We start from the raw sequence: 72,089 nt of genomic DNA on the forward strand, positions 1-72,089 counted from the left end.
ACAGACTTTCCCAGAATCTCACTTAGAATTTGGTACTTGTGAGAAAGTTGACTCTTAGCACCCTAGGGCTTAACCGGGATGTTTGAGTTGGAGAACCGATGACACATTTCTTCAATGGTCATCGGGGAGTAAGTGAGGTCGGTTACCCCTTCAGTGGGTAAACCGCAATATTCAGCGAAATCCGTCTCGCTGAATATGAATGATTGACCATAGACTCGTGCCACGATAATATCTCGGTGCACCTCTTTTGTTGTTTCGAAGAACTCATCGACTACCAAGTAGTCGATGATAAATCTGTTCTCCAAGAACTTCCTTAACCCGCTTCTTTCAATGGCTAAGAACATTTCTTTGATATCATGATCTTCGTATTGATATATGGAGTTGAAATCGGCCAACAAGATCTTTTTTGGCGAGTGGGTCAGAGTTCATGTTCTTGTGATGGGTTTAGTTCAAGAGATTTGTGAATAGTGAATTTGTGAAATGTTTTGAAGGATTAAGGGTTGTTTATATAGCCAGGGGTTCGGCTAGGTTAGTAGGTTAAGCATGCTTAGTGATGTCATCGGTTAATTAATAGGAGTTAACTTGTTGAAGTGTAGAATTTTTATTTCCAATGCAAAAATAATCATAATAAAGATTTTCATGATAACAATAAATCTATTGACAAAATGTTAGTCTTCCTCTCTTGATGATGGACACGTGTCGTCATCTCGATTGAGGTATACTATTTTATGATTTATAGGCTTCATTTCTCAAGTGGTGCATGAAAACGCGGTTAGCCGTCCCAAGTTAACTGGAAAAATTCAATTTACTGAAACCATGATGCATTTTTACTAGTTGGTTTTCCGTGACCGGTTTTATTTAGATATCTTATTCCGTTGTGAAGAAATATTGATTTATATCAACATTTGTTCAGCTTTCGACTAAGATTATCCGTTTTACCAAGTCATTTGAACCGCTTAGTATGTATACATGTGATTTGATATTATGAAGTTATCAGGCATAACCGGAGACTTCCTCCCAGTTAGCATCCTTGAATATTTAATGTCATATTATGATAAGGTTTGAGAAGCGAGAGCTTCTCCCTGAACACATACCCTGGTTTTTCATGATAATGTATGTTGAAAGCATGCATAGATGATTATGGCATAAGTTGCTTGCTATCAGTAAGTCCTAAAATATTTCTGAAATGAGAGAACTTAGCTTCCTGTAGCGGTTTGATGAAGATGTCAGTTACTTGATGTTCGGTTGAGACGTATTCCAGCCGGATGTGTTTCTGTTGAACATGCTCCCGGATGAAATGGTGTCTTATGTCAATGTGTTTTGTTTTTGAGTGCAACACCGGATTATACGTGATCGCTATTGCACATGTGTTGTCATAGAATATTGGCGACTCTTCAACAATTACGCCAAAATCTCTTAGTTGTTGTTGGATCCAGAGGAGTTGTGCACAGAAGCTTCCGACTGCTAGGTACTCTGTCTCTGCGGTTGATGTTGCAACTAAAGTTTGCTTCTTGCTGTTCCATGAGACAAGTCGGTCTCCCAGAAACTGGCATGTCCCACTTGTACTCTTTCGATCGATTTTGCAGCATGCATAGTCTGCATCTAAGTAACTTATGAGATTGAAGCTTGAATCTTTTGGGTACCAAAGTCCCACATCTTGAGTCCCTTTCAAATACTTTAAGATCCTTTTAGTCGCGGTATAGTGAGATTGTTTAGGATTGGCTTGAAATCTCCCGCATACTCTAACCGCAAACAGGATGTTCGGTCGGCTGGTTGTTAGGTAAAGTAATGACCCAATAATTCCTCGATATGCCGTGATGTCGACGACTTGACCGTCTTCATCTTTGTCTAGTTTAACGGAAGAGCTCATTGGTGTGTCCGCCTCAACACATGTGTCCATTCCAAATTTCTTCAGTAGTTCGGCTGTGTATTTTGGCTGGCTTATGAATGTTATGGTTTCGATCTGCTTAACCTAAAGCCCTAGGAAGAAGCTCAATTCTCCCATCATACTCATTTGAAATTTGTCAGTCATCATTTTTGAGAATTTATCACATAATTTTGGATCGGTTGATCCGAAAATAATATCATCAACATAGATTTGAACAAGTAGTATGTGTTCCTTTTTCTCAAATTTGAAAAGAGTTTTATCGACTGAGCCTATTGTAAACTTGTGATCAAATAAAAATTGTGTTAATGTATCGTACCAGGCTCTCGGAGCCTGTTTCAAACCGTAAAGAGCTTTGTTTAGCCGCTAAACATGATTTTCGTGTTTTGGATTTTTGAAACCTGGAGGTTGATTAACATACACCTCTTCATTTATTTTACCGTTTAGAAAAGCGCTTTTAACATCCATTTGAAAAACTTTGAAATTTTTGAAAGCTGCAAATGTTAGAAATATTCTAATGGCTTCAAGTCTGGCTATAGGAGCAAATGATTCTTCAAAATCAATGCCTTCTTCCTGTTTATACCCTTGAGTCACTAGCCGGGCCTTGTTCCTCGTAACTAAACCGTCTTCATTGAGTTTATTTCTGAATACCCATTGTGTTCCTATAACCGGTTTGTTTTTCGGTCTAAGGACTAAGTACCAGAATTTATTTCTCTCAAACTCGTTTAGTTCCTCTTGCATTGCTAAGATCCAATCAGGATCTGACAACGCTTCATCCACCTTTTTCGGCTCAATTTGTGATATGAAAGCTGAGTTTTCATAGTGTTCCAAATTTTTTTGCCTAGTTCGGACGGGTGATGAGATGTTACATATTACTAGTTCAAGAGGATGATTCTTATTCCTTCTGAGGTTTATCCGAGACGTGTTTTCTAAGCGTTCGGTTGGCTGATCAAGATTAGACTGATCGGTAGGCTGAACAGAGTCAGACCGACCGATTTCTTCAGTTGAAACTGAAGAGTCAATTTTCTACGATAAAGCAGCTTGATCAGGCTGAGGTTCAGCATCAACCGCTTGATCATTGACAAATCGTCTATAAACTGGAACCTCATCTTCATCATCAGAATAGATATTGAAAATTTTCATTCTGTTGTGCAGTATTTCGTTCAACCGATTCACCAAAAACAACGTGAGATGTTTCTTCAACTGTTAAAGTTCTAGTGTTATAAATTCTATACGCTTTACTTACAGCTGAATATCCCAACATTATTCCTTCATCGGATTTAGCATCAAATGCGGTCAAATAATTTTTGCCGTTGATGTGAACATAGCATTTACTACCAAAAATTCTAAAATACCGTATGTTTGAAATTATATCATAGTATATCTCAAAAGGGGTTTTAGAAAATCGTTTAGTGACTAAAGACCGGTTTTGAGTATAACATGCGATATTGATAGTCTCAGCCCAAAACTTTTGAGCAACACCCGAATCGGTTATCATTGACCGTGCGGCTTCCTTGAGAGTTCGGTTTCTTCTCTCAGCCAAGCCGTTGTATTGAGGAGTTCTGGCACTAGACAACCCGTGTCTAATACCGGAATCATCAAGAAAAGTAGTTAAATTGCTGTTTATAAATTCGGTTCCTCTATCACTTCTGATTTTGTTTACACGAATAGATTTTTCATTTTGTATTCTCAAAATCAGTTTAATCAGGTTTGGTGTTGCTTGATTTTTGGAAGCTAAAAATATTACCCAAGTAAATTTAGAATAATCATCAACAACTACCATAGTATATTGCATGACTCCTATGCTTGTTACCCTAACCGGACCAAATAGATCCATATGCAGGAGTTCTAAACATCGTTCAGATTGATGATTTCCTTTACTTTTAAAAGAAGACTTTATTTGTTTACCCATTTGACATGCAGCACATATTTTGTCTTTTGAAAACTTGACATTTGGAAAACCGTAAACTAATTCCCTAGAACAGATGAAGTTTATTGTTTTGAAGTTCAAATGATTTAGCCGTTTGTGCCAGAGCCAGTTTGGATCATTTCCAGCTATCATGCATACATGATTTTCAATCTTAGTTTTCCAATCAACTTTGTAAATGTTCCCTATCCGGTTTCCGGTTAGTAAAATGTCATTTTGATGATCTTTAACTAAGCATGCATTTTTATGAAACTCAACCTTGTATCCTACATCGCACATTTGACTAATGCTTAACAAATTGAAATGCAAGTTTTCTACTAATAATACATTATTTATAGATAGGTTACCATGGACAATCTTACCCTTGCCCACAGTTCTACCTTTTGAGTTGTCACCAAATGTTATTACTGCTCCGGTTTCATAGGTAATGTCAGCTAGTAGTCCACTGTTGTCGGTCATGTGTCTTGAACATCCACGGTCCAAATACCATTCCGAGTTCCTTAGCTGATTGTTTCTCCTAACCTGCAAAAAAGAAATATTTACACCTTTTTGGTACCCACATTTAGTTGGGTTCGTGGTTGATTAGTCCCTTTGGGATCCAGGCTTTGATAAGTCGAATCACTTTCCCGGTAATGGTTCTAATGGTATTTGGCTTAACCTCTTGCTTTTTGTCCAAGAGTGCCTTGTGTTGTGGTGGTGAATAGTTTTGACTAGTTTGAGTTTGAGGTATACGTGTTTTGTTTCGTTTATCTCCTGACCGGTTGACTTTCCTTCTCTGATGATGTAGCCATTTTTCCGAATCGGTTGGACTTACATATTTTAGTTCCGGTTCTATGACAGTTTCTGCCTCATTGTTGGTTGAAGAGCTCTTGACAAATCTTACGAAAGGAAGATTGTCTTTTGTGAGTTTCATCCCGTTAGAGTGATTTGATTTGTTTGATTTGTTTTGTTTGTATCCAATACCAAATTTACATTTAGGGTGCCTCTTATACTTGCACATCTGATTTACGGCTTCACGGGATCTTTCCCAAGCAACCGTAATATATTGTGTTCGTTCATTTTCTTCGGTTACCGGTTGAACTATCTCCTCATTTTCTAAGGATAGTTTAACTGGTTCATATACCGTGGTTTCGCATGGGTCACTAGCGGTACCACTTAATTCTCCGGTTTCATGTTTTAACCTAGTCGGTATATATGCAGATATGTTTCTGAACTCAGCGACCATTTCGTTGAGTGCAGAAATCAGATCTTCATTAGTAAATTCATCAGAAGAGAAATCAAATACCTCTTCGTCGTTTGCCATGAAGCATGTTACTCTCTCTTCATCATTCTCATTGTCGGAGTATGCCCAGTCGCTTCCACCGTCTGATGCGATAAGTTCCTTTTGTATTTCTTTTCCTTCATCGGCTTGCTGGTTATCGTTCCTTCGGTAATCGTTCCTTTAGTTGTCATTCCTTCGGTAATCATTCCCTTGATAGTTGTTACCCTAGTACCGGTTACCTTAATAGTTGTTGCCTTGGTAGTTGTTTTCCGGTTTTCGATCGTCTCTTCTTGGTTTCCTACACTCTGACCTGAAATGTCCAAAACCATCACAGTTATAATATCTTTTATTAGATTTATAAACATAATTATAATTAAAGTTGTTGTTGGATGGTGGTTGATTCTTCTTCATAAATCTCCCGAATTTTTGTGCTAGCATCGCCATCACATCTTCACTGATCTGATCAACGTTTTTGACGGGAGCCGGAGCGGTTGATACATGGACCGCCGGTTCCACCGATGTAACTAGAGCTCTGGTTGCGGTTGATGTGGATGCCTCATCTTCGATCCGAGACTTTATCTCGAACTCATATGCTTTTAGATCTTCAAACACATCATGCAACTTAATCTGCCCGAGGTTGCTTGACTCCCTCATCACCATAGTCTTGATATCCCATGTGCTCGGTAGTGATCTCAATGCTTTGATAATTATTTCCCAGTTATCGTATCTTTTTCCGAGTGTTTGCAGCTCGTTGACCACGCTAGTGAACCGGTTGCTGAACTCCTTCATATTTTCTCCCGGTTTCATCCTGATGTTCTCATATTTTTGGGTAGCCACCAAGATTTTTTTTTTCTTTTGTCCTTTCATTTCCTTCATGGATCTGAATGAACGTTTCCCAGGCTTCCTTTGCATTTTCACAATCTGATATTTTGTTCAGTGTGTTATCGTCTATGGCCTTGTAGATGTGTCTCATGCAATGGTTGTCCAGGTTACTTATTCTCCGATCTTCAGTTGGCCATGCGTCTATCTCCTTGTTGATCTTTATCGGTCCTTCCTTCAGAACCATGCTCATCTCATCATCCAGCGTAATCAGATGAAGATACATTTGTTTCTTCCAGCTGCTAAATGCTTCACTATTTAGCATCGGTGACTTGTCGTTGTGGGTCATGCTTCCCATCTTCTTCGGTTGCTTGAGTATTAAGAACATCGCTCTGATACCACTTGTTAGGATCGGGATCGCCCTTGGAGGACCGGGGTTCCGGTTTTGGAAGGGTTGACCGCTTACTCAACAACACACACTTTGATTGGTGATAGTCCGGTTAGAGACTACAACCATTCTCAACACTACGCAAACTGTCACAGACTCTTGAACCGGGTTCAAGGGCGGAAATGTCTATTTCAGTTTGAAACAACACACAACGGTTTGGATGATGTTTATAAGGAGTCGGTTAAGGAGGATAGATAGACCAGTTTTGGTTAAGAATTATGTTTCGGTTAGTAATAGTTCGGTTTTAGAGTAGGTAAGCAGGAAATAAGTAAAAGGCACAAGACAAGATTTTTTATGGATGTTCGGAGCAAACCCTCCTACGTCACCCCTTCTTCTCAATTTATGAGAAAGATCTCCACTAACTTTGAACGTTACAACACTCACAATGTCGGTCGAGCCTAACTCGCTACTCGCCGGTTACACCACTTCTCTCTTGATGTAATACAAATAACTCAATATGATAACAATGCTTTCGATAAATGTAATTCGCTATCTAGGTTCGCGCGTGAGATTTATTTCTCTCTCTTAATATTTCTCAGAACGTAATAAATGAAGACCCTTCGTCTTCCTTTTATAGTAAATGATATCCCGACGGTCATCTTCTTCTCTCACCGTAGGATTGGTTAGTTTGAAACCACGCCGGTTCAGAGATGATGTTGCGTGCACGTTTCATCTTTCTGACATTTGGCAAGCATGCATATACCGGTCAGGTATTGATGACGTAACCGGCTTGCAGCTTTGGACACGTGTCAAACATGCACCTTCCGGTGTCTGATTCGGATCTTTGGATAAGCAGATCATCATTGTTTTTATTGCACGCTTCTGATCCGGATCTTATCTTCTTGCATTTTCCCAAGAAGCATTTATTTCGTCATATTACGTCACCTTGTATTTCGAAGTTTTCGGTTGATCTTCTCGTAATATGGTCCGGCTAGTATTAAGAGCCTTCTTGTTAGCCGGTCTGGTTGAGATGTTGAAGTCGGTTCCTCTTGATCATCTGGAGCCGGATTACTTTGGTATATTCTACAGCCGGTTTATGCAGTCTCCAGCCGATTTATACGACTTGGTCTGTTCCTGCACATGAAAGTTAAGATTAATTTAGTTCTCTGGCCGTTTAAAATTAACTTACTTAATTTTTCTAACAATTTCTCCCTTTTTGATTATTTAGAATAAATATTCAAAAATTGTAATGTGTGGCCGGTTTAAAAATTAACTTAATTTTTTTAACAATCGCTAAATGCATGAACATCCTGAATAGATGTTAAGATAAAATCTTATTTTCCGCAACATACATCTAATGAATTTCAACAAGTTTCTACAACTTCTCTCATCAATAGTCATATTATCATATCCATCACCTTCAACTACAAGTAATTGATATGTTTTTGACAAATTAATTCCAGCTTCGTCGTTTAAATTCAATCTTCTCTTCGTACTTGGATCTAGAACCTTGTGAGATATAAGATGTTTAGACTTTCTAGGACTCAAGATATGGTTATGGTCATGAAAGACACTAGTTATCTTAACAGAACCTTCATTTTGAACTACAACATTTATCATAGTCTTACAGTTCGTGGAGCCCTCCTCAATCTCGTAAAAAGACCAAGGAAGGTCTGCATTGTAAACAAATTTTCCTCTTTGTAGAATATGCACCACTTTGGGAAAAAGCAATGGAGAACCACTTTTGTTTGTCATCTAGGTCATTCCTTGCTCCTAACTTAGAAATGCTCAAACCTTTTTATTGGGCATATGCGATGTAAAACTCGTGAAGTTCCTTTTCAGAAGGAAAAGTCATTCCAATACTAGGGATTTGAACATCGTGTATTTCAACTTTGGGGTCCATAAAGCTAAAGAATAAGAGATAAACTATATTAACAAAAATAATAATGAACATTCCATCTTGGCATCCGAAATGGTCCAAAATGTGACCATGTTTGGGACCAATTGTTCCCGAACATGACCATATTTGGGACCAATTGTTCCGGGACATGGCCATATTCAGGAGCAATTATTCCAAGACATGGCCATGTTCAGGAACAATTGATCCCAAAAATGGCAATTTCCTAAAAATGGATCAATATTACCAAACTGACCAATATTACCAAACAGACCAATATTACAAATATCACTTCGGTTTATTAGACATTACACTATAGTTTTAAAAAATAACATTAAAGTTTAGACATTACACTTCATTCACCTTAAAAGAACATTTCAGTTTATACATTACAATTTAGGTTAAAAATAACATTACAGTTAAGCTCGGTGGTCGTCCTCTTCGCGATTTTCTTGTTCGCGGTAGTTGTCTTCTTCTTAGTGAACATGACGGTGGTCTTCTTCTCGGTGGGTTTCTTCGCGGTAGTCGATTACTTCGAAATGGATTTTTCATTGAGAGAGAAATCTAAATCTCGTACTTTTGAGCTATTTTCAATAGGAAGCTATAATGTTATCATAGTATGACTATGATTTGATCAAAACTAAAGAAGATCAAGCCTTTTTATTTATCGAAAAATATAATAATTTTATTATTATGTGATTAAAAAAAAAAGTAAATGTTGAAAAAATTAAAAAATTAATAGTAAAGATGGAAGATGAAGATTGATGAGAAAAATAAATAATCTCTTCATTATTGATCTCGAACCCTACCTTCACTGTTGTATATCTCCAATTCCGACCCCAAACCCGATATAAAATATGAATCTGACCAATCAATTATCTATATATATTTTGGACATATGTGTACATATATATTCTAATCAGAATATTTATTACCATAACATTAAATTAACTTGACTATTTTATTTTATTAATGATAAATAAAACTGTTACATTTATTAAATATAATCTAAAATATACATAATAAAATAAAAAATAAGAATTTTTTATTTTTTATTTTTTTAGTTTATTATCCAATACATATGCCTCCTTAGTAGTTAATAGTAGTTCGTATGATAAATTATACTCATGATGAACTTGCTCAAAACAAAAATTCTTTATTTACCTCATTATTCAAACCAATAAAAACATATTTTAAATCTTTTTTCTTTTTAACATTTTAATTTATTTTTTTCTAGTTTTTTTTTTATCTTACCTATCTTACAACTAATCACATCTTATAACCTTATCTATCTTACGACTAATCACGTTATTTAAAATATGATGTCGAAAATAGATAAATGTTCTAAGATACTATAAATGGTCTTTATCATAACATAATTTTCATTAATAATTTCTTTCTTCTCATCAATTTTCATAATCTCAAATCCGCTATCTTTAAATTAAAATGTTACGACTCTTGACATAAAAAAAAATGCACAACAAAATTCGAGTGAAAATATTAATAGCTATTTTTAGTGTACAATATTTTAAAATCGCTATGTGTTGATCAGATAAAAGTTTCAGTTATTCTAACATTTTTTCATTATCATATACATTAACAAAATAAAAATATAATTACAATCTAGTATAAGGTTGATTTTGGTAATTGTCATTATGTTTTATTGATATTGGGAAGTGATTTACATATGCAATGATTTATATGCACCTGCCTTGATGCCACTACACCAGGTTGCCAAGTATGTCACTCTTTCAATATATCTACATCAATTGGTTCACAAGTGCTTTTTTCATAAGTGCGTTTTCTTTTCTATATGGTCATTTTAGGGATTAAATTGAACTAGTGATTTTTTTTTGTGGTAAGTCTTTCTTATTTAATAACTAGCAACTCATGATCCTGAAATTGATCTTCAGGCTTAAACTTAATATGTAAAAAGGAATGACTAAAGACTAGCTCATTGCACCTACTACACTTGCACAATATACTGGTGAGTAATGTTCCTTCTTAGACAACATGGTTGCTTCATGAATTCGAGGTCTTTTGCCTTTATGGTGCTGACATTTCATATCCATTTCATAAAACATACATTATCCTTCTTCCTTTGCTGAAAGGTCTCTCTTCTCTCTCACTCACACAATCTATTTATTTTTTCACAAATTTTATGTTGTCTTGAATAAAGTCTATGCTTTTGAAGCTGTTCCTGAACTTTTGATGTAAAAAACTGTTCTAAGCTGCGGTTCTTCACATCATTAAGATCCATATAGTAGTATTCATGTGGACTCGAATGTTCTTGCCTTAGTCCTTTATTCTAGTTACTATAACACTTGACATGAAAGCCTAGTGAAGGGAACTGAAAACCACTTGATGAATGTTCTTGCCTTAGTCCTTTATATTTTTTTTAACGTATGATTTGAAAAGAAATGGGTGATAAATTTTCAATTATTTACTTTTCAAAATTTAAAGATTATTAATGTTATATAGACCTTCCTCATTTTCCCCCTCCAAACTATTTTATTATTCTTAAGCAACCTAAATTAAAATTAAGCCACATATATAAATTTTGTATTTTAGGAAGGTAAAATCAAACCATATATTTAATAAAGGTAAAATAAAAAAATTTATAAATAAAAAAAGAAAATGCAAAATATTAAACTCTTGAGATGGGAAAATAAAAAGTGATAATATTATTCAAATATAACTTATGATTTATATGAAAAATGTGAGAGATATAAAAGAAATTGAGTGTAAAAAAATAGAGACTCACAAGTAATGTACAAAATATAAACAAAACAATATATTGAGGGCAAATAAATAGCACCAAAGAAGATGGAGATATAATTTTATCACAAATAAAAAAAATAGCTAGTAAATTTGGTGCAAAATAAAGTGGAATATTATTCAATCATTTGATAACAAATGAAAAACAAAATAGTTTTCAACTTTAATGAGAGTAAATATACTATTTAGCAACTACATCTCATTATTTTACCCTTTCAATAATGGTTCATCTTTGCAGTTGCAGTCTCGCAGCATTCAACTTTCTGCATAATCAAAATAATAAAGATAACTTAGTGTAAACGAAAAACATTACAAATAAACAGACTAATTTTAAGTAGCTTAACAGTAACAAAAAACTATCAATGAATCAAGATAGATTTTAGGTGTGTCAAACAAATCAACCTTCATGGGCAAAGAATAGTACAAAACAAACAAATCTTATATATGAGCTCTTTTGGGTTTTCATGAGCTCAACTCAACTTTTATATTCACAAGGAAAAGAATAGTACAAAAACAAAGTCACTTTGCCATATACCGGTATTCAAATAGGCTATTATCATCGGTTGGCGAGAACGTAAGTAATTAGTATATAACTTTGATATTGGTGTTCATATAAGAGGGAAAATATTTTCTCATCGAAAAAACAGATAAGTACATAAAAATTATTTGAAAAGTGGGCTGTTAAATAGATGAAATGAGTCGATGTAAAACAAATCCCCTGTAAATGTAGATATGAGCTTTGATGAACCATTGTCAAGTATTTATGCATCATGTCAAAAGAGCCAATTTGAATAGTACGTGAGGGTAAACTTAGAAGCAGTAGCATCATCATCAGTAATAAGTTGTCAAATAGCTGAAAATGCAGAACAGTGAAAACCAACCAAGCTAGCATGTTCTCATATTTGTAGTAATGGAAAGTTCCTGTAATCATGTTTGTAGTTCTATGATTACTATTTGGAAGAAAAAGAATTTGAAAAGTTAAGCTTAAAGAATAGTACATTTGAATTTGTATGAATCTATGGCTGAAGAATCAACTAATGTATATATGAATGGAGTTTATTCAGCGGACTCCTCTAAACTATGAGAATTCTCTTGGATATGCCGTTCCTACAATATGTCTCATTTTCATCACAAAAGTACATACCCTAAATCCTTCAAAGATAGAGATGGTTTATGGTTGTTTTATGATGCAGTTTCTAAGATCCACTTGATTAAGTTCCCTTCCATAGAATATTTTTAAATTAACACTCCGAGCAACAAGATCAAAATGCAAGACAAGGGGATATTTAGAAAGGAAAAAAAATCAGGGTCAAATTTTATGCATAGAGTCTATGAAAACTTTGGAAGCATGTTTAGATGTCCTTATTTTTATAAGATGTAGTCATCTAAACTTGGCAGCAAAAAAGAGTAATCTAAACTGACATTTCATGCTTCAAATCATATAAATCCAAATCATTTTGTCAGTAAAGGATCAAAATAAAATACTTTTACCATTTCACCATCAATTACCTCTCTATGTTGCATCATTCAGGATAAGGCGAGACTAGGCTCTCAATATAAGTGTATGCTTCAAGGTGGTATACTTGAAGGCAATCTTGAATGTTGGTAGGCTTAAACGTACGGTTGTCCATATTATACAACACCAATTGCGATCCTACCACCAAAAGCACTTCATTTTTCCTAAATGAAATACACAAGGGGACAGAATACGAATCCGGGAAAACCTCTAGCTGATTATGATACGGTATTGAAAACAACTTAGACCAAGACTCTACTTTTCCATACTCCTTCATCACCCATACATCGAATCGTTTATAACGAACGCATAGCAGACAGAGGTTGTCAGATAAAACTCCTAGCTTTGAATCCAAAGCACCCTTCCCATAGCGGGGTTGTGAGAATTCAGAATACGTTTCTTTTGACAAATCGAAAGAAATGATAGGTGTCCGAACACTCCAAGAATAGTTGAACTCACTCGCAGCCCAATGAAGTGATCCACCCACAAAGGTGCCCGGAGCATCCATGGGAATGCCTTTAGGGAAATTTTCAACCCTCCTCCATGAATCACTCTTGTACCCATAAATCTTTACTTCAGTCTTGAAAGGGGCTTCACCAAATAATTCAGATTTAGTAACAATCACCTTATAATCAGAACTAGCTTCATCATAGCCAAACCCATATCCAATGCATCCGCCTGATCGCTTTTTAAAGCCACAATTGGGCAGTCTCTTTGATTTCCTAGTAGATGGGTTCCATAAAAATACAGAACCTTTGTCTATAGCGATACATACCAATCCATTCACAGAACCAACTATCAAAACAACGCGTTGCGGGTGCTTCAATGGATAATAGTGATCATGTGTACTAGGACATTCTTCATTCAAAACAGATGAGAGAGAACATGATTTTACCTCAAAACTACGACAACCGGCGCTCATAATAAGTCTATGGTGTGCATAACCCTTGTCTTGGGTGGAAGCTCTCAGATGCTTCTCAACGAACATGGGATCAGATATCAAAGCGAGCCAGGATCTGCATACGCACCTCAATTTGACGAGGGTTTTGACGGGAAGTCTGATTAGGACTTTTGTAATAATTTCTGTTGGCAGGTAGGGAATGACATGGACGGAATCGCAGTCGGAGACGGTCTTGAGACGCTTTCTCTCTCCATCCGCAGTAGGATCACTCTTGATGTGCATTGCGATACAGAGATTTTGGAGACAGAGTTATGCTTGACTTATTTAAATTTATTTCATCATGTCCATGAACTTCAAAGCTTCCTTCCTAGCTAGAGACTGTGGGGGTCCATTCCTAGCTAATCAAGTTAATTCCACCCATTAAGAAAAACAATACATATAAAATTTAGAAATGTTTTCATAGTATATACTCAAAATTAATCCAAAACAAATAGTGGGTTCATAATATAAACTAACTTAAAGAGAATATGAATATATATTGCAACTGAATCATTAATCAAGACAAAAAAAAGTGATTTGAAAACATACAGGCTATATGGTTGAATTTCTTCTTTCCGTCAGACTCACCGCCATCAGCTCAGCTCACTCCATTGAAACACCACATTCAAACTTGCTACACTACAAACTGAAAACATCAACACAGCTAGGTTGGTGTTCCTTTTCGACAAGTTTCCAATTTAAGAGTTGTTTGTTCCCTGAAACAAACATAATCAAAGACAACAAAATCAGAACAACACTCTCTCTTTATTATTATACTAAACTACTCAAATATTCCAAAAAATCACAGTAAATTAAGCAAATGTTCCTTATTCATATCCCAGCTCCAACCCTGCAACACCAACATTAATAATGTTTAGGCCCTAGTAAGGAAGAACAAAACCAAGACAATGGATGTATTTGTTTTTTCATCTGCACACAAACCAACTATACCCACTATTTATTACTGGGAACCTGTACATCAGGAAACACAATTCGTCGTCAAGAATTCCCATTTTGAAACAAAATACAAGGAAAATGATTAGATATGATATGAGGCTGCTGCACAGAGGAATCCTGTAGTTAGTACTATGTTGAGCAGAAACCGGAACAAATCCGGAATATTTAACAAATGTCAAAGTCAGGGTAATAGTTATAGATGAGAATGAGGAGATAAGAAAGTAAGTTCATCCCACATATAGAGGATGGATTTAAGTTCAAAGTAGTACTGACATATTCAGTTTAGCTAAGCATATACTACTACTACTAGAGACTCAACGGGAGAGTTCAAACAGAAAATAGGGAATATAATAGTAAAGTTGATGCTGATCAGTTTTCTTCAGCTCTATTAATGGTCTAGTTCATCATGTCCACATCTCCAACTTGACTAATACTAATTGGACCAACAACAGCAGTGAAGGACCTCCCGAAAGGAGAGGGATTGAACTGAGAATCAATCCTACTACGTTTAAAAGCACAAGTATTATCACTCTCAGCATCGAGCTTCCTGCGTACACCTTTAACCGCCTGCTGCTCATCAGGTGTTAGAGGGAAAATCTGCTTGCTCACTCTGCAAAGGGAGCTGTAATTATCATACACAATTCTCTGGTTACAGTTTTTGTCACAGACGTGAGTCAGCCCTGTTAGCCTGCACCTATACACGTTTCCACAAACGTGTTCGTTTTCACACTTGAAATCACATTTGTGAACATTGTTTGGCCCATCTTGGCCAAGAATACTGGACAGATAAATAACATTTGTAGGCACATCTACCATACATTTTCCAAATACCTCCATTGGTAGTTAAAGAAATATTGAAGGGTGCTCCCAAACTCTCTGCAGATCCGACCACCAACAACGTAAGAGAATGCATGCATACATACATACGAAAATCATCAATTCTAGGGCTTCTATAATTTGTTTATATACATAAACAAGGCAGATCTACCAAAGGTTAATAATAAATCACTCGAGCACAGATATCCCCCGATTAAATAGCTAACAACCCTAAATTAAGGCTCGCGATTACAACATCAAGTACAGAATCAAAAGAATTATGAAGTAAAGGAGAAAAGAATGAGCGACTTACCAGACACAAACAAAGAAACGATGTGAAAAGCCAAGCTCCGTCTCTTTATGTATGACTATAGTAAAGTTGGTGGGAGAAGCTAAAAGAGGCGAGAAAGTAGGGGATGCTTATTTATAGAAGGAAGACAATGGTGATCCGATTCATGCGAGTGAATTTGCCCTATATCGATCAACCAGACAGACCTTTGAACGAGTAAACGTCTCCTTCTTCCTTCCGTGAAGGGATGATTTTTGGCATTCCAATTCTATCAACCCAAACCAAAACTTATGAAGATTATTGAATATGATTCGTGTATCCATTTAAATACTTACAATTTTTACAATTGTATGAGTTTATAAATTAAAAAAATATATTATTTATTCAAATAAATAAATTAATACAATTAATTTTATAAATATAGGGATGGCAAACACAGGTACCCTACACGACACGACGGGTTGTGAAGTATTCATTCTCGAACATGATTTTTATTATATTACTTCTTTGAACTCGACGAATATCTCTATTTTTATCTCATTTTTAATTCGTTGGGTACCCATTACCCGATTTAAGAACTTACAAGATTATAGAGGTAGAAGAAAATGAAACATAATAATTTTAAAATTTGTAATATCGAAACATTAAAAAAATAAATCAAAACATTACCTACTTACATAATAATTTTTGTAGATCTTGAAGAAAATTTTGTTGTTGTAGAGTGAAGAAAAATTTGAATGGAGCTTGAAAAAAAATTAAATATTAAATATGAACACGATGAGTGTGAAAGTTGAAGGAGAAGATAAATGTAGAGAAATATTTTTTGGAAATATAAAAAATTTAAAGTTGAAGTGAAGATAAAATCAAATTAAATGATGTATTTATGATGACATTTGTAATGAATAGGCATTTCAAAAGTCACATTAAGTTTTAATAAAAAAAAATATTTTATTTTCATATTAATATAGTCGGGTATAGGATGACAATGGGTATCCGTATACCCAATACCCGTGGGTACCCGATGATCGAGTTTGGGTATTTTAAATCGGGGTCGGGGATGGGGAGTGAATGGTACCCGATCGGGTTCGGGGTCGGGATGGGAGTGTTGGAAACTCAAACCCGATACTCAATACCCAAATATATTAAATATTAATATATATTAATAAAATTTAAGTGACTTGACAAATTTCAACTAATAACTAATTAACTATCATTAAATAAATATATTAATTATTTTATCATTACTCTTAAAATCATTTCTTACCTACATCATACACTCATACACGCTTAACATAATTTCATTAATTTGTGTTTCTCTTCTCTATCATATATCTCTGTTCAACCTTTTCTTCAACATAAGTTACATAGCTATGCAATATGCAAGTAGTAAATAATGTTTTTAGTTCTTCAACTTTTACATTAGTTCAATATATTAGTTTAAAAATAAAAGATATTTTTTAAAATATTATGTTTAACTATATATTAGTTCAATTTTTACCCTAATTAGTTACATCCATCCAAAATTATATTTCTTCATCTCTTATTCCTCTACATTTGTCATCTCTTATTCTCTATCTTCTTCCTTTTCATCTTCAAATCTTTTTTCTTTACATTTTGTCATCTCTTATTCTCTCTATCTTCTTTCTTTTCCATCTTCAAATCTTTTTCATTTACATTCTGTCATCTCTTATTCTCTCTTCTTTCTCTCTTCTTAATTTATTATTTAATATAATATTTCAATTTTCTTATACTAAATCTAACTTTTCTAGCCCATGCCAAATAAAATTGATAGATATCTTCTTTACTTTCTCTACTTTCAAATTTATGACATATACATGGTACAAAGTCTTCTATTATAAGTGCTTTAGTATTCTCATCTTTTTCATAATTTAACCCTGTAAAATCAATCAACAATATACACAAATCTAATCTAACAATGCTACAATATTATAAAAATAATTTAATATAATATAAATTTCAATCTCAATATTTTAACCTTCATTTGCTTCAAAATTCAATTGATGACATCTGGTAAATTTACCCTCTATGATTTTACCACTTTGATCATTTTATTTTTATTAAATCTGAAAAAAAAAAAAAAGGTTTTAATTTATAAAGATAGATAGAATAGAGTTGACATGAAAATTAAGAAATATAGGTCATTAAAAAAACTAAGGGAGCTACAAATTATTATATATAACAATTATTCCTTCCTTTTTTTCACCACCTAACAAGAAAGAAGAGATCAATAATTCAAACTATTATATATCTTTTATTAATTTACTGTATGACCTAATTAAGTTAAACCAATGCAAATTCAAGCCTTTTATCATAAAATGAACCTAAAAAAATACAATTTTATTGTAAAATTAACCTAAAAAATACAATAGTTGGTTTTGAACAAAATAATAAGTGATTTTGTGTCACCAAAATAGCATAGTATATTTATACAAATAAAATTAAATATAATTTCATGCACAATATTCTTATTAAATATTTTACATAAAATATCATTAAATAATAATAATATCAATTTCAACATCATGCATAATATTAAAATTAAATATTGTACATGATATATCAATAAATAATAATAATAATAATAAATTCTAATATCATGCACAATATTCTTATTTAATATTATGCATGATATATAATTAAATATTCTTATTAAATATTGTGCATGATATATCATTAAGTATAATAATAATAAATATAAATATAAATATAATAATAATAAATAATAAATATAATAATAAATACTATAATAATATTATTAATACTAATAAATATAATAATAATAATAATAAATATGATAATAATAATAATGATAATAATAAATAATGTTCCAAAATCATGCACAATAATAATATTAAATAGTGTGCATGATATATCATTAAATAATAATAATTATAATTATAATTTCAACATTCAAAATATTCTTATTTAATATTGTTATATATAACTTGAAATAAAATAAAATATATTTTATCATCCTTATAAATATAAAATCCTAAACTAGAGAGTAGAGAAAAAGATAAAAGAATTGATACAAGAGATAGAAGAATCAATATGGTCTTTGAGTATTAAGCTGTTTTACTATTAAATTCATTTTTTTAAATTCATCTGTGTATTAGTAATGGCCGCTGATCAGGTTTTTATTTTATTTTTTCTTACTAAATTTTTTCAGCATTTCGGAAAAAACTATTTTAAAGACGAGGTCATTCGTCATATCTTACCATTTTTATTAGATAATTCTTTCGCCATACAACAAGATCCACATTTTTTCTTCTCTAAAATTCGAAACCTTAAACCAGACTCAGTCATTCAAATTGATAGAGTTTAATGATATTTCATGCAAAATAGTTAATAAGAATATTGTGCATGAAATTATATTATTATTATTATATTTATTGATATTTCATTAAGAGTATTATGCATGAAATTATATTTAATAAAAATATTTATTATTTAGTATTGAATGAGTTTGATTTAAGGGTTTCGAATTTTGTGGGAGAAAAAATATGGTTTTTTGTTCAATGATGAAACTCATGTCATTCAATTTATTCATGATGAGCGCTTTTGTTTGGCAAAAGAATTATCGAATAAAAATTATAAGATAGGATCACCGAATGACTTAATCTTTAAAATAGGTTTTTCCGGAATGATGAAAAAATTTCATAAGAAAATTAAATAAAAAAACTTGATTATTCGGCGTTATTAATACAAAGATGAATTTAATAGTAAGATAAATTAATATTCCCCACCAAATTAATAAATAGATGAACATTTTCTTCAAAGCCACTTAGTTTAGGATTTTGTATTTATAAGCATGTTGAAATATATTTTATTTTATTTCAAATTATATATAATAATATTAAATAAGAATATAATGAATGTTGAATTTATTATTATTATTATTATTATTATTTAATGATATATCATGCACAATATTTAATATTATTATTGTGCATAATTTTGGAACATTATTTATTATTATTATCATATTTATTAATATATTATTATTTTATTTATTATTTATATTTATTATTATTATTATTATATTTAATGATATATCATACACAATATTTAATTATATATCATGCATAATATTGAATAAGAATATTGTGAATGATGTTGGAATTTATTATTATTTTTTTTAATAAAATATCATGCATATAATACTTTATTTTTAAATATTATGCATGATGTTAAAATTGTTATTAATATTATTTAATGATATTTCATGCAAAATATTTAATAAAAATATTGGGCATGAAATTATATTTATTATTATTATTATTATATATAATGAAAATATTTATTAATCATTACTATTATTATTATAAATTATGTCAAATGAGAGATTATATGAAAATAATCCTCAGGTTATTCAAATAACCCCATATCAAATAAGACCCAAGGTTACCAATGTCGCTGGATGCACAGCAAGCAGCTTCGTCTGAGGTAATGGTTAGGTTGGGATGCAGGCTACGAAAAAGTTGATCCGCTCCTTGTTCTTAATTTCAACCTCATTTTTAGATCTTATATTTCTTAATTTCTCAATATTGAATCATTTTCATATCTAAACATGAACAATTACCCAAATTTAATTAGTAAAAAAATATACATGTATTTTTTTTTTAGTTAACTAGAAGAATATTTCTTATATACCTTGGGAAGCATTATTGTTCCAAATCAGAAAGTTTCACCTTCAATTTCATGTTGCCAGCTTGAACCAATACTTCTCCTTTCGATAGTTCCACTTTTATAACCGTTGCTTCCTTTCTTAAAGAAGAAATAACTACTTTATCACCAATCTCCAGTTGTTTAGCATGTTTCGCTACAAGATTAGAGAAGAAAACAAAAGTTAGAATATGATTGTAGTGAAAATTTGTCGTGTGTTATTTTATGTTCCTAAGGCCATGGGCTACTTTGATGCAATTATTTATATGCTTTGGATTTGCACTATTAAGGATTGAGTATAAATAGGTAGAAATTAGGGTGAGGAAAAGGTATGAATGAATGAATACGAAGAGTGTAAAACTCAAGTCAAGTCTCTCATTTAAAGGCTTTAGGCCATTCCTTTCTCCATCTCTTCTTGCATTCTATTATCTCGTCATTTTCTAACTGTTACAAAATTACCTGGTTTTGATGTCAACTTTGAATCCTCACTTGATGCAATGAGTTGTTCATTGTTACTTGCCACAGTTTGTTGTTTGTTTCCTTCAGAGTTATGTTGGTTTTTACTTGTGGAAGTTTGTTGGTTTTTGGTTCCTAGTGTATGCTGAAGATGTTGACTAGCTGTTGCACGAGCCTCTCTTACTTTCTTGTGAAGAAGTGGACGCGCCATTGCTGAAATATGAGATATTTCTTGCATCTTTTTGTATCTTAGCTCCAAGATGTGATCCACAACCTTCCTTTTTGTCACTAGTAGCTTTTCATGAAGATCTTTTGACAGCCTACAGAACAACACCAAACAATTTCAGGCTGAGTACTTTTCCTAGCTCTTATGACACAAGTTTATTCTAATCCACTTCATAATTGTAACTGTTTTCGGTCTAGTTCTGCTTGGAACAATGTATATGAACTTGATATGATTCTTACATAAGATGATGTTGTGCTTCACTGACATGATTATGAAAATTTTGCTTGTGTTTCTCCATATCCATTATGACCTGCATTAAATCAGCAAAAACATTTAACTCGTAAATTGAGATGACCTAGAGCTTATTAGATCTAGGTGTTGATGAAACAATGAATTATTTAGGGTTAAATGACTAAAATATCATTTGTATTTAATATTTTTAAATGTTATAAAAAATAAAGTAAGGGTATTTTAGTTGATGATTTGATTGAGATGATGGGATAAGGGGTTAGTTTGATTAACCCTTCATCAAACAAGGCTCTAGATTCTAATAGCTCACAAAAAAATCTCAGTCGCTAAATTCAGATGCTTCCAAAAGCTTGAGTTGTAAAAATGTAACTAACTGTACACTTACCCCATTAATTTCTGCATTAGATGCCCCATACAACCCTCGGGCATTATCTATGATGATCTGTGGAAGCCCTAATCTTTCTGATATGCTGATTGCATTTGAACGTCCTGTGACATAAATTATTATCAAAATTAATGTGCTTATAGGAAAAGCAAATAGAAGATCCTTGTGAAAAATCTAACCTGGCACACCCCAAAGGATCCTATAAGTTGGCTTCAGGTTAATTTCATCAAACTCCAAGCAGGCATTCTCAAAGGCATCATTACTATCATATTTAAAATATAATATAAGTGGTTTGTCAATGATACAAATATTTGCTTCTTTCTTCTTCTTCTTTTTTGCATTTGATAGAACTTGACTTCAAGTGAATTTGATTGACTACCTATACTTTAGAGTTTTGAGTTCACCATGGTGTGTTGTAGCTATCGTCAAGAAAGCACCACTTTCAGCAAATGATTCTAACAGCGACATGCCTAATGCAGCTCCTTCAATGGGATTAGTCCCAGAACCAACCTAGGGAATACAGCAGGAATATTATTATATCACATTATCTTTATTATAGATACTTATATAAACTATAAAGTATTAAACTCAAGGTGACAAGGTAAACTTTGTTTTTTTGTATAAAAGTAGATTCACTTCAGATTTCTTAATGAATTGTGTACATACTTCATCTAATAGAACTAATGATCTCCGCGTCGAATGCCTTTGAATGTTCTGCAAGATAGGATGGACAATCATGGATTCATATAAAATTGATTATTATGCTAATTAATACACATTAGATAAACAAGTATAGGACATTTACTGGCATATCAAATTAAAATTTTAGGGAATTGGTGGAATATAAAAGTAAAAAAACAAACTCAAATAGCCACTTGAACTTGTACAAAAGTCTTGACTTTGTCCACTGAATATGCATAATGGTCACAATATCCAATTTTTCATGATGCTGTTAAAATTTTATTAACAGCCATTACCATTTGAAGTGTCCTCCCAAACAAATCCTAACACCCTACCCGAACCCACTGTCCAACCCATTTTCTCTCTTCATCTATCTATCATTTTGCCATAGCCATCTAGCAAGGTAGCTGCTTTCCTGGTAGTTGATGTCTATCAAGTGTACTACAAAAACTAGTACAAAATATGAAGCTGGTAGTTTAACCAACTTACACTAATTTGTTTCAAGTGGCCAGAGAAGGTAGACAACGATTGTGACAAGGATTGTTCATCACCAATATCAGCAAATATAGAATCAAACCAAGGGATTTTAACAGGTTCTGCTGATAACACATGAAGACCTGAAATAGTAAATCAATCGAACCAATTAATATGCTAAAACACAAGATTCCATGCAAGAATATAAGCAGATAAAATCGCCCAGAAATAAAGGATGTATTCAAAGTACCGGATTTTGCCATCATAGCAGCCAGCCCTACTGTTTTTAAGCAAATGGTTTTCCCTCCAGTATTAGGGCCAGTCATGACCAGAACCCTCGTTTTCTTATCCACAAAAATATCAACAGGAACTGGACGAGCTTCTTTCAACTTGGTAACCTGAACCCAGATGTTACAAAATACTAGTCAAACACTGAAGCTGCACGTCAGATGTTTTATTATTTTGGTAAAGTAATATTGGATATTACAGAAAGCTATCTCTGAAACACGGTAACCTTTATTTGTAAGGATGGCAAATCTATGTCAGTTAAATTTTTTCCAGTCATAACTCCACCTTGTTTTCTCCTCCTATTTTCCTGAAATGGGACAATAGGTCAAGAACATGACTAAATTATAGAGATTCTCACAGCATTTAGTGGAAATGAATAACAAATTTTACAGCACTTTTGTCTAAATAAAAACTCTACAGCCTTTCTCTCCAAATAAAACTTCTACGGCATTTTGCTCCAAATAAATATTCTACCATTTTTTAAGATTTTTGTGTTGTTGTAAATGTTCCGGGTGTGAAGACTCGAACTCATGACCTTGAGGACATGAATTTCTGCACTCTACAACAGAGCGATGAGTCTCCACAAAATGTATCAGAATTTCGATGCATTCAATCCATGCATTACTTACTGCAGTGGCATCACTGACATCCTTCATGGCCTTCTTTAACTGTTGATAGTGATTTTGAAGTAGCAAAGGATGATAAGCCTTTGGAAGATACAACATCCATTTCCACTCAGAAGGATGTGATGTTACTGAACTTTTGTTTTCATTTGTGCTGTGCGCAAGAAAATCTCCATCCTTAGCTATTGGTAGAAAAAGATCAGGACTTACACCTCCAAATGAAATACTGTGCTTTGCTCTGGCATTGATCTGCACTTTCACTTTTGGGAAAATGGTAAGTATATAAACATGGGAATTCATTACAATGGAAAGGCAACAAAGCTGCAAGATCAAGGACAAAAGATTGCCCCCAAAAAATTAAAGAGATCAACCTGATACAGAATTCCATTTAAGGAGGCAGAAGAGAAGAACCCTTAGAAAGAAGAAGAAATCCCAAAGAAGAGAAACAATTCTAATTCAATTCAACATATAATATTATTACAAACTACTTTTTATACTAATTAATAATCAAAATAACTACCAAATGATAAATAACTGCTAATAACTACTACAGTACTACTAATTTAACTAAATACTAACTGCATATAACTTCCTATACAATAATAATTATATTATAATAATCCTACCTACTAGCCTATTAGACATATCATTTTAATACCATACACAACCTCAAACTATACCCATTCCCACTAAAGACAAAAAGTCATCTGCATCTGTAAAAAAGCTAAGCATCACTAAATTGCATCATTTGCAAAGTCAGGTAGCATGTTTTCAGGATATATTTTTAAAAAGCATGGATAAGCTTATGAGAACACATAATTCATGTAGGGATACCATTTAGCCTTCTTTTGCCAACAGAGGCTAAAAGTGTTTCTTCTGTCCAGAAAAGAAAGCAGAAAAATGCAGAAAATTCCAATTTTTTACAACTGACTCAAGAAAAAACAGCCCCATCTCAAAAACACAAACTAGAATTAATATAAAATTATAGATTGAGACCTACCACATCCAGTTTAACTACACTGTTCAGCAAGTTTTCCATGTGAATAAGATCCTCTTGCATCTGCACCCCAAAATAAATTTGTTTATCACAATTTAGAATCACATGCATTTTCCTGAGGAGAAGAGAACCCTTGCAAACCTTCATTGTTATCTTTAGAAGAACCTCCTCTTCTGCCAAAGCTACCGATGCTTTTGCTTGCTGCAATTCATCATTTAATGGAACAGCAGACAGTGGCTCAACAATACTTCCGGTACCTGAACCACTACAAAAGAGTATTATTGCTCAGGAATTCTATTTAACCATCAGATCACCACATGAAGACCGAGGAACAAAAGAAGATAGATTTAGAGGACTTCTTTCTCTGAATCTTTATAAACATTGATATCCAAGGGTGGTACATTAATTTAATGGTTATAAGATAAAGGAAGAAACCACCAAATCATTGCAATTATTTTGCAGATGAATGGAGTCATGCATAAACATGACAGGGTCAATTAACATGTACATAACAATTGCTGAGTGTACAATGAAACCCATAGAAAATATCAGAACACAGATGGTTTTAATTTCAGCTATTTCCGTGCCCTCTAATCTACATTACACTGATGATTCAGAAATCACAAGGATGTACATCTTTCAATCAACTGACAACAAGAATGGATAAAAATTTCCTCTTCAATTTAATTAGACTACAAAACAAATGAAAAAGAAAAAGGGGAAACTATATGTATAATACAAACTAAATGATTAATACAGTATCATACAAGAAATGAACAACATAACATGGCATCCGCAATGATAATTAAGGCAGGTCAAGTATTTAGAGCACCTGGTCAACAATAACCCCTGAACACTTGCACGTGGATCAGCCCCCTCCAATTTCAGGCACCATCTTCCGCCAACATTACACAATTCCTGATCAGATTACACAGTGTCATGAAGAAGCATGGGAAATTGATTACTCAAACAAGGAGTACATCTTACGTGAGAATATGCTTCTGTCATCTTGTTCCTGACTAGGCTGTCCAACAACTGGTTTAACTGATTGAAGGAGGAAAATCCAGGCAAGTTAGAAAGGTGTAATATACACACTAAACAAACAAAATCACATGGCTTCTTTTTCACAAACCACCAGAATGTGTTTGCCCAACAAGCATTGAACCTACACAAATGGAGAATTGATATCTATCTACAATGGCTTCTACATATCCACTCCAGTACCAATTAACTTGCCAAAAGTAAGCCAAGAAAACCCCTCCTTATCTTTCTATAAATGGAGAATAAAATGCACACATCCAAACTGCTTCTTTTGGAGGATGTAACTTATTAAAGACAAAGATTATGATTTACCTTCATTTCAAGTGCCCTTACTCTATCACGAGATCTCTTCAAGTCAGAACTCTGAAAACCAAGAAAAACAGCATTGATCCATATAAAATTGTACAAGTAGGCAATCAAATTATGGAGGTATCCTTACTGCAGTATCCTTCACAGAACCATCTTCATCTATCAATCGTTGAATAAATTTCATTAATGACTGGATTATAACCATATCTGATATCTGCAAGAGGAATTTAAAGGATCAAGGCTATGAAAGCAAGAAAACATATGCGAACATTGAAGTATGTGAAGACAATATCCATTTGATTACCATGTCTGCAATAGGCATGAAGCGTTGGTACCAATCAGGATCTACCTTGATGGCAGCCTTAAGATTGAGTTGAAGTGTTTCAGCCAATTGTAGCAGGGTCAAAATAGACAAGGCTTCAATTCCCTCAACGGGAAGGCTCCTGCGGGCATGTTGAATTGCAGATTTTACCTAAGAGTATTATAAGCAAATGTTACACCAATCAGTAAGGTGACACCATGGTCAACCAAAGTTATACATTTTTATTTCGACAATATGGAAAAAAAAATACAACTAGCAATACGAGCCATATCAGATTGAAAAAGAAACTGAGTTAAACCCAACTAGCAAGACGTTAAACTGGAACTCTAATTTCAAAATTATATCTTTGCAACAAGAAGGAAATGGTTGGACCCTGGACCCTAGGCTCTCATACTTACCTTAGTTAATGTGAGTTGTTTTTTCTTCATAACTTCGACCTTTCATGACTTATTGCATGCACGGAAATGAAAAAATAAATAATTGAAGTGACTGAAAACACAAGTTGTGAAGTGCCTGATCATTGAGATCTTTGTATTTCTGATATATTATTTACAGGCTAGACGTAGGTTTATGTACACTCACATAGCTAGATATGTAATGGGAGACGATAATGAAAATCAATTAATCAAACGATAATGAAAATCAAATCAATCAAATGATTTGAAATAAACTAGAGATCTTCAAGTGCTCTTCAAGTGCTCCTTGATTTTCTCCATTGCGGATATTCTTCGCTATCGAATAGAAACTCCTATTCCATGTTCTTTTATTTACAGAATAAATATTGATACATCTCCAAACTCTCCGCAAATGCAAACCTTAAAGTTTTACTACAGCTAATCTCCTTATGAGGTTATTTCCAATATGAACGAATCTTCACAACTTCTACAGTCTCAATATTTTCCCTCAAATAGACAGAAATAAGTTGTGAAAAGGCACTAATATACTCACCAATGCAATATCAATGCTACTGAAGTCCAAAACAATGTCACCATGCTTGTGCATTTCCACTGCCGCATTTGTCTCGCCTAGAAGTCTCGTACTGTCTTCATAAGTATGATTCAGTTGCCAAAGCTGCGCCTAAGAGAAACAAACACACCACCAACCAATAACAAATTTCTAAATATTTGCTTACGTAGAGACACCTAAGATAACAGTGGAAAGTTGGAACAACTCACCTTAGATGCTTCTCGGCCTAAGGAAGTGCCAGCAAATGAAGAGACGGACTCACAAAGCTTATCCCATTCGAGGAGATTAAGACTTGAGGTGAGAACGGAGGATTTATCAACATGTTTTTGGAGCGGAGGCAGATGTTTTCCAACAAATGCTCGAACCTCGAATCGGACCAGTCGATTACGGCGGCAGCCGCTAGAAGAGGCGACAGTAATTAAGCCGAAGGAACTATACGTTGTTACAGATACAGTCGAAAGAATCATCGCCGGAAGACAACAGTTCTTCAGTTTCTTATGCCGTGAAGCGTGAATCCGGCCGGGAGTTGGAACGGACGGACGGCGTATCTCGCCGGAATTCGAAGTCTGTGTTATCCAAGCACTGTGGCCAATGAATTTTGGTTATCAGCCAATTAAATTATCCTTTGAAAAATGAACGAACAAAAATAAATAAGTACTATAATTTTTTAAATAAAACTAATTTAGTTATTTGAGATTTTTGTAAAATTTTGTTTTTATTTTGTCAGGATTAAAATTATTATTTATTGCCTTTAAAGATTATTTTAAGATTTCATTAGTTGGATATGTAGCTTAGACTTGGTTTTGAATTTTTTTTATTAAATATCTTATATTGAATATTAATTTAGATTATAGGATGTTTTAAATTATATTTTAATTATATATATATATTAACAAATTTAATAATATTTTTATTTTAATTATCATTAAATTTAAATAATTGAATTATCAAATTGAAGCTTATTATTAGAGATTAATTAAAATTTTAGACAACAATTTCAGACATCTGTTAATATATTATTTGCATGATATTTATAAATAAATAAATAAAATATTTATATTATTTACTTCATTATCTGAGTTTTGACTTCGATTCTCTAAAATTTGAAAGTTGAAAAAACATTTTTCATTAATATTCGATAGTGATATTAATATTTTATTCATTTATTTATAAATATCACATAAATAATAAATATATTGTGTTTCTATTAAAATATATATATCATTTTATATAATTTTAATAATAAATAGTCATAAATTATAAAATTTTAAAAAATTATATTCTAAATTTTAATTTTAACCGTCTCAATCTACCTAATTTGGCCAAATTTAAATTAAGCTCAATTTAGTTGGGTTTTTTTTATTTCTAAGTAGTCTAGTAAAATAAATCAAACACTGATACACCTACTATAACCACTAGGATCCAATAATATTTTGGCAATATTCAAACCTATAAAAAGATAATTTATTAAATATGTATTTTTTTTTTATCTTGATATGATTTTACTATTAATATAAATTTATATTCCATAATTACATTAATTTTTTATACTATTTAATTTTTAATTTCTTATTACACTCTTTATTAATATTACTATAACTAACTTTTATATAATATATTAAAATTTAAACTGTATTTAGTTTTAATATGATTCATAGCAATATAGAGAATATCGCGGAATGACTCGAGATTTGATGCATTTCAACATTGGTTTGCGTGCTAGACTTTTTTTAAGAAAAAACATTAGTTTAAAATATTTTTAAAATAATACCTAGGGCTTTGGAATTAATCATGTAAAAATAAATAATTTTATTCAAATTTTAATAATATAGGGGTTAAATAACAATTTGGATGAACCCGGTTTAAATTAATCAAACATAACTAATTTAAAAAATTATTTATTTGAAATCAGAATCGTCAAATGATTTTTAGGAAAAATCAATAAAATGATACGTGTATAAACGTATTTATACCGGAATTTTTGTAAGGAGTTCATATTTTTGGCTATGCTCGGAAAAGGGTTTTCGCACTATGTCATTCGCGCCCGTCAAATGACAATTTTAAAATTTTAAAATAAACAAAGTCAGAGCATTTAAGATTTATTTATAACATTTATTTTCTTCAATTAATAGTTTGGGTCCTAAACAATGATAGATTTAGATTGAATAAATAATTGTACAAAATTATTTAAAAGAGCGTACATGCAATTGCGTTGATATAATATTGAGTAAAAACCCTAAAAAATATTTAAAAAATGTTAGAATTTAAAAATAAATTCTAAATAGGGCCTTAGCCAAAATATTTGTTTAGGAAATATCTCGAAAATATTTAAATATCATTTTCTAACCTTTCGGGATTATTTAAAAATAGATTCGGGTTCCAAAATTACAAAAATAATTTTGGATTTTGAAAAGTGGAACCAAATAGGCCTTAGAACCAGAGTCCTAGAGTCTGGGGTTCGATTTTGATGATACGGGCTTGGTCTAGACAAGAGTGGTCTAGACCAGGGCTCGGGATCATGGTTCAAAGGACCGGAAGGCTCGGTCATGAGTTCAAGAGGCTCGGTCTCGAACTCGAACTACTCGATCGAGGGATCGGAGGGATTGATCCTAGGGTTCAGGAGGCTCGGTCCTAGACTTAGGCTGCTCGGTCATAGGTCTAGGTTTCTTCGGTTGTGGACTTGGGAGGCTCGGTCCCAAGTTAGACTTCTCGGTCTGAGGTTAAAAAAACCTCGATAGATTCATCGGTCCTTACTCAAGAACATCGGTCTTGAGTATCGATCCTAACTCAAGAACACCGGTATTGAGTCTCAGTCCTAACTCAAGAACACCGATCATCGATCTCGGTCCTTACTTAAGAGCATCGATTCTTGGTCCCGGTCCTACAGGACTCAGTCCTAGGACCGAGTGTTCTTCATTTGGTATATAGAAATTACAAGTCTCATAACTTTTGATTTAGATCATAGAATTTGTAAGTTGTAGATGATTCATATGATTATGAAGAACAAAAGTCCTAACCCTAACCCTAATTACAATCATTCGTTCGATCTTTACAAAGATCAATTTTTAAAAACCATTTTTAGGTCAAAATTTTAGATCTTTCAAATTATACAATTTCAATGTCTGATTTTTGTTCCATTAGCTTTAAAATGATGAATATAGTTGAACACCAAAACAAGAACATCATAACATCATTACAATGATTTTTGAAGATGAAATCCAAATTCAAAATTTTTCAAAAATATAATTGGATCAAACATGATAAAATGATGTTAGAGTGTAAACATGTTTAGAAGCTATTTGAATAAAAAAAATCAAGATTAAAACTCAAGAACATGAATTTTCAAAATTCAAAATTTCAATTCAAATTTTCATTTTTGAAATTTTAGTTTGATTTGATCGAATCTCTTTCAATAGAAAGCTCATACAACATCTAGGGAATGCTTCTAAACAAAGAAATCACATAATTAAACCCTAGAGCAGATTAACCCGATCAAACTTGGAAAAATCCAATTTTCAATCATAAATTGAATTACATAGGTTCTGGATTCATACCAACAGTTGGAGAACACTCTTAGGAACTGTTGGAAGCTTTCCAAAAGCCTAGATCGGAATTGTGGTGTCCGGAGAAGATTTTCACAAAAATTAGTTCTTGGCCAAAATTCAAATCCTTGATTTTGATTGTGATATGAGTTGATTGTTTGATGAATTGATAGAGAAACACCTAAGGACTATTTATAGTAGCTTTAGGTCGGTTGAGGTAGGAGAATTCAAGTTCAATTTCGTCATTTGAAATCCTATCCCTATTCTTATATTCGATTGTGGTAGCCTAGTTCTAGGGTAATGTTTCTATCATAGGTATAGGGTTAATGATCACGAAGATAAGACGAGCAAGTGAGTGGAAAAATCAAAGGATAAGGTAGACTAACGAAGAAGCTAAAGCTTCTGGAAGATCGTCAAAGATCAACGCGGGTTGCAGGTTTTTGCGAAGAAGACGATCAAACCGACGTTGTTTTGATCTATCCAAATCGCGTCGTTGGCAATCTGTCAAAGTTCTATTGTCGTTTGAGCGACTGGACTAACATGCGTAATGTCCTGTTAGTTGCTCCTATGTTGACCGAGCGTGCACGTGCTTCGTTATAGCGGGCATGCGTGGCTGATTGTTGGGCGCTGATAAAAATCCAGCGTTGATCCAATGGCTGAGGATCTGGCTGTATCAATTAAAAATAATTTCGGCTGCACCCGATTATTAGTTTTATTTTTAATAAAAGAGTTATTTGAAATCGATTTTAATCCCTTTCTTGCGTTTTTCTTCACAAAAAATTGCACAAAAAATATTTTTGGAAACATAATAAAAATTATGTCCATTATTTATATTTTTGGGTATTTTGAGGTATTTATTTAATTGTTTTAAGTCATAAATTATGCATAATTTATGTTTATAATCATAATTAAATAATTTCAACCCCTTCTTGAGTTTAATTTGGATAAAATAAACATAATATTTTAACCTCAAATTATTTTTGGGTTTTTATTTATTTTTGTTAATTAAGGTTTAATTATCACAATAATTATCTCTAATTTAATCTTTAATCTATTTTTGAGTTATTTAAATTTAAAAATTCAAAATATTATTTTAATATTATTAAAAATAATAATATTATTTATAAAATAAGGTACATGCTTTCAATACTTATATATAATTAAGTTTTAATTTCTATTTTAAAAATTAAATTCGCACATTCATTATGAACTTTTAAGCAAAATTGAACGGATCAATGATTCAACCATCTTTGTAAAATTTATTTTATTTTCTAAAAAAAGTTAGACTCAATTCTAAAAATTTTTTTTTTCTCTTTATTTTTTAAACAAATTTAATGTTAATTTAATTATAAAATTCTAATTTTTAAAAATCAAATTAAAATATAATTAAACTTTAATATTATTGGTATAATAATATAACATCGATACGTACTGAAATTGTTTTCATTACGGTATTAATAAAATACCGTACCACGATGAAATGATGCGAAGGCTAAGGAACATAACTGCGCAAACTACGTAAGCTAGAGGAAAGCCAACTAGCCCGGCGGAGCAGAAGAAGCAAACCAATCAACTTCTCGGGGAGGGATGAACTTATGAGAATCATTCCTAAGGAGACTGGAATAAGCTCGCCATAAAAGATATTTTTCCCGACTAAGGATCCCAATCCATAAACTTAAAATTCATAACCCCAATTGTTAAAGAAATACCATTTAATTGTCCTATGCCTCTTTGAACAACCTCATCTTTTTATGATAAAAAATAAAAAGAAAAAAGAGAAATAAAGTTGTAAACCCTATAATCTCTTTTTTTTTTTTTTTTTTTTTTTTTTTTTTTTTTTTAGATAAAAAATATGATAAAGATAAATTCTAAAAAAAAAAAAATCATTAATGATCCACCCTAACTAACCCAATATAAATCATAAAATAAATCAAATTATTAAATATAAACAAATAATGATTAACAAACTAATACTAATCTTAATAATTTTTATTTATTTTTCTCAAAAATCAAAACAAATAAATAAAGTACAACTAGCTAAGGGAGTTTTATCTTCTTAGCTAAGTTTCGGTCAAAATCCAAACGTGACCTATATCTATATCTCGCTGCTACTTTAATTACCATTTTACCATCGCTTCAATCTGGTCATATGTTCGGCTTTCCTTCGTCCCTAAGAATTGATTAAAGTTTCCTTTTATACCCTCAATTCAATAACGTAATTACCAACGCCATCACACTTAACGGTTAGAAAACGCGTTTAACGTTTCAATCCCGCGGTTTCCCTCTTCTCTCTCCTCCTTCCACTTTCGTCGATGCTTCCATCTTCTTTCAAACCCTTTCACTGAACAATATTGCCTTATATCTTAATGCATATCTAGGGTTCTTGTTCTTAATAACTTATAATCTCTTTTTTACTTTTCATCAATTCTGTGTTTCCACCTTTTGTTTCTCTCTTTTCACTAAATCAAGTCAGAATTGATCGGATCCTCTATGGCTGTCCTTCCGATTCGAACACTTCCAGTTGGTTATCGATTCCGTCCGACTGACGTCGAGCTCATCAATCACTACCTGCGGTTCAAAATCAATGGAAATGATAAAGAAGTCGGTGTTATTCGTGAAATCGATGTCTGTAAATGGGAACCATGGGACTTACCTGGTGAGTTTTCTTCATTTTCTCCATTAAATTATGTGGGTCTTCATGATCTTACTTTGCTTTTTGATTGCAGATTTATCTGTGGTACAGTCGGCTGACGATGAATGGTTCTTCTTCTGCCCGAAGGATCGGAAGTATCAGAATGGGCAGCGGTTGAACAGAGCTACGACTGCCGGATACTGGAAAGCAACTGGAAAAGATAGAACGATCAAGACGGTTAAAGGGTTGAATGTGATCGGTATGAAGAAAACTCTTGTCTTTTACACTGGGCGTGCACCGAAAGGTCAACGTACTTGTTGGGTTATGCATGAGTATCGTGCTACCTCTAAGGATCTTGATGGCACACAACCTGGGCAGGTTCAAAATTTTGTCTTTATGTATTATAAGAAAGTATAGTTTGATTTGCTGTGTTTCATTTTCTCATTTGCTACTGGTTTATATACAGGGTTCTTTTGTTCTCTGTCGTCTGTTCAAGAAACATGACGAAACTCTGGAAGGAAAGCATGATGAGAATGGTGACAGTTCAGTATGTGATGAAGTTCAGGAGAATACCTCTTCCCCTCTCTCGATTAAACCATCTGCTGAGGAATTGAAGTTAGAGCCAATAACACCTTTGTCGAATGTTCAGACTGAAAAGCAATCCTCCAGTATTGAAAGCAGTCTTGCTGAAAATTCCAACCAAGCAGCAACTCCTGAAGCTTCTTTAGCTGTAAATTGGCCAAACAATGACTTGGTTGATTATGAAGTTGATAACTGGCTTATCGATGTATGTCTGCTAATGTTGTTTTTGTAATCTTTTGGGGGTAATTTAAGTAATCATGTTTTTTGATTGTTGCAGCCTGATCCTGAGCTCAGACAAATATTGAAAGACTTTTATGAGCCTCCTCCTGTTCCTGCATCTTCCAGTCATAATGAAAACGTATTATCTCCATTGCACTCACTAAATCAGGTTGAGCATGGATTCCCATTTAATATGGACTACGATTACACCAACACAAACAAACCAGATATTGATGACTTCTTGGACTCAGTCCTGCTGAATTCTGACCTTAATTCGGGTGAGGAATTTGAAAGTCAGATAAACTCAGCCCTCAAAGACAGTGGATCATTTCCCGAATACAATGACTCGGATGTTTACCAGGCACAGGTGTAGTGTTGTTGTAACTGGAACTTCTTGTCTATACTGTTTCTTTATGACTAACTAAACTTATTATGTTACTTTCAAATAACCAGGATTCTATGATGATGACTTCGAATGCATACATCAGTAACCATTTCAGCAACAATGATCCTTTCTCTAACTTGTGGGGGTTTGCACAGGATGAGTTGGTAGTTGGCAGCCAACCCAACTTGAACATGTTCGGTAGAAATGAATGTGAATCCACTAATAATACCCATGCAGTAGTTGGTACTGGCGATGTGTTTGGAACTGGTACTATTAAGATGAGATCTCGTCAAGCTCGAGTGGAACCTATCTTTGAGCAAAACCAAGGAACTGCACCCAGAAGAATCAGACTGCAACAGAGGCTTCAAATTGGACCAGTGTCTTGCAGGATTTTAGAACCTGAAAGACATCAAGTAAACTACACTGTCACGGAGGTGAGCTTTTTGTTGTCCTGATATGGTTTATCATTCAAATGTGAAGGGATTCCTGATATGGTTTATCATTATATAGCATTTACAGAATAAGGAGGAGGAGGAATCCAAACCAGCTGAAGAGAAGCATATTGAATCTGCTAAAGTGGAAATATTGAAGTCCAAGAAAGACAAGATGATGACTAGTTCTGGGTTCTTTTATATACTTAGTGCAGTGCTGATTCTTGTAGTTTCAGTTGTCTTGGTGGCGATATTTAGATGCATATGAAATAGTGTTTGGATTTGGTTAATGGATGTCATGAGTTTTCTAAAATATTTAGTAGGCAGTGAGTGTGAACTGATAAGGTATTATTACTATTATCATTATTATTGCAACAACAAACAGCCCCTTGTTTGGGTCCAGGATTGAGGATTACATAGGGTAGGGTAGGGAGGTTAGCTTAGTAGTTGGTGTTTGTTTATAGTTTGTCCTTTCTTGCTAACTTTCTCTGCTTCATTTTTATTTAGCAGTATAATTGACATTGTAATCATATGATATATATAAAAATAAAACAATGGGTTTTTAAATATGCATTATTATGGTCTTTAAACATTGTATATAAGTTATAATAAGAGTGCATATTTCTCCATTGTACATTTTCATAGTTATAATTTCTTGTTTTGTTGGAACCCAATTGAAGTGGTAAGTTATTGTACTTGGTGAGTATGGTTTGGACAAGTATGGTTTAATGTTTTCAACTTGAATTCCCCTTTCTAGACTACTCAATTATGCTTAATGAGGTACCAATTTGAAATTGTTTGGTATTTGAATCAGGTAATTTTGGAACTAGTATTTTGTAACAAATTTTTATAAATGGTCAAAGTGGAAGTGATTTGTTTTTATTTGGTATGGAAGATTTAGTTAAATTAGATGATTTTTATATAAAAATAATGTAATTTTTGATAATTTTTGTTAACTTTTTTATAATAAACATGACGGTTCTGGTTAAGCTAACTTAGGCGAATCGTCACAGCTTAATGTCGGTGGTTAGGGACATGAACGAATCTATATAAGGGTTCGGTGGACTTGAGTCCACCCCCCAAAAAATAAAAAATTTCTAACCCGATTTTTTTTAGGGTAAAAATGTGACATTATACCATAATTTCTTACAAAATTTTAATATAATTCACTATTTGTTTATCTTATTATTAAAAAATGGTAAAACTTATTTTTATCAATTCGTTTTATCCAAAATTTTCTCGTTATTTTGTTAAGTCTATCACAATTTTTTTTCAAACCCACCCAACCTCGAATCCTAGGGGATGATTATAAAAAATTAGTAAAGAGTTCTCCGTTATAGATTAGTAACGAATTCTCCATTATTCTTTCCCTGTAACAATTTCTTCTCTAGTATATATTTATAGGATTTGATACTTCTTGATGGTGATTGAGAATAGATGAATTGTGTAGTTTTTTTTAGGGTTGAATTAGTTGTTGATAATAAATAATATTTACTTAATAAAAGAAAAATAGACTATTTAGAAATAAGGAATTTTAGTAGTGTTATGATTGATCCAACAAATATTATTAAATTTGTTAATATATAATAATTAAAATATATTTTAAAATATAATTTTATCTAAATTAATATTTTAATAAAATATTTAAAAATAAAAACATTTTATTTTATTTTTTTTTTCAAAAGGATACTTATTTATTTTCCCTCATATTTACAAAAATGTTAAATTAATGTATATTTATCATAATAAATCTAATAATTAAAATATTGTTATTGTTATAATAATATAAATATTAAAGTATTGACTATTTATTAATAATTTTTTTAAGCATGAATAATATTATTTGGACCAAAAAATAAAAAGATAAATGGCAGGAAAAGGAGGAAATGAGAAGCATATACGACGTCGTATAACCCTGGCGTAACTATTTTTAGTGTTGGTACAAAAGGTTGGGTCGAGTCGTCTCTCCCATAGCCGAATAGTAGAAAAGCCCTAGAAGGAGGAGAAAGGTTAACCAAACCATTCACCGACGACGACAACGACGACAAAGATGTTGAGAGTTGTGGGAAGGAGGTTCTCTTCTCTCTCTTGCCGATCTGCTCAATCCTCATCGGCTTTTCTTTCCAAGGATCCTCCTGTTAACGATGCTCGCAGATCTACCTACTCCTCCCCGCCTCCGCCGCTTACCACCGCTTCTTCTATGCTACTCAATCAATTTAGAGGTAAGAAAGCCCTGAAATTGGTGTTTTAATACGTATATAGCTTTATTATTTTGATCTGAATCGAACTGGGAATAAGATTATGATTAGGGTAAATGAAAAGACGCCTCTTTTTATTTTCTTTTGTTGTCTGGTTGATATGATTGATAGAGAATAAGAAGTCTGAATCTAGGATTCTGATTTATGATAATTGGTCCCTTTTGTATGTATGCTCGTTAAGAGCAAAATTACTCTGATTTACCTTCGGACCGTTTGTTTTCCAATCTTTTTACACTTTCTTGAATAATTGTATCTTCTTTCATGTATTTTTCTTCAAGGGTTTGCTCTGAAATTGGTGTTTGAATACATATAGCTCTATTATTTTTGATCTGATTCAAACTGGCAATAGATTGATTAGGGTAAATGAAATGACGCCTGTTTGCTTTTATTTGTTGGATGATATGATAGAACAAGGAGCCTGAATCTTGGATTCCTGATATGATAATTGGTCCCTTTTGTATGTTACTCTGATTTACCCACGACCATTTGTTTTCCAATATTTTTACACTTTCTTGAATAATTGTATCTTCTTTGATGTATTCTTCTTCTTATTCAAGGGTTTGCTTCCAATTCTGTTCCTGCTACTCACGGCATGGGTGGAATAATATCTGATATCCCACCAACTGTAGCAGCAATTCAAAACCCAACCTCTCAAATCACCTACGATGAACACAATCACGAGCGTTATCCACCGGGTGACCCGAGCAAGAAGGCATTCACGTACTTCGTCTTATCTGGTGGTAGATTCGTCTACGCTTCCTTAATCCGTCTTCTGATCCTTAAATTCGTGGTCAGCATGTCAGCCAGTAAGGATGTTCTTGCCCTTGCCTCCCTTGAAGTTGACCTTTCCAGCATCGAACCTGGAACCACTGTAACTGTCAAGTGGCGTGGTAAGCCAGTTTTCATAAGGCGTAGAACAGAGGATGACATCAAGTTGGCTAACAGCGTCGATATCTCGTCACTTCGCGACCCACAGGATGATTCTTCTAGGGTGAAGAATCCGGAGTGGCTTGTGGTTGTTGGGGTGTGTACTCACCTGGGTTGTATCCCTTTGCCTAATGCGGGAGATTATGGTGGCTGGTTTTGCCCTTGCCATGGTTCTCACTACGATATATCTGGAAGAATCAGGAAAGGTCCGGCTCCTTATAATCTGGAGGTGCCTACTTACTCATTCCTGGAGGAGCACAAACTTCTTGTTGGGTAAATGAATTATAATAAGTAGGTGTTTTGTTTTTTTTAATGAAGTTATTTGCGATTTTAACAATGAGCAAATTTGTTTGTTGTTCTGGTTTTACCTGCTTGCTATTATACTGCTTGATGCTTTAGGCAGATGCAAGCAAAACTATATAATTATTGTATTGATTGCCAGTTTCGGACAAGAATGAATAATTGAACCTCAACTAGTGTGGCTTGATTCATAAACTAACTGGCTTATATCGATGAATCAATGCCATTTGGTTTGAATGTTTTTTGATTTCACATTTACATTTAAGTAATTTCTTGTTCCAAGGGATGAGACTATTTTTAATTCTCTGATGCAAGTAATTTCTTGTTTTCAATATATGGTTTTGGTGATGTAAAACCAACACCAACTCACTGCTGGTTTTTGCAGATACAGACTTAAGGCTAGGTCTCATCTAGGTTATGACCCAACCCGTTTGATAAATTCTAACCCGGTTTTCATTTTACTAATTTTGACCTTGTTTATGTTCCGACCCAAGACATATTTTGACCAGCTTTTAGGATCTGACCCCATTCCATGTTGATAGAAGCCTATATTTTACTTAGAAATTGGCTGTCATCTAATGAATAGAATACAAACTGCAAATATTGCTTTGGTCCTCAACATAAAAATCTCACTTCTGTTCCTTCTAATCTTGGAGATGGTCTTCTTCAGGGGCCTCTTTTAGTAATTTAGTCTTTCTTCATAGTAGTTAGGTTACAACATGCATGCTAATTAGACCCTTATAAATGTGCAATATATGAAATATTGAATGAATCAAATTAAACTTCTTTTTGACAAACTTGTAAATACAAATTTGGTCACACATTTCAGTCTTTGGCCAGATGGAAATGGTGGTACTGGTGCCATTGATCTAGCTGCTAGTTTATCTGTTTGTGTGTGAGAAAAATGCAATGAATATTTGATGGTGAGCTATCTTTAAATAGGTGGGAGACAAAAGAAAAGTATAGTTTGTATACTTCATCTTTTCATTAAAACAATTTGGATTCCTTAGGGTCTCTAAACAAAACAATGCATTAATCTTTGCTTCAGATCACATTACAAGATCTTATCTAAAAAATTTGTTTGGTCTTCAATTTTATTTATTCTTACAACATTCTAGATTTCCTAAATTGTTTTGTAGTCTCCTTTGTTCTTATGGACCATGTCTATATTTAGTTTTGAATTATGGAAAACAGGAACAAAAGTAAGAAACAAAGTTGTTAACCATCATCCCAAACTTATTTGAATGTTGCGATGTGTATTCAAATCATAGGAGTTAGTTATCGCAGTGATTAAAGAAGCAGTTAAAGAACTCGATGTATTCATATTTACACACTTTATAACTTTAGAGTTATATAGGAAGAAGAATAATATTTGATATCAGATTAATATCCTATTATTTGATATAAGAATTTTATATTCTTCTAATAAAAGAAAAAGTAAAAAAGTTATTATTGGTTTAAATAAATAAGTTGATGCAATTAATTTTATAAATATTATTATTTTTTATATGGGTTATTTATTTATTTTTATTTTTAATTAACTATATGTATAATAATAATAATAATAATAATAATATATAATTAATATTATTTAAAAGTAAATTTTGAATGAATTTATAAATAATCAATAATCTTTTGAAGTGTTTTTGGGCGAGTTTGTGGCTGGGCCTAAATTGATATTTACTCATGGGCCTGAATTAATGAACATTACTACGTTTGAGATGACCCATGTGTATGAGAAGTTTATACTCTTCCCTTTGTGACCTCAACCAATTAGTTTAAATCAAGTAACCACAAATTGCATTACATTACCATTTTCCAACCATTATTACACATAGCCATGCCACAAATATAGTGGAATAGAAAGATATAAATAATAAATAACATTAACCAAGTGTGACCAAGAAGGTAACAGTGATTTCAAACATCGCGATCGCGTTTGCACTCGGGTGACATTGTGGGGTATCTCTTACGATCCGTGCAATAGTTATAAATTGTGTACTTACTGCGAATCCATTTGAGACGACGGTATTGTTGGGCATCCAAGTCTTGAAATTCTTTCTGATCCCACCAACGTTTCCCTTGAGTGTCGCAAAATTTGGCTTCCACCGATGCTTCACAACCGTCGATATGGAAGCTCTTATAGGCTGCAACAAACGGAGCCTTCTCCCAATTCGTCTTCTCTAGCCCACCCCTAGTAGCCCAATCGTCGGCATTCCACAAACTCGAATAAATCTTCATTGGTTGATCGAACGGGAACTTCACATTCAAGTCTTTACAATTCTTGAATACTCTAATCGGCACATCGTCCACAAAGAATCTGGATATGTCACATTCTTTATATTAATCATTTAATTTAAATTTAAAAAATCATAACAAAAATAATTATTAAATTACTAACGTTATTGAATAAAGATTCCAAAGAACCGAGTAAGAATGGTAGTCCTTAGTTGGATCGAACCAAAGATAAATTCTTTGCTCTCTATCGCCCTTTCCTCCGGTGAAAACATTAGTTTGCAAAATGTACGGCTGCCCTGTCCTATTCCCCAAGAACTCGAAATCTATCTCGTCGTGCTCTGAATTTTGAGACGATAGCTGGTAACAAATTTATTATAAATTAAATTAATAATTATGAAAATACTCAATCAATTTAAAATTTCAATTTAGTGTCTTACATAGAAAGCAGTGACGGTGCCGGCAGAATCTCCGGGGACTAACTTGATTTTCATGCTGAAGTGGCCAAACAAGTATGAACCCTTGGATTGGAATCCAGTTCCTGTAAATGACAATTTGAATATCATATCATATATATGAAATTAATGTTTGATTGATTGATTAATTAATTAAAAATAGAATTACCAGTGTAGTTGTCTAAGTTGAGTTGGATCTCAGAGCCGCCATTGAAGTACTTGATGTGGTCTAAAGCCCAGGTCGGGACATAGTTCCTTCCGAAGGGGACATCGACGGCCTTCTTCGGTGCAGCCGCCATTGTTTCCGGCGACAAAGCTAACACAAGGACTGCAGATATTAGCATCCATAACTTTGAATTCATTGTAACTTGCTTAATACTAGAGATAGAGAAGAAAGGTTAAATTTTATGAAGAATGATGGACAATAGATGTCTTTATATATATATTTTTTCTATGTTATCCTCTAGTTGTTTATTCATTCATTATATATAATTATATATATATATATATATGTTTAGCTCTATTTTTTTTAGAACATATTCCGCTTCTACTTTAGAGTGCTACTAATCCTTACAGGTTAAACAAATAACTTACAAACACACTCGCGCTCGAACTCAGAATATCAATAAGATTAGCGATATCTAACTTTTTTTCCTCTAGACACTTAAAGTTAAATGAAAAAGAATAAGGAACAAGTACCTAATATATCAAAATCTCATGGGTTCATTCTTGTTTAAAATATCTTATATTAAAAAAAAATTATGATTGTTAGGCTTATTTTAACTCTATATGTAAACAAATTATTTTTATTTAGTTTAATATTTTTCATTATATACTAAAATGTATAGTCCAGTAAAGTGGTTCAAATGATTAGTACATTGTAAGATATTAAAAATCATAAATTGAATTTCAACATAAAAATATCTTAAAGTAACGACAGTGAACTATATATGAACCATGTAACCTCATAATAATAATAATAATTATATAAATGAATAGATAATCTAATAATTTCTTTTATGATTAAGTTATCCTGCACCGCCTTAATTAATTAATATAAATAAATGCATGATTAATTGGTTCTACAACGAATCCAATCTGTTAGTTTATTATGATCGATCTCCTAACGGCCAGCACCTTCACTAACCCGATTAAGCTGTCTGCAATCAGTTGCTTTAAATATTCTCTCTGTTTCATATTATAATTATATACTTAATTGCAAACTTTAAATAATTAATCTCCATAATGGATATTTCAATAATAATTAATTATCATCATATCCCTACATATCAAATATGAAAAGGTAAAATTAGATGAATGTAATATTAAAAATTAACATATTTCCTTACAGTTGCAAAAATTCATCAATTAATTTGTGAAATATTGATTTTTTATATTATAATTTAAAAAGACATATTTTTGATTTAAAATTAATAATGAATATCACATGCTTAAAATATCATTTGATAATATTCAATTAAATTGATAAGTAATATAGTAATAAAATAGAAAAGAGAAAAATCACATAAATCGAATCGAATAGTATTATAACTAAAATCAAAATCAAATTTAGAATACATTAAAAACATTCAATAAATTTGTCGATGAGAAGTATCAAAAAGGTGAAACCAAATTACATACATTTTCTAATGATTATTTATATGGTTCTAATATCAATAATAATTGTTAGATTGTCATAATCACGTCTTCTTACCGAAGCTGTCCTTGTGTTCGATAAGGCCTGAGTCAAAAAATAAAAATGGGTCATTTTGTTACCGTAAAGTTCAGTATACAATAAATAAATAGATAAATAAATAAATATATATATATATATATATATATAAATAAATCATAAACAATATACCACATCAATAAAAAAGACAAAAATTAACAATATTTAAAATAACTAAATAAATATCATTCATCAAACTGTTTTAGAGGCAAAGATATTGATCAAGTATAATCTAATTGACGAACTATTTCTTTCTCAATCGACAACATTGTATTTAGTCTATCATGTGACATTGTTGATCGAAGATAATTCTTGATTAACTTTAACTTCGAAAAACTTCTTTTTGCCGATGCAACTGTTATTGGTATGGTTAACAAAATCTTATAGGTAATATAAATATTTGTGAATAAACCATTTAGTTTTTCCAGACATTGTAGCATATCAATTTCTCTTTTTCATTTGTTAAATGACATCTCACGACCAATAACTTTGAATACAATTCATCACCATTAATGTTTGAACGTCCATCGTGACTAAAAAATTGTTAAAGCTCCATACAAGACTTCATCAAACTAGTTAAAGACTCACGTTTTAACTTTTCCAAATTCAATAAAGACCCAAATATTTTTTTGATATGGTTTAAATTGTTCAAACCGAACTTGAAGCGAAGATCAAGCTTGATCAATTATTAACAAAAAATATTCAACTCTAAAAGACTCTTCACCAGATTGTGATCATCATTGTCACTTTCATCAAATTATTTTTTCTTCGAAATATGTGCTTTTCTCGAAATTTAAGCTCAATCCCCATTTCACTTGGCATTTGTATAACTTCATTTATGGCACTAACAAATCCATCTTCTCTAAATTCATCAAGAAATTGATCTAGTCCTTGTAAGAGATTGATTGCAACATCAATATCCATATCTTAAGATTGGATAAACTTACTCACATAATTTATTGTGTGTAACAAGTTATACCATATTACCATTCCAAGAAAGAACTCAAATCTCTCAAGATCATATAATGCTAATGTCTCAAAATCACTTTTTGTTTTAGAATCTTTAGCAACTTCTGCCAAGTCAAGTAAAACGTCTCTTATATGTACAATTTTTACTTTTATAGCTTTTACACTCTCAACATGGTGACACGTTCCCTCCCAGTTATATGATCAACTTTTTTAGTGGGTACGTGACAATGGCTTAACAGTCAAACCAGACACATTATCTTGAAAAAGTTTCCATCTCTTTATAGAGAAAGAGAACAATGTATAGATGTGTTGTTCCACTCCAAAGAAGGACTTGGCTTTAAGATAACATTCCACCATATCAACTAATGCCAAATTAAGACTATGCTAACCACATGGTGTGTAAAAAGTTCTAGAATTTATTTCAAGCAATCTTTTTTGTACACCTTTGTGTCTTCCACTCATGTTTGACCTATTGTCGTACCCCTGTACTCTTACGTCATCAATGTCAAGCCCAACTCTAGTTAACACATTCAAAAATTCACTTGATAACCCAAGACCTGATGTGTCATTCACCTTAAAAAACTCAACCCAATATTCTTCAACTTTTGGTGTGTTTGTCGAATCATCCACGCATCGTAACACTAGAGACATTTATTTTCGATGACTCGCATCTAAAGTACAATCAAGTATTACTGAAAAATATTTTGCATGTTTAACTTTTGCAATGATTGACCTTTTCACTTAGTTTACCAAAGTCTTTATCAACTCATTCTGAATTTTGGGACTTAAATATGTATATAGTAATTCCCTTGCTTCACAACGTCAAACATGCTCATCCATCATTGAATCAAACTCAGCAACCATTTCTATCATTTGCAAAATAGTCCATTGTTCTCGACATAAAGTTTCTCATCATTTCCTCGGAAGGCCAAATTATTTTTGGCAAGTGTTTTCACAATGGAAATTATTCTTGTTAACACTTGCCTCCAATATTGTCTTTCTCTGTTGATTTGAAGTTGCATACTGTCATTAATTGTTTGAATTTTTTCAGCATCTTTTCTAATTCAACTCAAGTAAACATGCAATTCATATGATCCCTACTAACTTCATGATGTTTAACACTTTTATGTATATTATGCTAGTCTTTGTATCCGTCATTACCCAAATTCCCGATTCTACTCATCATTTGTTTAGTCTTGAACAACTTACAATATAAGCAAAATATTCTATCTAATGAAATAGAATATAAAAGCCATAGTCTATCAATTTTTTGTCCATTTGCTATTATCCGTGTATAATGCGATGAATCAAAATGCCTATTGTTACTTCCTTAGAAAACAAAAAAATTATCCACTCTTTTTGGACCCATATGTACCAAGTAATCTCTTAGTTTTTGACTAATGTTATTCTAATGTCTAGAATCCTCCAAATTCTCAGTCGAATTTAATTTTTCATGTTGAGAGTCATTCTCCAAGTTCTCTTTCGATTCACCCAAATTGACAACCTCAACCAATTCTTCATTTTCATAGTGACTTTATTCTTCAATCACCAAATTATCTCCTAATTCCTCTATTTATGTTATGTTATTTCTACTAAAATATTTGTTAATATCACTGGGGTGACTTTGAATTAACACCTCCTCCCTTTATTTCAATTTTCTCTTTTGAGCTCTAGACAAATGTTTATGAGACATTTTACACAAGATTAATTCCAGTAGCTACAACCAATTTCTTATAGTTGACAAATTCTAAAATTGTCACAATTTACAATTTTATCAAATAAAGATTGAATTCATCTAGCTCTTTTCAAACAAAGTTAAGTTAATTAACACAACCTAACTCAAAAACACATTCATTCATACCATGGAGCAATAGAAGTATAGAACCAGGATTTCATCGTTTCAATATATTAGAACATCTGTTATAATTAATTGATATGATTTTGATTTTGAGTTCTCGGCTACAAATTCTAAAAATTCATTGATAATATAACAAAGAAAAAATCTATTAATGCAAGTAAAGCATAAAGTTCCACCTATTTCAGACATTTCATCAAAATTACATAAATGTATAGGAGAAAATACTTCTTTATTCAGCCTATAAGATCAAAAAATTGAAGAATCAAACAAGATTTGAAACATATGATCAGATTGAGAAGGATTATAATTGTTTGATATCTTTGGGGCTATGAGATGGACAAATGGGGATTGAGGTTGCAGCAAGGTTTGAAGTCTTTCACAAGCTGGTTGAAAGAGAGACATGAAGAAAACTGATGAGGGTGCGGTCAGATAATAGGGGAGAGTACATAAGCTCATTTGATAATTATTGTAAAGAGAAGGGTATTCGACATGAATAGACTGTGCCCAAGACTCCATAACAAAATGGTGTGATAGAGAGAATGAACATAACAATGTTGGAACGAATGAGGAGTATGCTCTCCCATGCCAAGTTGGCTACGCATTTCTGGGATGAAGCCATGAGCACTATAGTGCATGTGATCAATCATTCTCCCTCCAAGTCATTGAAAAATAAGTGTGCATAAAGCGTCTGGTCAGGTAAAGATGTTAATTACGACTATTTACGTATTTTGGTTGTAGAGCTTTTGTGCATGTTCCAAAAGATGAGAGGTCCAAGCTAGATTCAAAAACCAGGCAATGCATATTTTTGGGTTATGGTGATGAAAAGTGGGGATACAAGTGTTATGACCCAGTTGACAAGAAGGTTTTGAGAATCTGAGATGTGGTATTCCTTGAAGATCAGACTATTGATAATTTTGAAGATTGAGAAAAGCTTGATGCATACATACGTGACCTTTCTGGTCTTGAGCTGTCTCATGATGTTGAGGAGACAATGCCACATGTAGCTTCAAACTTAGATAATGATGATGATGTTCCTCAGGGTCAAGTTGTAGGCCATGGAAATTATACTGATACTGAAACTGATATTGGTGATAATATTGAGGCTGATTTTGAAGTTCAACAAGAAGTTGGAAATCAACATAATCAACAAACAAAGGTACTTAGGAGGTCTACTAGGGAGAAACGATCAAGTTCTAAGTACCTTGATACAAAGTATGTTCTTCTAACTAATTGTGGGGAGCCTATATGCTATAAGGAGGCTCTTGAGGATTCTCATAAGGAAGAATGGTTAGCTTCCATGGATGAAGAGATAAAGTCATTGCTGAAAAATGGCACATATGAACTAGTTGAAAGACCAAAGCACATAAAAGTATTACAAAATAAATGGGTGTACTAGATCAAGCAAGAAAGTGATGATAGCAAAACAAGATACAATGCTAGGCTGATTGTCAAAGGTTTTGGCCAGAGACATGGAATTGATTATGATGAAATTTTCTCACCGGTAGTGAAAATGACTTCCATCCGGGTGGTGTTAGGTCTAACTTCTTGTATAGATCTTGAGGTTGAACAGCTTCATGTAAAGACTGCATTTTTCCATAGTGATTTGGATGAAGATGTTTATATGGAGCAACCTAAAGTTTACAATAAGAAAGGTGAGGAAAACAAGGTGTGCAAACTTGTCAAAAGTCTGTACGATTTGAAGCAAGAACCAAGGCAATGGTATCATAAGTTTGAGTCCTTCATGACCATCCATGGGTACATGAAGACGTCTACAGATCACTATGTATTTGTGCAAAAGTTTGCATCTAATGATTTTATTATACTTCTCCTATATGTTGTATATGTTGATGACACGCTGATTGTTGAGAAAGACAATCTCAAGATTTCCAAGTTGAAAAAAGATTTGTCTAAGTCTTTTGAGATGAAAGACTTGGTTCAAGCAAGAAAAATTCTTGGAATGCAGGTCATTCGTGATCGGGTGAAGAAAAATCTAATGTATGTTAACTAATGCAATGGTCTATACAAGACCAGATATAACTAATGCGGTTGGAGTAGTTAGTCGTTTCTTTTCAAATCTCGATAAGACACACTAGGAAGCGGTTAAGTGGCTAATGAGATATATTAAAGGGACCTCCAAATATGCTTTGTGTTATGGTACTGGAAAGCCACATGTTGAAGGGTTTTCTGATTCAGATATGAGTGGTGATATTGACACAATGAGATCAACTTCAGGGTATTTGTTTACCTTTAGAGGAGGAGTTGTATCATGGCAGTCTCGTCTACAGAAATGTGTTACTTTTTCTACTACAAAAGCTGAATATTGCCATTACTGAATGTTGTAAATAAATGAGATGGATGAAAGAATTGTTGAAATAAATAGGCATTACACAAGACAGGTTTGTGATGTTTAGTGACTCAAAAAGTTCTATACATGTGAGCAAGAATCCAAGTTTCCATTCACGTTCAAAACACATCCAAAGAAGGTACCATTAGATCCGTGAAGTGCTCGAGAAGAAGGAGTTATACTTAGAAAAAGTGCATACAGATGAGAATGGGTCAGATATGATGACAAAGGGCTTGCCAAGAGGCAAGCATGAGATATGTTGTGCCAAAGCCGAAATGGTTCTGGCAGGAGCGTCACGATGATGAATATTTATAGGAACATTCTCCCATGGCTCGGAAGGGGAGAATTGTTGAGGTGTTCCTTGTCATTGCGGGCGGGTTTTCAATTCCGAGTAAACGGGTTATGGTTTTCTGTTATGAAAACGGGTAGAGTATAAATACTTTTTTTGGATATTTTTCTCATAACACAGTAAGGTTGAGAGAGAGTGAACAAATCTAGGGTTTTTTTTTAATTCTTCTTGTTCTTTGGCTGATCCAGAGTGAGAGGTTGGTGAAGCTTTTGATTGTGGAGGATTCTAATCATTCATAGTGTAATCACTTCTTTCATTTGAGAGCAGGGCATGTAAGTTTCTACTATTGATATTTCTTTGATTTAGTGAAACTTATCCCTTTCGTGGACGTAGGTTGATTTTAACTGAACCACGTATATTGTGTTGTCGTTTATTGCTTTGTGCTATTTCAGTTCTTGGTAAATCTGTTGTTCGTCATAGAAGATTTGGAAACTAATTTTTTACAGGTTTGATTTCTAAGAAGATCCGTAGTTTTGCTGTTGCAAAACCCAACCGTCCGACCCTACATTCTTATGAAGCTCCATAAAGTACTTAATTTATGTTAATATGCGAGAAGTCAAAATATTCTAACACATAAGATCATAACAAAAACATTTAAACATAATCATTAAGTTTAGACGAGTTAACTTTAATTTGAATTTAAATAGACATGCTAGAAAGTTCTAACAAAAAGATGCAACACATGACAATTTTTTTTATTAAACCAAATCATGAAGGGAAAATGGGTTAGTTTTATTTACACACGATAAAAAATACTTCTAATCCAAATTATAGAGAAACATAAACAAATTATACATTTACCTACAGACGCCGCATCTGAAGTCCCTACCTGAAATGAATCTCAGCTTTACATATTGAGGTCGCAATCGATGTCACTATATCGGTTCATGTACAAAACTTTACATCAACACAGTGAACTACATAACATAAAACTTTGGCCACCTTATAAAATGGAAAAAAGCTCATTTAGATGTAAATACTTATATAATTAGCTTAGTTAGACATATGAACTAATAAAAGTTCATTTAAACGTATGTAATATTAAAAATTGGCTCATCTAGCCTCAGTTAATAATTAAAGTTAATTTTTTAAAAATAATTAATATTTATTTTTTCTCTCTCCTTCTTTTTTTTATTAATTAAATACTTATTTTATCTCTTTCTTTTTCCTTTATCCATTATATTCCTCTTCCCTCTTTCCTCTTCTTTCCTCTATTTGTTCTACTATAATATTTTGTTAAAGGTTTGTTGTCCTCTATTTGTTCTACTATAATATTTTGTTAAAGGGTTTGTTGTATTATAATAGGTGTTTTAATTTTATAAAAAAGATTTAACAATTTGTTTATGAATTTTCTTCTATTATATTTTTTTTGTGTGGAGTATTTCTTTATAGTTTTCTTTTATATAAATAAAAATGAAATTAATAGTCCTTCTATTTAATATTTGATTTAGGAGTTATAAATTTTAATAAAAGTAAATAGTACAGTAAATATTGAACTACTTTATCATTACAATATTTAAGTATTAATCTCTAAAAAGACCAAACAATTTTAAAATAATCTATGTTAGAAAGGATGCAAAATAATAGAAAAAAATAAAAATAAAATGATATTGATATAAGACGTAAGAATATAAAAAAGAAAGAAAAAGATAAAAATAGATAAATTGATTAATTAATTAATATAAAAAGGTGGAGAGAAAAAAATGAATATTTCATTAATAAATATTAAATTAAAAAAAAAACTTGTTTACTAACTGAGGCTAAATGAGCCAATTTTTAATATTATGTACGTTTAAATGAATTTTTATTAATTTATACGTCTAACTGAGTTAGTTGTACAAGTACATGCATCTAAATGAGTTTTTTTCCTAAAAAACTTATGCAACACATACATATATAACTACTTATTTTTCAAAATTATAGAGAACCTAAAACAAATCTTACCTTTATGTGTTGACATCACAACTGAAGTCCTTCTATTGACTCTTGTTATAGACGTCCACGGGGGACAAATACATAATTCAAAGTTGAGGTGGGGTTTACCTTTATGTGTTGACATCACAACTGAAGTCCTTCTATCGACTCTTGTTATAGACGTCCCCGCACGGGGGACAAATACATAATTCAAAGTTGAGGTGGGGTATAATTTAATATAATCAATTATATATATATATATTAAAAATATTATAATGTTTAAATAATTTGAGTAAGAAAATTATCATCAATTTTATTGTGAAGTTTCGTCTTCACCTCCTTCATTTTTTAAAATGCTCGCTTAGTAGTAGTGATAAAACAAGTAATGTTAAAACAAGATGAATCAATTTAGTAAACATAATATAAATTTTTGATCACCCACTCTCGGTAATTGTTGACACAACTCAACAACTGTAGAAACCTTTAAATTCGGCATCACATCAAGTTTATAATGTACCAATTCATCTTTCAAAGTAATAATGTTTTGATCGATAAATCTTCAAGGTAAAAATTCATTACAAGCTTACAAATATCATCAATATTAAATGAGTCGATAATTTTTTTGGGTTTAAAGATTTACTGAGAGATTAATTTTGGATTGTAGAGACCGTAGGTGCAGGTGTAGGTGAAATACCTTTACTAGTTTGGCGATCTATCTTCTTAAAGAATGAAGATATCAATGTATTTATTTTCTTTGTAGCATATTGATGCTCTTTTTATATACATAATTTTTAAGATTGAGTATTTTATCGAACAATTGAATATAAGGTTTAAAAAACATAAAAAAAACTCAAGTAAATATTTAATCGAAAAGTTGGAGTACAATGATGAAAAAGTGGAAGAAAAAATTAAGTAATTCTAAATTGATAAATTTTCAAAATTCTACATTATCAAACATACATAAAATCATTTATAAATATCATATACATAATTAAATTAATGATTATACCAAATGGAACATGAAAATTATGAAAGAGAATTAAAAGAATACAATTAAATGAAAGAGATTTTACCTATGAGAATTTTGATGAAATAATTAAAGAATAGAGAATTAGTAGAATAAAATCTAAAATATGGTGAAACTACGAAAGAATTATGATATATGAAAATATTAAGGTATATATTATTAATATACATGGAAATGTTACATTTTTATTTTCTTTTATTATATATATTTTTAAATTTAAAAATGATAGATTAAGGATATTTTTTTCTTTAGGGGTGGATGGGCTTAAGCCCACCTCAATCCTATGCTAAATTCGTCCCTAGTCTCGCAACAGAACACCTTACAAAACTTTACATCCACATCGTGAACTACATAGTGTAGAATTATGGTCGTCCTTCTAAATATTGTTTGTCATAATTTGGCATGAGATTGAAAAATAACGGAAATGAGAACCAAATATATGTTAGTAATTCTTGTCTTTAAATTACATAAAATATATAATATATGATGTTACAAAGAATTAAATAAAGTACAATGAATGAAGAAACGAAATCACCAATTTGAGAAGTTATTATGAGGTATGTCTCAAATACATTTCTCTTAAAGCAGTTTCATCGTCTCCCATTTGTACTGTAGCTTATCACAAATGAATATCTCCTCAGGTACAACTAATCTAGTAGTAAGTGTTGCAATGAAAATTAAAAAAATTAAATGAATTTAATTTGTTAATGTTTCTTCAACCATTAAATATTAATTACACAATTAACAAATTCAATTAATTTAAATTATACATTTGGATATAATTTCACCATTTAATTCATGTTTGAATTTCACGTGAATTTTATTGGATTTTATTACTCATATTCTCATTTTTATTCATTAATGGAATTTATATAATTAATTTAAAATTCCAACAATCTCTCCCACTAATGGAAGTTAAAGTATTAACTTGGTGAAAGATTCAAAAGTTTAATCCTCCTACATAAGATATGTATGTGTAATCTGAGCTTTTTCTTATGAAAGTATATATAACTTTACTAGCTGATTAATAGAGTTGATGTCCTTGAACTATTCTTTCATTTGTGTAAACGATTACACTTTCAAATAGAATTCTCCTTAATACATGTCAAGATCTCATGGTTGTGTCCTTTTTATCCATAAAACACGCGTCTGGTTTTATGAAGGGGTCTAGAACTGAGTCTTGTAATTCTTTCGAAGCGGCCCCCACTTCTCCCTCACATATGTGATCTATTTGCTCACAAAGAATCATTAAAAACGATATACTTATACTTCTCAAAATATACATTGTTTCGTTATAGGATTAATACTCAACAATAATCTTCCAAGTCAATACAATTAGGTTGTCCCATTGAACCTAGTTTATTGATCTCTAGTCTGCATATGTTGGGTTTTTCTTCATACCAACTTATAGTAGACTCATGTCTTAAAAGACTTTCAAACTAACTATATTCAATAATTTGGTTAATGGATCGACAATATTATCTTTGACTTACATAATTAAATTTAATAACTCCATTAGAGAGTATAGTCTAATGACATTATGTCTAACACGTGTATGTCTAGACTTGTCATTGAATCTAAGTTTGTCCAATTTCATATTATTATCACAATAATTTGAAATTTATGTTGATACATTTTTAGATAATCTTGGAACATCTTCTAATAAAAATCATAGTTATTTGTGCATGCTTACCATTTAAACATTTTTAATGAAAATATTATTTATTAGTTAGACAAAATGTCTTTGAACTATGCCTTTGTATAAACGATTGCATATTTTTCATATAAATATTTTATTTTTCGACATAAGTCAAAATTATAAATTATAATATTTAATCTACCGATCATACTTTTCTTAAAAGATTTTCATATATAGATTGCATTTTCAAGTGTAAATATTCACTTGTAGACGTAAAGTCTTTCATTTAATAATATTAATATATCATTTGATAAGAATATGATAGTAACCTACCAAGGTATCCCAATGAGAAAAGTTGGCTTAAAAGACCAAAAGATCACGAGTTTGATTATATCTAGAAGCGCATTGAGTTTAAGAGGGGGGTCATGCTAGTCTCCTTTAATTAATAAACAATATGATAGTTCGTGTAGTACAATTCACATCTATAATCCCTAAAATGGTCCCCTTCCGTAGCTTAGCACGTGTTTAAATGACACGTGACAATACAGGGGAAGACCTAGGGTGGCTTGAGGTTCGATGCATTTCAACCTCAGTTTGCGTGTCATACATCTTTTTAAAAGAAAACATTATTTAAAATTTTTTGAAAATACATGGGAGCTTTAGAAATTAATCATATAAAATAATTAATTTTATTCAAAATTTAATAATCTGGGGACCAAATAATAATTTAATTAAAACCCGGTTTAAATAATAGGATCGACTTTATCGATAGAGACGGGGGTCTAGCTAAGGATGAAGACTTATGAAAAACGGTTTGAAAGAAATCCTGTCAGGGATTTAATTCTCTTTCTATTCTACGCAAACTTGTATAAACACTTGAAACAGATTGAAGGCGGAATTGTTTACTTGGGTTTGAAGCACAAGATGAAATATGAAAAGATGACATAAATGAAGAACACACCAGTTTGTTTATGGATGTTCGGAGAAACTCTCCTACGTCACCCCTTCTTCCAACCACTGGAAGGATTCACTATAATATGGTTCGAATCAAATACAGTTTACACACACACTTAGCTCACTATTGAAGAGAACACTTTCTGTTCAATTACAAGATGAAGAATATCACTCAGTTAAAGGTGTTTTGATTATAGCTCTCTCTTGATTCACACACAGTACAATCAGAAAGCAACTTCACAGTATAAGTTCAGTAAGCAAGATGATTGAGAAATTTCTCTCTCTGCAAAATCAGATTGCTTGTTCGTTGTATTCGCTTGTTCGTTGGGAAGATTGTCCGTTGTCTTTGAGATTTGTTAAATACTGAGCAGGAGCTAACGGTCGAATCTTTAGAATGATACGTGGAACTCTTCCATTGGAAAGCTTTCATTGTACACTGCGGGTTCTGAGCACAAGGATCGTGGCCGTACATCACTGGTAGTGTGCCGAATATTCCATCAGGGATGTACCTGCGAAACAGGTAATGTGAGGAAAATTCTCTTACGTGGCATTCCTTGATTAGATGCATATAACTGTTGTACTAATCTTCACTAGAAAGTGGAGCAGAAGTAGAGTACAACTATAGCACGTGGGTAGGTGAAATGCTAAATTCAAGCGTACTGCTTAAACTGAGCATTAGACGTATTTCAATTAGACGGATTGTGAAAATCAGTCTAATGAAATAAGTCATCTCCTTCTAATAGAAAAACGTCTATTAGACCGCCTGGTCTAATAGAATTAGACTCGCGTCTAATTACAATAATCATTAGACTGCACGTCTAACTCCACTGAGTTAGACTGCACGTCTAATTCCGGTTCTACCTCAGACTTGTCTGAAGGAGTTAGACGCACGTCTAACTTTCACTAATTAGACTACACGTCTAATTATCCAATAACCATTAGACTGCACGTCTAACTCCACTGAGTTAGACTGCACGTCTAATTCCGGTTCTACCTCAGACTTGTCTGAATGAGTTAGACGCACGCCTAACTTTCACTAATTAGACTACACGTCTAATTATCCAATAACCATTAGACTGCACGTCTAACTCCACTAAGTTAGACTGCACGTCTAATTCCGGTTCTACCTCAGACTTGTCTGAAGGAGTTAGACGCACGTCTAACTTTCACATTCTATTAGACTGCACGTCTAACTCTACTGAGTTAGACTGCATGTCTAATTCCACACAAATTAGACTACCCATCTAATTGCAAATATATTAGACTACACGTCTAACTCCGATGAGTTAGACTGAACGTCTAATTCCGAATATCAATTAGACTACCCGTCTAATTACAAACATATTAGACTTACGTCTAATTCCGTGTATTCATTAGACTAACGTCTAATTCTTTACATTCATTAAACTACAAGTCTAACTCCGATGAGTTAGACTGTACATTTAATTCTATGCATTAGACTTACGTATAATTTTATGCATTAGACTTACGTCTAATTCCGTGTATCTATTAGACCATCCATCTAATTACACGTCTATTAGACTACACGTCTAACTCCGATGAGTTAGACTGTAAGTCTAATTTTATGCATTGAAAGCCAAAATCGGTCAAATGACCTTCATTAGATTCAAGTCTTATGACATATTGTTTCAATACACCTGTATCAAAACTCATAAGTTATTTCATCATCAAAATCTCAGTGGTTAAATTATTTCAACACTTAGTTAAAATAATTTTACCCAACAATTATTTAAAATTTTTTGAAAATACATGGGAGCTTTAGAAATTAATCATATAAAATAATTAATTTTATTCAAATTTTATTCAAATTTTAATAATCTGGGGACCAAATAATAATTTAATTAAAACCCGGTTTAAATTAATCAAACATAATTAATTTAAAAGATTTTTTATTTGAAAATAGAGTCGCAAAATGATTTTAGAAAAATCAGTAAAAGGTAAATTTATAAATGTACTTAGTACTAGAGTTTCTATAATGGGTTCGTCTTTTGGTTATGCTTAGGAAAGGCTTTCACGCTATGTCTTTCGCGCTCGTCAAAGGATGGTTTTATTTCTTAAGTAAAAGTCTGACTATTGGAAGACTTATTTATTACGTTTATTTCCTTTAATTAGTAGTCTAGGGGTCCTCAACAAGGATAATTTAGATTTCGTAAATAATTATACAAAATTATTTAAAAGAGCGTACCTGCGATTGCGTTGATATAAGATTAAGTATATTACCTGAAAAATATTAGAAAAAGTGTTAGAATTAAAAAAATAAATTCCAAATGGGGCCTTAGTCAAAATATTGTTTGGGAAATACCCGAAAATAATAAATATCATTTTCTAACCTATTGGAATTATTTGAAAATGGATTGTGGTTATAAAATTAAAAAAATAATTTTTTATTTTAAAAAATGGAACCAAACTGGCCTTAAGACTAGAGTCCTAGGGCTTGGGTCCGTTTTTACTGATTTGGGCTCGTACGGGCTCGGTCTAGAATAGGGTGGTCTAGATCAGGGCTCGGAATGCTCGGTCAAGTGACCGGAAGGCTTAGTCTAGCTACTTAGGAGGCTCAGTACTAAACTCAGACTGTTCGGTCCTAGGTCTAGGAGGCCGGTCCCATGTCTAGCTTCCTCGATCGTGAATCTGCATATATTGACTAAGTTGTTGAACACTAAAACCAATATATGTTCAACCGAAGTTTAAGTAAATCAGTCGTTCAATTAGTTTTCTAAATTTTTCTAGTTTAACTAATTCAAGATTGTCTAATTCATTATACTTTATCCTTTTTTATGGGAATTTCAACTAGTTTACACCCAGATAATCCCGTGTCAGCTCGTATGTTAAGAATATATTTGCGCTAATTTACAAACAAACCAGCACAAGTGCGTTGTAATTTTAATCCAAGGAAATACTTAGCATTACATAAATCTTAATTCTAAGCTGTAAAGACTTTTGATAAGATGACATACCTGATTCTAATTAACCCTTCTGGAAGATGCATGTATACATCTTCATCTAGGTCACCATGGAGAAAAGCATTTTTAACGTCAAACTGTTACAAAAAAACAATTGTTAGAGGCTGTTAGAGAAAGTAAAATTCTTACCATTACTTTACTGCTTTTGCAACTAGAGAGAAGCTATCGTGGAAGTCAATCTCATCTCCTTGGTTGTATCCCTTTGTCACTAGCCTCGCTTTGTACTTTGCCATTATTCCATTTAGATTTAATTTCATATTGTAAATCCATCTGCATCCAATTGGTTTCTTCCCATTTGGAAGTGTAACTAGATTCCAAGTATTATTATTTTTTAAAGTAGTTAGTTCCACATTCATGGCGATCTACCAATGTTTAACTTTTACAACTTCTTTGTAACATTGTGGTTCTTTAACTATGAAAATAGTTCTTAAAAAAATCTAAGTGTTCATTATTAATACATTTAGTTGCAGGGACGGACCCAAGATTTCAAACTGGGGTGGGCTTGAAACAAATTTAGGGTGGGCTTACAATAATAACAAGAAAATTTTGAAAAAAACAAGTATATAAAAGTAAAGTTTTACCATTTTTTTAATAATTAGATAAAAAAAACAATGAATTATATTAATTTTTTGTAAGAAATTATAGGTAATGTCATATTTCTACCATAAATTTTTTTATTTTATTTTATTTTTTTCGGGGTGGGCTTCAGCCTACCCGAGCCCCTACATAGATTCGTCCCTGTTTAGTTGTATATGAAAAAGTGTTTGGAGTATAAAAAGTTTCACTTTTAAGGTTTGCATTTGAATTAACAACATAACTATCTTGTAAAACAGGGGTCTTCGTTTCCACATTGATTTTTCTTTGTTTATTTTGTAAAACATTTGTTTCACCTAATTGTATAAAAGTATTTTGCTTTGAGTTTTCAAAAAAAACTAAATCTTGATCAGCATCATCATTTATAGAAGTTGAATCCCCTACAATTGAGTCTTCTAATTCTTCATCATATTCATCAAAATGATCTATATTTATATAATCATTTGTATTTTCTGTAATTTGTATTTTCTTTTGATATGGAAAAATATTTTCATAAAAAAAATAATATCTTTTATGACAAAAATATTTTCAGTTGTAGTGTCAAAAACTCTAAATCCTTTTTGTCCAGGACAAAATCTAATGAAAATATATTTTTCCTCTTGGTTCAAATTTAGTTTTGTGAGAAGTGTTGTTTTTGGCATAGCACAAGCATCCAAAAACTCTTAATTGTGAAAAATCTGGTTGTTTTTTATGTAGTTTAAAAAACTGCCTCTAACCTTGAGTTGTCCTTGTGAAAAGGTTGGGTTTTCCAATTTAAAATTTGTGTAGGAGTCCTATTAATAATATGTGTTGTCATTAAGATTGAAAATGACAAAAAGCATGAAGGTAGGCTTGCTTGAAATATAATAGAACGGGCAATTTGAAGAAGGTGCTGATATTTTCGCTCTATCACCCCATTATGTTGTGGGGTGTAAGGCAAGATTTTTTTATAAAATATTCCATTTCTTCTGAAAAAATTATGACACTCAAAATTTAAGAACTCACTTCCATTGTTAGTTCTTATAGTTTTAATAGACAATTCAAATTGTGTATTGACCATGGCATAGAAATCAAAAATTATTTGGCAAACAAGATTTTTAACTTTGATCATGTATATTCAAGTAAACCTACTATAGTCATCTATAATTGTAAGCATATAAGGGCAATCAATGAAAGAGTTTTCTTTATAAGGACCGTAAATGTCCATATGAATCAACTCAAAACACTTAGTAGATTTGGATAAACTATTATTGAAAGGTAACCTTTACAATTTTGAAATTGGACAAACCCTACAATGAAAATTCTCATTCTTATCTAAATTGAAAACATTTTTTAAAGCAATATCAGAAAGATGACCAAATCTTCTATGCATCAAAGTAAAAATCAGTACATGTATTGAAGATTGTGTTTTATAAATCAATTTCTAATAGGTACAGGTTTTAAGAAAAGTCTCATCTGCCTACGATTGTATTGTCTCTAACATTATGCAATAAACAACCAGTAGAAGAAATAGGCAACAAATATTATTTATTTTAGAAAGTTTTGAAACTGAAATTAGGTTATAAGTAAAGTCTTTTACATATATTACATCATATAATATCAAATTTATTGTTAATATAACATTTTTTTATTTGCTTTACATGTTTTGTTGTTCCATCAGGTAAAAACAATGGCATATTATTTAATTTTCTAAGATCAGTTACCATACTCAAATCAACACATATGTGACAACTAGCACCGATGTCTACTACCCAAACATGTTTATCCTTAGAGTTGTTATGTATATTCAAAATACAAGTATTAGTAAGATTTGTAGAAGAAAATATACCTTTGTAGTAGTTTTATGTACTCTTGCCTTCTGTTTGTTGTCCTTTCATAACTTCTTTCACCACTGCTGCAATGTCTATATTACTAAACTTTGGGGCTTGATTTGAGGAAGACTCGGGTTGTTCATCAAAATAAAAGAAGGGATTGTTATTTGCTGCATTTGTTTTTTTTGAAAATTTTGCATTTTAGTCTCGGTTTCCTTTTCACCATTCTGAATACCCAATAATCTTGAAGCATGCTTCTTTGTTATGATCTTTTATTTTGTAATGAGTACAAAACGGACTTTGTGTGCCCTTCCCATTGCTTCCTCTAATGGTTCCTCCCCTTCCTCTATTGTTTCTTGAATTATGTTAACCCCTCTGTTGATCTAAATTATCTTTCATTAGCATTGTAAAATTATTAGTTAGTTCATACATTAATGTTTGAGCTTCCCTTTGTCTTTCAATACTCAACAACATTGTATATGCTCGAATCAGACTTGGTTTTGGATGCATAAGAATCATCTATTGTCTTGCGTTATCGAAATACTCATTCAGTCCCATTAAAAATTGTGTAAACTTGTTAGAAGTATCTAAATCAATTACTAACTTTGTCATTCTATAACATCAATGAGTTATTGGATCACATTCACAAGTAGGTAATGATTCAAGAACCATCAGTTCATCCCATAACTTCTTTAACTTGAAAAAGTATTTTTCAAGTGTCAAATTTCCTTGTCGTAGATTACTAATGGCCTTCAGGAATTGGTATGCTTGTGGACCATTATTTTCTTGATATATTTCTTTGATATATGTTCATAAATTCAAGGTTGTGATCGTGGATGAGTTGTTAGTGTTGATTTCATCCGACGCCGTATTTAGAATCCAAGATCAAACTAGACAGTCCATCTATAAACCCTAATTTCGATTTTGCTTCTAGGGCTAAACGAACACCACTACTCCACCCTATATAATTCCAATATTAAAAACATTTGTACAAATTATTACACCTGTATTATCGGAGTTACTCATAGTGTATAGATCGTTATCGTGTTTTTTCTTGCCGACCATTCTTGTAGTTGTATCTCTCAAACAATCTGATGAGGATGATGAAGAATAATCGGTTGATGAAGATTCAGGAGATTCAACTTTTTCTTTTGGCCCTTCTTCTACAACTTATTGATCACTATGATCGGTTGATGAAGACTTAGAAGATTCAGCTCTTGATTACTATGTTCCCCTTGTTTTAATACCATGTAAATTTCTTGATTAGAGATCGCAACATAGAATTAGGACTGAGAGATTGAAATTTGAAAATCTAGATGTGTCTATTGGGCTTTTGTTCTGGTATTTATATTATACTAAAATATTACAACAGCCCCAATATGTTATTAGTACATTCAAAATGAATATAAACTAATTGTTCTTTATTATTATTTTACATGCTCGGATCTTAATCTTAAGGTCAACAAATACAAGTCTGAAATTTTCTTTGTTGAAAATAATTAGATTATCATTCCCTCGTTAATATCATAGGCTTCAAAGTTTGGGAAATTTTTAATCAAATATTTGGGTATTCTGATAGGACAAAAAATTAAAAATTGTGATATTTGCCCATCATTAAAAAAATTCATAAAAGATTAGCACTTTAAAAAGGTAAACTTCTCTCCAAAGGGCAAGATTCCTTCCTACACAATGTCACAGTTTCTTCTCCCTTCATTGGCGACAAAAAAAAAATGGAGAATTCTATGCAAAATTTCTTGTGGGATAGCTATAACTCCTCTTGGGCCTCTTGGGTGACACACTTGATCAAATATGATACAATTAAGTTATGCAAAACCAACGGTGGACTTGGCTTCAAAATTTTAACCTCTTCAACACCACACTCATAACACCACACTCATGTTCATTATGCAATTTTTAGTTTGTTTTTGGCCTGAAACTCAACATTGTGCAATTTTTTTACTTGTTTAAAACAAAAGGAGATTAGATTAATACTTAAGAATCCTCTAACTTTATGTGTAATGTTTTTAAAGAGTATCATTTGTATACTTCTAGATTTCCTAAATTGTTTAGTAATGTCCTTTGTTCTTATGGGACAATGTCTATATCTAGTTTTGAATTATGAAAACATGAACAAAAGTAAGAAATGTCTCATTATCAGGATGATTAAGGTTAACTCACAAGAGAGTTAGAAGTTCCATTCCTATTTAAATATTTAGATTTGTTTATTTAACTAAACTCTTAATTTAGTTAAATTTTTACGATTTTATAATTTTACAAGATTATAAATAATTTTGATATTATGATTTTATATTGTTTGAAGAAAAGAAAAATGTATTATTTTTATTTATTGTAAAATAAAAAAAATCTTATTTGTTTAATTAAATAAATTAATATAATTACTTTTGTAAATATTATTTTTTTGATATGTGTTATTTATTTATTATTATTATTATTTAATTATATATATTAAAGTAAATTCTTGATATGCTTATAAATATCTTTAAAGTGTTTTTGGGCCTAAAAGTCACACAACTTTAACATAATTAGTTTATGGGTGGCCTTAAATGAGATTGACTTATGGACCTGAATTAGTGAACCATCCCTTGGTCCCACATTACTACTTTTGAGATGAGCCATGTTTATGGGAAGTTTGTACTCTTCTCCACATGACTTCAACCAAATAAACCTTAATGTGAAGTGGAATTAATTTATTTAGTTTAAATGGTTACTAATTGCATTACATTACCATTTCCAATAATTATTACACATAGCCATACCACAAATATAGTGGAATAGAAAGATATAAATAATAAATAACATTAACCAAGTGTGACCAAGAAGGTAACACAGTGATTTCAAACATCGCGATCACGTTTGCACTCGGGTGACATTGTGGGGTATCTCTTACGATCAGTGCAATAGTTATAAATTGTGTACTTACTGCGAACCCATTTGAGACGACGGTATTGTTGGGCATCCAAGTCTTGAAATTCTTTCTGATCCCACCAACGTTTCCCTTGAGTGTCGCAAAATTTGGCTTCAACCGAGGCTTCACAACCGTCGATATGGAAACTCTTGTAGGCTGCAACAAACGGAGCCTTCTCCCAATTCGTCTTCTCTAGCCCACCCCTAGTAGCCCAATCGTCAGCATTCCACAAACTCGAATAAATCTTCATTGGTTGATCGAACGGGAACTTCACATTCAAGTCTTTACAATTCTTGAACACTCTAATCGGCACATCGTCCACAAAGAATCTGAATATGTCACAAACTTTATATTAATTATTTAATCTAAATAAATTAGAACACAAATAATTATTAAATTACTAACGTTATGGAATAAAGATTCCAAAGAACCGAATAAGAATGGTAGTCCTTGGTGGGATCGAACCAAAGATAAATTCTTTGCTCTCTGTCGCCCTTTCCTCCCGTGAAAACGTTGGTTTGTAAAATGTAAGGCTGCCCTGTCCTATTCCCCAAGAACTCGAAATCTATCTCGTCGTGCTCCGAATTTTGTGACGATAACTAGTAATAAATTTATTATAAATTAAATTAATAATTATATGAATTCTCAATCAATTTAAAAACTAAATTTAGTGACTTACATAGAAAGCAGTGACTGTGCCGGCAGAATCCCCGGGGACTAACTTGATTTTCATACTGAAGTGGCCAAACAAGTATGAACCCTTGGATTGGAATCCAGTTCCTTTAATTGATAATTTGGATATCATATCATATATCAAATTAATTATGAACTAATGTTTGATTGATTGATTAATTAAAAATAGAATTACCAGTGTAATTGTCTAAGTTGAGTTGGATCTCAGAGCCGCCATTGAAGTATTTGATGTGGTCTAAGGCCCAGGTCGGAACATAGTTCCTTCCGAAGGGTACATCGACGGCCTTCTTCGGTGCAGCCGCCATTGTTTCCGGCGACAAAGCTAACACAAGGACCGCAGATATTAGCATCCATAACTTTGAATTCATTGTAACTTGCTTAATACTAGAGATAGAGAAGAAGGTTTAATTTTATGAAGAATGATGGATAAGAAATGTCTTTATATATTATTTTTTTCCATGGTGTTTTTAATTATCCTTAGTTGTTTATTCATTTCATTATTTTAAGTTGCAGGGAGGTTTGTTTGTTTTTGTAATATTCACAAACTATAGTGCCCAAAGTGTCAAGCTATATAATCTCAAGTTTCATCAACACTATTATTAATTTATTACTACATTAAATAAATCAAGTTATTTTTATTTCTGTAAAATTAAAACATATCATTATAGGTTACTAATCATAACCCGCAAACATACTTAACCAATTAATTAGATAAACGAAAATTTTCATATAACATACTCAAACTCAAGATATCTGTAAAACTAGACATATCCAAACTTTTTTTACTTTTTGCCACTAGGCTTAGAGTTAAGTGAAAAAAGAATAAGGTACAAAATAGGTACCTACTATATCAAAATCTCATGGGTTCATTCTTGTATAAAATATCATATATTAAAAAAAATTAAAAAAAATATTTTATTTAGTTTAATATTTTTCATTATATACTAACAAATGTATAGCACTAAAAGTGGTTCAAATGATGAGTGCATTTTAAGATATTAAAAATCACAAATTCAATTTCAACTAAAATATCTTAAATGAAAGGTAAAAGTTATGAATAATAATTTATATATATTAAAAGATATTCTAATTATTTTTTTATGACTAAGTTATCATGCACAGCCTTAATTAATTAAAATAAATAAATACATGATTAATTGGTTCTACAACGAATCCAATCTGTTAGTTTATTATGATCGATCTCCCAACGGGGTCCAGCACTTTCACTGGCCAACACCTTGCCCTCTTAATTTGCTAGTTAGCTTAATTAAGCTGTCTGCCAATCAATTTCATATTATTATATACTTAATTGCATGTTATACCATCAAATAATTAATCTCCATAATGGATATCTTTCATTAATAATTAATTATCATCATATCCCATGCATCCACCACTATTAATATATAGGCATAAAAGGTAAATTACAATAAAAACCCTTTAAATTAATATTTAGTAAATTAATACACTCTCTAAAATAATAAATTTGTCCGGTCCCAACTTAGGCCAATGTAAAAAATTGAAAAACTCGATAAAATAATAAGATAATATTTTTTTGGGAGATCCCTTTATAATTTTTGATCCCAAAAAAATCATAAATTAATAATTCATAAAAATTGAAATCATATATATTGTATGCCAAACTTGCTAAATAATACATTCACATTTGTTTCTACTGTTTTACATTTACATTAGTACTTTAAAAGTCATTTAGTACTTTAAAAGTTATTAATAGTGTTAAGCTTGGAGTCTCAATATTCGATGCAACGTAATTCTAAGAGGCATAGATTAATTTGCATTTTTTAGGTATAATTACTTATTTACACGTATATATGAATTATACGTTGAATCGGTTAAAACTTTTTAATTAATAATTATTAATTAATCGATAAATTAATAACTCTTTAAATTAATAAATTTCTCCGATCCCGACATTATTAATTTAAAGGGTGTTAGGATCGACTACAACAATAGAATGGGGGGTTGAATATTGTTGTACTATTTTTCACTTTAAATACGATTTTAATCTTGTTAAGGACTGAAAATTTATTTCTATTCTTTAACAAATCGTAGCAAGTTCTTGAACGGTTTCTTGTGCGGAAAATGATTGCGAGATTTGAAGAGGCAGATATAACGGTGAATGAAACAGTAAATAGACAATACAAGATTGTATGGATATTCGGAGATAAAACTCATATGTCACCCTTTCTTCTGTTTCTAGAAAGATTCCATTAGAAGTCTTTGATTTGTATAGCCTCTACACAAACCCACTCAGATCACAGGTCTTAACACTTGCATGTTCTGAACTTCTAGCTATCACACTCTCTATTGAACCGACAACGTTCTGTTCAACTTACAACACTGAAATTACTATCAAGTAATACATACAATTATTGCTCAACAAATATTGTAAAATGACTTGAACAATGATTTTGCCGAAGGCGAGAATGAACAAGAATAGCCAAGAGATTCAAGTGTCCGAAAGAGAGAGATTCTCTGTTGTCCTTTGATTCCCTTTTTATATAGAATTATATTCGTTGGAACGTGGTGTACGGGATTGTAGTGCGCGAACTAATGGAATATTCGTATACGTGAAAGTTGTACATTTTGGCGTATTAAGCTGATGTAGAAGTCTGCTGTTAGCGCAGCACAACTGTAGTCGTAACACTGCTATTGCCTCCTCAGTTGTTAGCGCAACACAGTTGTTGGCGCAACACTGTTGTTGCCTACTCGGCTGTTAGCGCAACACAGCTATTGAATGTAATATTAAAAATTAACATATTTTCCTCATCGTTGCAAAAATTAATCAATTCATTTGCGAAACACTAATATTTTATTTTATAATTTTAAAAAACATATTTTTGATTTAAAATTAATAATGAAATCAAATGTTTAAAAAATAATTTGATAAATATTCAATTGAATTGATAAATAATATATAGTAATAAAATAGAAAAGAAAAAAATCACATAAGTTGAGTAGTGTTATTACTATCAACAAAATCAAATTTAGAATAAGTTACAAAATCATTCAAAAAATCTACCAAATGAGAAGTATCAAGAACTAAAATATGAATAAAATAAATATAGGTCAAACCAAATTACATACATTTTCTAATGGTTAGATCATCATAATCACGTTCATTTTTATGAAACTCCATAAAAGTGCTTAATTTATGTAAATATGCGAGAAATCAAAATATGCTCACACATAATATCATAACAAAAACATTTAAACAGAATCATTAGATTTAGACGATTTAACTTTAATTTTGAATTTAAATAGACATGCTAGAAAGTTCTAAAAAATATGCAACACGAGTCAATTTTTTTATTAAAAAAATCATGAAGTGCAAATGGGTTAGTTTTATTTTCGGATAATGCACATGATAAAAAAATACTTCTAATTCCAAATTATAGAGAAACTGAAACGGAATGTACATTTATTCATAGATGCCACATCTGAAGTCCCTACCTGAAACAAATCTCAACTTTACGTGTTGATTGACGTCACAATCGAGGTCACTATATTGGCTCTTGTCGTAGATGTCCCGCAATTAAAGAACTTACTAAACTTTACATCAACAATGTGAACTGCATAGCATAGCACTTTGGTCATCCTTCAAAAAATTGTGCAACACATGCATATGTAACTACACATATTTCATAATTATAGAGAACCTAAAACAAATCTTACCTTTAGATGTTGACATCGCAACTGAAGTCCATGTATCGACTCTAGTCATAGATGTCCCCGCAACCGAACACCTTACATAACTTTACATACGCATCGTGAACTACATAGTGTAGAACTATGGTCGTCCTTCCAAAAATCGTTTGCCATAATTTGACATGAGATCGAAAAAATAACGGAAATGAGAACCAAATATATGTTAGTAATTCTTGTCTTTAAATTACAGAAAATATATAACATATGATTTACAAAGAATTAAATAAAGTACAATGTACGTTGAAACGAAATCACCAATTTGAGAAGTTGATTTAAGGCATATTGTAAGAACTAAAAATCTACACTCCAATTTATAATAATAAAATAAATATTTATATTTATTTTTAAATAAATAAAATCAAAATAAATAACCACATGTCCAAAACCCAATTAAAACAATTAACTAAGATTTATTATTGTATTAAGTAATCAAATTAATTTAGGATTCAGACCAAAATAAAAAAAATATTTGAGATAAATGTTGCACTCATTTTATCTTAAAATAATTTTTTAAAAAATTAAGGGACAAAAATAAATAATTTAGAATGATTTTTTGTATCCATTTCATCTAAAACAACTATTTATGTAATCCTAAAAATATGCAAGAGAAATAAAATAAATTGGTAAAATATTTGCCATATTTATTTTAATATTTTGTGTTTTTAAAAAGATCAAAATTAAAGTCAAAAGGGTGAAAGAAAAATTAATTTCAAACAACCCCTTAAGGTTTTAAAAAAAAATTAAATCTATAATCGCGTGTAGCCAAAATCAGAAAAAGTTGCAGTAAAAACCGCATCCATCAGATGAACGCTAGATTCTCATCCAACGCCCATCAGCAGCACATGTAGCCCGTTGTAACGGAAGTAGCGCGCGTCTGGGTCGTAGGAGATCATCTAACACAGACGTTAATTCCATCCGTCCAAGAACTGTCTGAACGCCATACGTTGACGAATCACTAACGGAATGCTCCGCGAACGCTGGACGCGCACAAAATGACACCATTTTGATCTCCGGTCTTCTTCTTCTTCATCGCGACACCGAGCAGATAAGGATGAAGATCCATCTTTGATTTCTCCAACTTGGAACTCAACCGTTAGTCAACCATTTCGACTGATTTAAAGCTTGAAATGATCACCCTACTGGTGATCATTTATCCCTATAAAATAGGGAAGATTCATCATATTTGACAAGTTGGCTCAAGAACATCCAAAATGTCATTAATGACTTTGTCAGATTCAGGACACTTGAAGCCTCAACGGACTCAGGGCAACTATAAATAGACCTCTTGAGTCATTCTCAATCCAAGGAATCAACTCCCTCCCTTCAAATTGAAGAAAAAAACCGCCATTAAAGCTTGAAGCTTTCAGATTATTCGAATGTTATGTTTGAAGCCTTAAAGCTTGGATCCGAACATCCTAAAAGCTTTTGTAAGGATCAAGGAGTGTTCTCCAACACTTGGTAAGGATCCAATCACCCTCTAATTCATATTTACAGTTTGAATTTGAAAATTTTATATTTTAAATTGCATAAACTTGTATGCTTGTTGTTTATGGTGTTTTATGGTTGAATAATGATCATAGGATCATTTAGAAACTATCTGGATAAGATAGAATCACTAATCGATCTTAAAAGAAAAACAAATTTGTATTTTCAAAATCAAAAAATGGGTTTGTTGTTCTTTGGTTTAATTCTGTTGAATTACAACCCAGATAGTTTCCCAACATAATTGTAATGATGTTAGGTAACTGTTTGGATCATGTTTGATCCATCCCGATCATTTTGATCAAAATCAAAATTTTCAAAAGAATTTAAATTTTTGAGTTCTTGAATTGGTTCAAACAAGCAACTAATGTTCTTGTTTTGGTATTAATATAGTATATGTAGTATAAGGAAGTTATTGGCTTCAAAAAACTTTAAAATCAAAAAGCCGATTTTTTTTATCACAAACTGTTTTGAACAATTTGATCATCATCCAGGTTGATCTATACCTTGGGATTATGATCAACATGATCCTGGGAACTTTGTGAAGCTACCCAAGCTCTTTGATTAAAGAATCAAAGCTAAAAAATGAATTTAAAAACCTACACACTTGTGTTCTTGAGGACCGAGGCTTGTTAGCCTAAGACCGAGAGATCTAATCAAGGATCCTCGGTCCAGACCGAAACCTAGGACCGAGACCTAGGACCGAGAATTTCAAAAGGACCGAGAGGTCTGACCAATGTTCTTGAGTTAGGACCGAGAAATCCGACGGAGGATTTCCACTTAGGACCGAGATGTTCAACATAGGACAGAGACTCCTAAACCAAAGGACCGAGAGGTCTGACATTGGGACCGAGAATCCCAAAATTTGGACCGAGAATCCCTAACCCAGGACCGAGAGATCCTGAACCTAGGACCGAGGGACTTATCCTAGAGCTATACCATGACTAAGAGGTTTATACACCTCGACTGAGGGACTTAGCCCTAGGCTAACCCAGGACCGATGGGTTTATTCACCTAGATTGGTTAGATCAACCAAGGACCAAGAGTCCTTGGCACCCAGGCCGAGGAACTTTCCACCTAGACCGAAGATCCCGAGTCTCGACCCGAACCGAGGGTCTTTTGATCTCAATCGATAAAAACAAACCTAAGGCTTAGGACACCGATCCTAAGGCCTGTTTGGTTCCACTTTTCAAAATTTAAAATTATTTTTGTAATTTTTGGACTTTAAATCATTTTCTAAAAATCCCGAAAAAATTAGAAAATGTTTTTAAAATATTCTCGGGATATTTCTACAAAAATATTTCGATAAAGGCTCGTTTGTTGTTTATTTCTAAACATAATTCCTTTTAAAATGACTGATATTCTTCAGGTATTTATTCCTTAAGCAATCATCATCAATAAGTATCAGCATTTAAATATTGTTGTTTCAATATTTTAAATAACGCACAAACCTTACACATGCTTAGGGCCAAAAGAATAATCAATTAAAACTCAAACGTTATACAAATGATTTTCAAAAACCGACTTTATAAATAGAGACCGTTTTTAAAACGGGTATAGAAGATGAAGCATGAAAGCCCTTTCTCGAGTATCACCAAACTACGAACTAAAAGAAAACTCTAGTTAATACGTTTGTATACGTATGCCAACTTTTATTGATTTTCAAAAATTAATTGGCGAATCAGTTTCAAAATAAATAATCTTTTAAATTAATTATGTTTAATTAATTTAAATTAAATGATTTTCTAAAAATCAAATTGTGATTTGATTAGCCAAAAATCTTCGAATTATTTAAAATTAAACCCGGAATTAATTATTTTTAATTAATTTCAAAAATTTTCAGGAATCAATGAAATCTTTTTAAAATAATGTTTTATTTTAAAAGAAAATTATTGACACGCAAACCGATATTGAATGAACCTCGAGTTTTCCAAGGAAACCGATACAAAGGGTTTTTCTGGAGGTTACACATGTGTCAAACACATTTCCCTTAAAATAGTTTCATTGTCTCTCATTTGTCCGGTAGCTTATCACAAATGGTTGTCTCCTAAGGTACATCAAATCTAGTATTAAAGGTTATAATGAAAATGATCAAAATTTAATGCATTTAATTGGTTAATTTTTCTTCAACCTATTTATATTAATTACATAATTAAAAAATATAAATTAATTAATTAAAATTATACATTTAGATCAAATTTCACCATTTAATTCACGTTTGAATTTAATGTGAATTTCTTTTGATTTTGTTACCCATATTCTCATTTTCATTCATTAATGAAATTTATATAATTAGTTTTAAATTCCAATAATCTCCCTCATTAATGGAAATTAATAGATTAACCCGATGAAAGGTTAAAAAGTTGAATCCTACATAGGATAAGTATGTGTAACTCTAAACTTTCCCTTGTGAAAGTATATAACTTTACTAGCTGATTAGTAGAGTCGATGTCCTTGAACTATTCTGTTATTTGTGTAAACGATTATAATTTCACATAGAATTCTCTTTAATAAATGTCAAGATCTCATGGTTGGGTCCGTTTTGTTCATGGAACACGTGCTTGATTTTGTGAGAGAGTCTAATCATTGTATATATATATATATATATAAAGAGAAGATAGTGACGATATTACCCATTTTCATTGGTAGTTGTAAGCATGAAAAATTGACTTAGCCTATTTTCAAATAATATTATCATGTTTAATAATATTAAAAATAATTTTGGATTTTTATATTCAAAATAACTTAAAGAAGGAACTAAAACCTAATTAAGGATTAATTATTGTGCTAATTAAACCTTAATTAAGGAAATCTTCCAAAATTCCAAAAATAATTTGAGGATAAAATATTATATTTAATTTACCCAAATTAGACCAAGGAAGGGGTAAAAAATATTTAACTATGATTTATTCATGATTTATGTTTAATTCATGACTTAAACCAATTAAATAAAATACCCCAAAATTCTCAAAAAAAACCCAAAAAAATATAAATGATCATGATTGTTATTATGATTCCAAAAATATTTTTTTTTGAAAATTTTGATGAAAAAATAGATTTAAAAGCGATTAAAAACATGATAATATAAATACCCCGGAATGTCGTTTCAGCCATCTTCTTCGCTGGAACGTTGTGCTTGCCGGAATCGCGACTTCGCCGGCGTCCAATCTTCCAGAAGCTCTAGCTTCCACTAAAGGCGATCAAATCCCTTGATTTTTTTGGCCACGTGACTTTCTCGTCAGCTCCTACGTTTCCCCCTTATCCTCTAGCCTTATCCCGCTGTAGATATGCTCACCAGAGGTTAATTTCGTCTCAAATTAACCATCCTCAACCGACCTTCCCCTACTATAAATACTCCCTACCCTTCCACTACCAAACTATCAAACAATATCCATCAATTACACCCCAATTCACTTCGGACGAAGTTCTAAAAATTCTGGCCAAGAACAGTTTTTGTTAAAACTTTTTACGGTAATTCAAGCTTCGATTCAGGCTTCTAGATCACTTCCAACACCCTCCCATGAGTGTTTTCCAGTTGTTGGTATGAATCCAGAAGTCTTGAATTTCGATTTGTAATTAGAAAATTTGAATGTTTTCAAATTTTCTTGTTTGATCAATTTGATCTTGTTCTTATACTTCATCATATGTTTTCTTTGTTAAGAAGCATTATGTATGTCATGTATAAGCTTTCTGTAGAAAGAAACAAGATCAAATCTACCAAAAACAAAATTTTGGTTTGAAAACTGATTTTTTTAAAATGTTTTTGTTCTTGGTTTAAATCTAGTTTTGTTGGTCCAGATAATTGCTATACATGTTTGTAAACATATTTGAATAATTTCCAAATAACTGTAATCAAGTTTTGATCATGTTTGATCAAACTGAAATTTGAGAAAAAAGCTTAAAAATTAGAAATTTTGAAATTTCTTGTTCTTGCTTTTAATTTGGATTTGTTGATCCAATTAGTTT

The 72,089-nt window shown here is 31.9% G+C and overlaps 7 protein-coding genes across 7 annotated transcripts; 2 read left to right on the forward strand and 5 right to left on the reverse strand.

The window, feature by feature from the left end:
- Window positions 1–11,059: 11,059 nt before the first annotated feature.
- Window positions 11,060–14,417, reverse strand: LOC124928093 (F-box/kelch-repeat protein At3g23880-like). Its single transcript, XM_047468624.1, has 2 exons — window positions 12,465–14,417; window positions 11,060–11,218 (listed from the first exon to the last, which is right to left on the reverse strand). The coding sequence occupies exon 1, from the start codon at window positions 13,652–13,654 to the stop codon at window positions 12,479–12,481; it is 1,176 nt and encodes a 391-aa protein (XP_047324580.1). The 5' UTR covers window positions 13,655–14,417; the 3' UTR covers window positions 11,060–11,218; window positions 12,465–12,478.
- A 126-nt stretch (window positions 14,418–14,543) lies between these two features.
- LOC124928094 lies at window positions 14,544–15,231 on the reverse strand. Its single transcript, XM_047468625.1, has one exon. The coding sequence runs from the start codon at window positions 15,203–15,205 to the stop codon at window positions 14,765–14,767; it is 441 nt and encodes a 146-aa protein (XP_047324581.1). The 5' UTR covers window positions 15,206–15,231; the 3' UTR covers window positions 14,544–14,764.
- Window positions 15,232–20,119: 4,888 nt separating this feature from the next.
- Window positions 20,120–27,795, reverse strand: LOC124924118 (endonuclease MutS2). The gene is made up of 20 exons (XM_047464190.1): window positions 27,386–27,795; window positions 27,159–27,287; window positions 26,193–26,360; window positions 26,019–26,102; window positions 25,892–25,942; window positions 25,526–25,582; window positions 25,371–25,456; window positions 24,680–24,803; window positions 24,542–24,601; window positions 23,548–23,790; window positions 23,145–23,225; window positions 22,881–23,028; window positions 22,646–22,773; window positions 22,142–22,189; window positions 21,855–21,985; window positions 21,655–21,737; window positions 21,476–21,579; window positions 21,081–21,151; window positions 20,619–20,935; window positions 20,120–20,316 (listed from the first exon to the last, which is right to left on the reverse strand). Exons 1-20 carry the CDS (start codon window positions 27,641–27,643, stop codon window positions 20,159–20,161), a joined length of 2,529 nt encoding a protein of 842 aa, XP_047320146.1. The 5' UTR covers window positions 27,644–27,795; the 3' UTR covers window positions 20,120–20,158.
- A 5,257-nt stretch (window positions 27,796–33,052) lies between these two features.
- LOC124926961 (NAC domain-containing protein 91-like) lies at window positions 33,053–35,596 on the forward strand. Its single transcript, XM_047467296.1, has 6 exons — window positions 33,053–33,374; window positions 33,445–33,728; window positions 33,817–34,137; window positions 34,210–34,518; window positions 34,605–34,970; window positions 35,047–35,596. Exons 1-6 carry the CDS (start codon window positions 33,209–33,211, stop codon window positions 35,233–35,235), a joined length of 1,635 nt encoding a protein of 544 aa, XP_047323252.1. The 5' UTR covers window positions 33,053–33,208; the 3' UTR covers window positions 35,236–35,596.
- A 1,330-nt stretch (window positions 35,597–36,926) lies between these two features.
- Window positions 36,927–38,704, forward strand: LOC124926847 (cytochrome b-c1 complex subunit Rieske-4, mitochondrial-like). Its single transcript, XM_047467157.1, has 2 exons — window positions 36,927–37,189; window positions 37,783–38,704. Exons 1-2 carry the CDS (start codon window positions 37,018–37,020, stop codon window positions 38,427–38,429), a joined length of 819 nt encoding a protein of 272 aa, XP_047323113.1. The 5' UTR covers window positions 36,927–37,017; the 3' UTR covers window positions 38,430–38,704.
- A 1,590-nt stretch (window positions 38,705–40,294) lies between these two features.
- LOC124926984 (xyloglucan endotransglucosylase protein 2-like) lies at window positions 40,295–41,533 on the reverse strand. The gene is made up of 4 exons (XM_047467318.1): window positions 41,312–41,533; window positions 41,128–41,228; window positions 40,854–41,047; window positions 40,295–40,772 (listed from the first exon to the last, which is right to left on the reverse strand). The coding sequence occupies exons 1-4, from the start codon at window positions 41,502–41,504 to the stop codon at window positions 40,373–40,375; spliced, it is 888 nt and encodes a 295-aa protein (XP_047323274.1). The 5' UTR covers window positions 41,505–41,533; the 3' UTR covers window positions 40,295–40,372.
- Window positions 41,534–62,026: 20,493 nt separating this feature from the next.
- Window positions 62,027–63,284, reverse strand: LOC124926952 (xyloglucan endotransglucosylase protein 2-like). The gene is made up of 4 exons (XM_047467287.1): window positions 63,088–63,284; window positions 62,899–62,999; window positions 62,625–62,818; window positions 62,027–62,548 (listed from the first exon to the last, which is right to left on the reverse strand). Exons 1-4 carry the CDS (start codon window positions 63,278–63,280, stop codon window positions 62,149–62,151), a joined length of 888 nt encoding a protein of 295 aa, XP_047323243.1. The 5' UTR covers window positions 63,281–63,284; the 3' UTR covers window positions 62,027–62,148.
- Between the last annotated feature and the right edge of the window lie 8,805 nt (window positions 63,285–72,089).

Source organism: Impatiens glandulifera, chromosome 2, assembly GCF_907164915.1.
Source record: "Impatiens glandulifera chromosome 2, dImpGla2.1, whole genome shotgun sequence".
NCBI lineage: Eukaryota > Viridiplantae > Streptophyta > Magnoliopsida > Ericales > Balsaminaceae > Impatiens > Impatiens glandulifera.

Excerpts from the sequence above, each read along its gene's own strand:
- LOC124928093 (XM_047468624.1), bottom strand. The coding sequence starts at position 13,654 with ATGCACATCAAGAGTGATCCTACTGCGGATGGAGAGAGAAAGCGTCTC.
- LOC124928094 (XM_047468625.1), bottom strand. The coding sequence starts at position 15,205 with ATGGAGGTATTTGGAAAATGTATGGTAGATGTGCCTACAAATGTTATT.
- LOC124924118 (XM_047464190.1), bottom strand. The coding sequence starts at position 27,643 with ATGATTCTTTCGACTGTATCTGTAACAACGTATAGTTCCTTCGGCTTA. Across the intron at positions 21,738-21,854 it reads CTCAAAACTCTAAAGTATAG|TAATGATGCCTTTGAGAATG; the intron begins GTAGTCAATCAA and ends TAAATATGATAG. Across the intron at positions 21,580-21,654 it reads GATCCTTTGGGGTGTGCCAG|GACGTTCAAATGCAATCAGC; the intron begins GTTAGATTTTTC and ends TTTATGTCACAG.
- LOC124926961 (XM_047467296.1), top strand. The coding sequence starts at position 33,209 with ATGGCTGTCCTTCCGATTCGAACACTTCCAGTTGGTTATCGATTCCGT. Across the intron at positions 33,375-33,444 it reads GGAACCATGGGACTTACCTG|ATTTATCTGTGGTACAGTCG; the intron begins GTGAGTTTTCTT and ends TTTTGATTGCAG. Across the intron at positions 34,971-35,046 it reads TAAACTACACTGTCACGGAG|CATTTACAGAATAAGGAGGA; the intron begins GTGAGCTTTTTG and ends ATCATTATATAG.
- LOC124926847 (XM_047467157.1), top strand. The coding sequence starts at position 37,018 with ATGTTGAGAGTTGTGGGAAGGAGGTTCTCTTCTCTCTCTTGCCGATCT. Across the intron at positions 37,190-37,782 it reads GCTACTCAATCAATTTAGAG|GGTTTGCTTCCAATTCTGTT; the intron begins GTAAGAAAGCCC and ends TTCTTATTCAAG.
- LOC124926984 (XM_047467318.1), bottom strand. The coding sequence starts at position 41,504 with ATGAATTCAAAGTTATGGATGCTAATATCTGCAGTCCTTGTGTTAGCT. Across the intron at positions 41,229-41,311 it reads CAACTTAGACAACTACACTG|GAACTGGATTCCAATCCAAG; the intron begins GTAATTCTATTT and ends TGTCATTTACAG. Across the intron at positions 40,773-40,853 it reads TGGAATCTTTATTCAATAAC|ATTCTTTGTGGACGATGTGC; the intron begins GTTAGTAATTTA and ends TGACATATCCAG.
- LOC124926952 (XM_047467287.1), bottom strand. The coding sequence starts at position 63,280 with ATGAATTCAAAGTTATGGATGCTAATATCTGCGGTCCTTGTGTTAGCT. Across the intron at positions 63,000-63,087 it reads CAACTTAGACAATTACACTG|GAACTGGATTCCAATCCAAG; the intron begins GTAATTCTATTT and ends TATCAATTAAAG. Across the intron at positions 62,549-62,624 it reads TGGAATCTTTATTCCATAAC|ATTCTTTGTGGACGATGTGC; the intron begins GTTAGTAATTTA and ends TGACATATTCAG.